A 69,601-nucleotide genomic window follows, 5' to 3' on the forward strand; every position below is an offset into this window, starting at 1 on the left:
TTTACTCAGAATTCTCTTGTTAATGTGTTGCTCCCATAACTTTGCAGTCTTCTAGCTTGCTTACTTGCCACAGTGCACTGTGCCACCTACCAATAGAAAGAAAAAGATAATGTGCATATTTCCACGAGAGAAATCCCACGCCTGGACCGTCATTGACTGCTGCCATGATTCTAGCCTATGTCACAGCGTCATGTGCGCCTTTTACATCCAACACAAAAACTGCAGTCGTGGTGCTTTCGATTGTACTCAGAACTCTGAAATTCTGCCTTCTGAATAGGAAGATGTAGGTAACACCAGACTGCAGATGAGCTGCATACAGGGCTGGACTGGGACAGAAAATTGTCCTGGGCATTTTGACTAGAGACCGGCCCACCATTATAGGAAAAATCATAAAGCCTTTGAATGAAAATAAACACTGTTGTGACAGTGATGTTCACTGTTCTGATGGTATATATGCATCAATCTATCAATCGTTTGTTGTAAGATTCAGATAATTATTTTTTAAAAGCGAGACATTTTAAATGAGAATAAGAAAGAAAAGTATTTCTTTGTGCCCCCCTCTCCCTGTTAATGCCCTACATGCCCCCCTGGCAACACTTTGCTAGACCCGCCCCTGCACAGTTACCAGCTGTCAGCTACCTAAAAAAGGATCCTGGTGTTATTTGTCTCTCAGAAACAGTTCATAACTTCAACTCATCCATGTCACCTAAAAGGTAAACCTGTTTCTCCATCACAGCTCTGATGATTCAGTAAGGACATCTCCTGCTTTCATCTTCATGTTTCCCTCTCACCAGATAACCAAACCATATCATGACCAGCAGCTTTACAGCTGTGGCTCCAGCAAACATCAGCTGATACTAGAAATTAATATTAAATAAATTCTAACAACAGCTGATCAAGCTTAAACGTGCTGCTGTTGTTTAGCGCGACATCCGCTGGTTTCCTCTTTCGGCGCAAAGTGAGCGATAAACAAACAAGAGAGCTGATCAGCTGATCATTGATCAGTTTCATGATTGAAGTAGAAACGGGAGAGGGAGGGGGAGAGGATGAGAGGAGAGGCAGCTGTGCAGTAAACACAGAATAACTCCAGCTTTGTGCCTTTTTCATTGCAGCTGAATTACGGGACAAACTGTTCCTTTTCACCTCAATAAGAAACGCGTAATATTTTCTCTGAATACCAGACGGGACGGTTGGCAACTCTAATAACTTATGAACAAAATAAAGTTCAACATCATTAACTTCATAGCACCACCCAGCTGTATAGAAACTCCGTCATGCTAGCTAGCACGCAGTACGAAAAAGTCAGAATAACGAAAATAAACTCCACCTAAACTTGGTTTATATCTGACCCAGAGAGACTGCAGGTCATAACTTCTTACCTGAAGTTCAGTTCACACTTGGACCGGCGGCCACCTCGGGTCTCTTTTCCTTCTGCGTCCCCTTTCCTTCATCCACCTGCTGCCTCCACCACTTGCTAATGTTACTGAATCTGTGGAAACTACGCGATGCCACCAAACGAAGTAACGAGTAACGACCCTATCTAAATCCCAGTAACGAGTAACGCGTTCCTGATTTTGGCATAATAACTAGTTACTGTGCTCATTACCGCAATAATAACGTAGTTACTGTAACGCGTTACTTAATAACGCGTTAGTCCGAACACTGGTGATGAATAGTAAGATGTTCTGGCTTTGCGGAGTGCTTTCTTATAAAGCAGCAAACTATTTCTCCAGGCTAAATGATGATCCTCTAAATTTGTGACACGCCATTTCCTCTCCAGATTACGAGTCATCTGCATTAGTGTACGTGTTTGAGAATTATACCACGGAGTCAGGTACTTCTGATTTGAGGCCTTAGTTTTCACAGGAGCTACAGTATCCAGAGTCGTACGCAGCCAAGATGTAATATTATAAACAATATAACTGAGAGAAAAGAGACTTGTGTTTTCTTACAGGGGGATTTATTCGTCCTTCAACATTTATGTGAACCAGTAATGGTTCTTAGACTTGTACACTTACCAACTTGCATTCTAACCTAGAGGCAACCAGGTTTCTGTTCCTCGAGTTTGGACTGGTGCAAACTTAACAACACACACAAGTCTCCATGTCAAACCTTTATACAATAATCACATGTGTAGCTGCATACACAAAGCTTTTATCTGCAGCAGTTATTCACTTGTTCATACTGGTTACTAATAGATCCCTTCCTGGCTCAAGATCAGTTAAGCAATGGGAATATTTCTTGCTTCCCATGTAGGGCTCTACGGTTGCACTGGCGCTCGAACAGCTGGTTGCACCGGTGTGACCTAGGATTTCTTTAGTCGCATGCCAAAATATTTTTTTATGTGAAGGTCACTTGGTGTTCACTCTCTCTGTGGTAGAGTATCACTTCCTGTTCCTGCTCAAACACAGTGGTGTTTCTGAGTAGCTTATCTGCTTAGCAATTTAATTAAAAACTTTTAAATACATTCTTCTTTCATAGTATAATCTTCACGTGCTTCATCCGAAGCACACTTTCTGAGTACTCACTACCTAATTTATAGCCAAAGTATTCACTCACTGTCTCTGTACTGTTTTGCTAGCTTAGCTTAGCTCGTAGCCGACTCGTTAGCACCATGGCTACTTCACCTGTCCCTCCTGCACTTTCTTGCTCATTGTGTCAGATGTTTAGTTACTCCTCGGCCTCCTTTAGCAGTAATGATATCTCTAACAAATGTAGCATATTTGCAGCGCTGGAGGCCAGGATTACTGAATTGTAGACTCGGCTTCGCACCCTTCATTCACCCGTAGCTAGCCAGGCCCCTGTAGCTGGTGCAGCCGAAGATAGCGTAGGCCCCACTAGCTGTTCCCCGGCAGACCCCAAGCAGCTGGGGAAAGAGGGTGGCTGGGTGACGGTGAGGAGGAAGCATAGTCCTAAACAGAAGCCCCAGGTACACCACCAACCTGTTCATGTGTCTAACCGACACACCCGCCGGGGGTCAAACTCTGGTAATTGGTGATTCTGTTCTCAGACATGTGAAGCTAGAGACACCGGCAACCATAGTCAATTGTCTTCCAGGGGCCAGAGCAGGTGACATTGAAGGAAATTTAAAACTGCTGGCTAAGGGTAAACGTAAATTCAGTAAAATCATAATTCACGTCGGCAGTAATGACACCCGGTTACGCCAATCGGAGGTCACTAAAATCACTATTGAATCGGTGTGCAACTTTGCCAAAACAATGTCGGACTCTGTAGTTTTCTCTGGTCCCCTCCCCAATCAGACCAGGAGTGACATGTTTAGCCGCATGTTCTCCTTAAATTGCTGGCTGTCTGAGTGGTGTCCCAGAAACGATGTGTGCTTCATAGATAATTGGCAAACCTTCTGGAGGAAACCTGGTCTTGTTAGGAGAGACTGCATCCATCCCACTTTGGATGGAGCAGCTCTCATTTCTAGAAATATGGACAAATTTATTAAACCCCCCCAAAATATGACTATCCAGAGTTGGGACCAGGAAGCAGAGTTGCAGTCTTACACGCCTCTCTGCAGCTTCTCTCCTCCTGCTACCCCCCAAAAACCCATCTCCATAGAGACTGTGTCAGCTCCCAAACAGAAAAAAAAAAAGAGTTGAAAAACTGTCTAAAGTCTTTCATCTTTAATAAAATGATCAGCGTTCTGCTCTACCAGGTGTAACAATTGAGTTTAACATCCAGGCATCCATGAAAACGGAATTTATGACATTTAACGGAGTTAGAAGTTAGCAGGGAGTTAGCTCGCTAGCTTCTATCTAAATACAATATAGCATGTCCTGACTGCGGGGTTTTGGAAACAGATTCAAACGTACAGCTCTGTTATCACTTCCAGCGTAAATGAAGACAGGAAACTAAACAGCAGTGACGTTTGTAGGGTTACTGAAGTTGGGCTAGCTGGTATATAATGATGTGCTACGTGACCGCTAGCGACACAGCTATGTTAGCATAATATAAACAAGCTAATTTTTTTTCCACTCGATAAAAGTTAACGTGAGTGTTCTCAGTGGTCAGGAACAAATGTAATCGCATGGCGGGATGCTGTAAAAGGACCAAACTTCAGCCAGGAGAACAACTGAGATAATCCATGCACAATACGAGGTTAGTCATTCATATACTGCTGCATGGGCTGGGCTGTAGTTACATCCTAAGGTTTTAAAAACTGAGCTTAAATAAATGATTAGCAGTAATAAAAGCCGAGGGAGGTCAACAGGGATCACTCACTATTTTAGGAGCTTTTTGAGATTAAATAGAAGAAAATACATAACATTAAACATGTTAACAACACAAAAGCCATATTAAACGCAGACTACTTTAGGCCCGGAAGTAGGATTCGTCACGTCATCACTTAACAATCGGATTAATCAACCAAAGACTCAGACAGACTTTTAATTCATTTGAAAGCCTGATGCTTAGCCTCATCCACCCCAGCTGTAAAACTCGGAAAATCAAACTGGCTTCTCTCAAAATGTAAAAGAACCCACCCACCACTTTAATCACACTCTAGATCTTGTTTTAACATATGGCATAGAAACTGAACATTTAACAGTGTTTCTTGAAAACCCTCTCCTATGGAAGAAATATAGTATCATCAGAATTCAAGTATTTTTAGACATTGAATTTATGACACTGAATTTTTATCCTCCAAATTTCCCTGCAAAAATATTCACCTGCAAAAATTCACCTGCAAAAAATTCACCTGCAAAAATTCACCTGCAAAAAATTCACCTGCAAAAAATTCACCTGCCAAAAATTCACCTGCAAAAATTCACCTGCAAAAAATTCACCTGAAAAAAATTCACCTGCAAAAATTCACCTGCAAAAAATTCACCTGCAAAAATTCAACTGCAAAAGTGATGAACTTTAATGACCCAAGCCAGAGCAATCAGCACCAGATCGAGTCGAGTGGCTCTCGGCCAATTAAATTACGCTGTTTGATCACATGACACCGTTAGCCAGCAGTGTGTCTCCTAAAAGAGAGCTGTTTAGAGGTGAGTGATTAAGTTTTTCTCCTAAATAGAGATCATTAAAGAACGCCTAGTCCTACTTAAAATCCCATTTATTTTTATTTTATCATCTACTCGAACTAAGGAAAACGTTTGACTAACTCAAAGACAATTTCCACGCCTCCCCTGCCTGACTGCAGAGGCAGTTTTGAATTTAGGAGCAGCAAGATGGAAGCGGCAAACCCTGGCGATTCTCCGGTAAGTATATTGTTTTTTATCTTCAAGTTTGTCTTTTGAAACGTTAATTTTATTTAAATCCGTTGCTCACGTATAAAGTACACAGACGGGGTCTTTGCTCAACTCGTCTGAGGCGTGTCTCACTAAGCGCTACATGCTAGCATCCTGCTAACCGAGCTACCCTTTACATGCTGTGCTTTAGAAAATAGGATACTCGTTAAAAAATACTCCGCAGATATTGATAGATAGACGAACACTGCAAATATAATGTTGTAAACGAAAACGGCCTTTGGTGAAGGGGTAAAATACACCATGAATAAAGCCATAGATTGAATGGCTGCCATGGTTGCAGAACGGCCTGATTTAATGACAAGAATGGGGAAGAGTGAGGCGAAGTGAACCAAAGCCACAAAACACGGTCAGACAAGGCGGCAAAAGGGCAGTGATCTGTCCGTCAGTATGAAGTTGGTGTGTGCTTTGGTGAACAAAAACTCCAGACCGGTAGCAGGAAGGTGCGAGACTCGTGTTTCACTGGAATAGTGGTGAATTAAAACATCCTTTGTTGGGGACATTTAGGTGTAAATGCATCCATACAGGTGAGACAGAGGCAGACCAGACAGTGAAGAAAACAAGGCAAACATTAGAAATATTAAAACGGAAATATAGGATTAATATAACATACAATTGGGGAAAATGTAAGGAACACAATGTAAATGATATTGTAAAGTCATTAAAACAGCATACTCTGATTAAAAGAAACAGATAATTGGGTAGGATGATGATGATGATGATGATAATAATAATAATAATAATAATAATACTAATAAAATAAAAAAACATGTACAAGATGGGTATGTATACTTGTAGCCAGAACTTAACAACTATAAAGTTGTAGCATGTCAGTACCTTACCCCATCCATTATATCCACACTTTCAGAAAAGGATATGGTCAATATCTTTACAAATACTATCTAAACTTAAACTGGATATCCCCTCTGCTTCTTCTGCTTCTCGTATACACCCTCAGGGTTTGTGATCAGCCAGCGGCTGATATGATCATTAATCCTGTAAAATAATATTCTTTCGGTTTATGAATCTGTTTGCATGGATTTCTTAATCTGTTTCCACTGTTAGCAGAAGTTGTGCATGCAGTTTTGGTGTGCTGCTCTCCAAGACTACAAGCTGCGTTAAAGTTGGAAGTAACTGGCCGATGTTCCACTGTTGAAGATCAGCTGTGCCCATTTGTTGCACATTGTGGGTATGGAGAAGTTGAGGCCCTTGCAGGCTACCCACAATTTCCCCAAACTGAGCGATTATACATCTTCCTTCCATATTTGTATCTTGTGTCACTAAAAATAATTTTATTTAATTTTATACATTGATTAATGACCTGCAGAATCTCCTTATCATATTAAGTGATTCATAATTGTCACTTTATGCTTTCTCCATCTTGAAAGTGATGACATCCTTGCATTACATCCTTTAGGTTCATTTTCTGCAGGCAGGTTTCTGACAGAGAACAGGCAGATTTACACTATAACATGCAGCGTTCTATAGATGGACACATAAAGAAATGAAAAATTACATGTATGTGCTAACTTTCTAAACACTGTTACATTAATGATTAAGTAGATAAAACATTTATGTCAGCCTTGGCTCATAGTTCATTTAAAGACAAGAACTTTGTGTGTGTTTCAGGTCCTGCACTCTCAAAGACTGAATGAACCAGCATTGCAGCCATGGGTCACTGTGAGCATCACAGGGAAGGTTGAAGCCGCCCACTGCAGCTGTAAGGCCGGAGTCACGGAGACCTGCACCCATGTCACTGCTCTTCTGTTTAATGTAGAAGCAACAGTGATCTGTGGCACAAGGACTGTTACAGATGAACCTGCATACTGGGTTTTGCTGGGTAATATGACCAAGATACAGCCAGAGGTTGGCCATAAGATAGACTTATCCTCTTCAGCTGCCCAAAAAAAGGCTCTTGATCAGAACAAACAGACCATCTGTAGTGACAGGTAAAAGGAGCCATCCTCAAAAAAGAAAAATCCCACCTGCTACTGTGGAGGAGTTGTCACTGCTATAATGCCATCATGTTTTATCTAGGGGTCTAGATTTATGCCTATAGTGCACTGCCATGTAAATAATTTGCATTTACTGAATGAGTATCACTGTTCAAAAATTGAATAAAGAAACAAACAAATTTTTGCCTTCTTTTTTTTTTTTTAATTAAAACCACTTTATAGAACATCACATCAGTTACAATGTAGAATCCATGTCACTGGAGAATTTTGATTCAATAAACAGTAAAAAGGTGAGCTGTGAAGACCAAGGACAAGTGCAGCTCACAGGTTTTCTATCCAAGGAATCCCAGAAGATTGCATGGTGTCATTGCCCAGCAGCTGTTCGCAGGACATATGGACTCAACCTCAACAATCCCTCACACTGAGCAGCATGAAGTGACAGTGCAGAGGAAAAACTCCCCTTTAACAAGAAGAAACCTCCAGCAGAACCCGGTTCAGTACCAGCAGCCATCTGGGTTTGGAGGAGAGAGAGAGACACAGAACTACCAAAAGTATATTTTTTTTTATGTGATTGACTGTTGTTGTAATTCAAGCCCTGAGTGTAGAGCAGGTAAGATATAAAGTTGCATCCTAAATTCCATGCTCATGCAGAGTGTTTAGTTTATGACTTTTTCACCTGGTCATTTCTTGATGAACAGATGGTCTTTTAGGGTTGACCAAGCTGGTACCTTGACTCTGTTCTCTGCAAGATGTTGCAAAAAACAAAATCATATGGAGACAATATTGGACACAAAATATATAACAATTTAGTTAAATGTAGCATTAACTCATAAGTCTTGCTAAAGTAAACCTTGTATTCTGATTCATCACAGCAGCAGTTCAGTTGGATGATGTCAGTAACTGCAGCAAGTGTCTTGCTGACTGAATAATTACATCTTGCATAATCTGAAACAAACACATAAAGACAGAAACAATTTATAAATTAACGTTTGATAAAATCTAAGAATTAATCATTTATTAGATACCAATATGAATATGTCTACCATAAAACTTGTGTGGAGCGAAGTTACATTCAATCAAGATGGTCTGGCATGCTACAACTTTGTAGTTGTTAAGTTCTGGCTACAAGTATATATACCCATCTTGTACATGTTCTTTAACATTATTATTATTATCATCATCATCCTACCCAATTATCTGTTTCTTTTAATCAGAGTATGCTGTTTTAATGACTTTACAATATCATTTACATTGTGTTCCTTACATTTTCCCCAATTGTATGTTATATTAATCCTATATTTCCGTTTTAATATTTCTAATGTTTGCCTTGTTTTCTTCACTGTCTGGTCTGCCTCTGTCTCACCTGTATGGATGCATTTACACCTAAATGTCCCCAACAAAGGATGTTTTAATTCACCACTATTCCAGTGAAACACGAGTCTCGCACCTTCCTGCTACCGGTCTGGAGTTTTTGTTCACCAAAGCACACACCAACTTCATACTGACGGACAGATCACTGCCCTTTTGCCGCCTTGTCTGACCGTGTTTTGTGGCTTTGGTTCACTTCGCCTCACTCTTCCCCATTCTTGTCATTAAATCAGGCCGTTCTGCAACCATGGCAGCCATTCAATCTATGGCTTTATTCATGGTGTATTTTACCCCTTCACCAAAGGCCGTTTTCGTTTACAACATTATATTTGCAGTGTTCGTCTATCTATCAATATCTGCGGAGTATTTTTTAACGAGTATCCTATTTTCTAAAGCACAGCATGTAAAGGGTAGCTCGGTTAGCAGGATGCTAGCATGTAGCGCTTAGTGAGACACGCCTCAGACGAGTTGAGCAAAGACCCCGTCTGTGTACTTTATACGTGAGCAACGGATTTAAATAAAATTAACGTTTCAAAAGACAAACTTGAAGATAAAAAACAATATACTTACCGGAGAATCGCCAGGGTTTGCCGCTTCCATTTTGCTGCTCCTAAATTCAAAACTGCCTCTGCAGTCAGGCAGGGGAGGCGTGGAAATTGTCTTTGAGTTAGTCAAACGTTTTCCTTAGTTCGAGTAGATGATAAAATAAAAATAAATGGGATTTTAAGTAGGACTAGGCGTTCTGTAATGATCTCTATTTAGGAGAAAAACTTAATCACTCACCTCTAAACAGCTCTCTTTTAGGAGACACACTGCTGGCTAACGGTGTCATGTGATCAAACAGCGTAATTTAATTGGCCGAGAGCCACTCGACTCGATCTGGTGCTGATTGCTCTGGCTTGGGTCATTAAAGTTCATCACTTTTGCAGTTGAATTTTTGCAGGTGAATTTTTGCAAGTGAATTTTTTGCAGGTGAATTTTTGCAGGTGAATTTTTGGCAGGTGAATTTTTTTCAGGTGAATTTTTGCAGGTGAATTTTTTGCAGGTGAATTTTTGCAGGTGAATTTTTGCAGGTGAATATTTTTGCAGGGAAATTTGGAGGATAAAAATTCAGTGTCATAAATTCAATGTCTAAAAATACTTGAATTCTGATGATACTATATTTCTTCCATACTCTCCTGTCTGATCATTTCCTGATTACATTTACAATAATTGATTACACAGCAGTGGAGAGTAGACTTTATCACAGTAGATGTCTTTCTGAAAGCGCTGTAACTAAGTTTAAGAATATAATCCACCCGCTGTTATCATCTTCAATGCCCTGTACCAACATAGAGCAGTTTCAGTCAGGTTGCAGAGCTCATCACAGCACAGAAACAGCTTTAGTGAAGGTTACAAATGATCTTCTTATGGCCTCTGACAGTGGACTCATCTCTGTGCTTGTCCTGCTAGACCTTAGTGCAGCGTTCGATACTGTCGACCATAATATCCTATTAGAGCGATTAGAACATGCTGTAGGTATTACAGGTACTGCACTGCAGTGGTTTGTATCATATCTATCTAATAGACTCCAGTTTGTGCATGTAAATGGAGAGTCCTCTTCACACACTGAGGTTAATATGGAGTTCCACAGGGTTCAGTGCTAGGACCAATTCTGTTTACATTATACATGCTTCCCTTAGGCAGCATCATTAGAAGACATAGCATACATTTACACTGCTATGCAGATGACACCCAGCTCTATCTGTGCATGAAGCCAGATAACACACACCAATGAGTTAAACTGCAGGAATGTCTTAAAGACATAAAGACCTGGATGGCCGCTAACTTTCTGCTTCTTAATTCAGATCAAACTGAGGTTATTGTACTCGGCCCTGAAAAGCTTAGAAATATGGTATCTAAGCAGATTCTTCCTCTGGATGGCATTACCTTGGCCTCCAGTAACGCTGTGAGGAACCTTGGAGTCATTTTTGACCAGGACATGTCCTTCAACGCACATATTAAACAAATATGTAAGACTGCTTTCTAGTGCTGTTCGATATAACAATATATATCGGATGACGATATAAAAACGTCTATCGTTTCATTTTACGCTATCGTTTGTTTCGTGGTGTTGCAAAATAAACTGTTTACGCCAATATTTTTTCATCGTTTTGATGATCATTGTAGTGGCTATATTAATTTCCTAAAGTTCTCTCTTTCTCTTATATTTAATATAACCACACTACAAGGTGGTTTGGGAAAATAAATTAAAAGTATTTAGCTGAAGTGTATTTTTTTTATGTTAGTTCTTTTTTTTAAACTTGTAGTTCTAAATTGGAAGATTATTGTGATATTGAAATATTTTTTTATTTTTTCATCGCTCAAAATAAGCGTAACGCTCGCGGAAGCCGGTGTACCCGCCGAAACGCCATGCATTTATCGAGACTTTCAACCCCAGGTAGGCCAATTATGGATCTTCGGATCCACATTATGTCAGCAGCTCCACTGTGAGCTATGTTAAAAACAAACACCGCTCACGCCTCACAGACGACATCTTACAGTCCTGCGTAAAGATGAAAGTGACTTCGTACAGCCCCGATCTGCAGACACTGTGCGCAGAGGTTCAGGAGCAGAAGTCCCGTTGTAAACATATCACGAAAGACCCGATGGTGTTTGCATGAACACGCTTTTCAGCATCTCTTTATTGACCACTTTTCACACACGGTTGCTGTACGCATACAGCCAGCTGTAGCTTTTCAGCTCACAGCCCGACATATACCAACAACAGCATAGAGAGCACAGACGCTCAGGTGCGTCCGCCTCCCCTGCAGCGGCGCTGCAGACCACGCCCCGCCACAGACATTAACCAGGTAAAATACATATTTAGGCAGAATTTTGCAAATATCTATTTTTTTTAGCAGCATAGTGCTTTTTTTCCAATTATTTTTTAAAAGTCAGGTCAAGGCTCCAAAAGCCCAAAGGCGATATGAGGGTGGCGGCTCACAACAGTTTTTGTTTCCTGGATCCTTTTAGTTCAGCTGGGTGTCTTTCCTTTTGTTATATTTCTTTAGGAGTTCAAAATGTGTTCATTACATAAATAACATGTCATTTTCTCTGTAGCATTTCATGGATTTCATAAGCAACACACTTTAGTTGTTCACACAAAGCATACAAGTAAAAAACAATATATACAGTGCAAGGGGGTAGATTTGGTTTTGGCGTTGGTGGGGACGGACGATTCAACCATCGAACCCTGTTTCTTTTTTTCCCTTTTTGTCTTTGCTTCTTGATTTAAAAAAAAGGAGAAATATACTTGCCTACATATGCTATTCTACATGCTTTTAAACCATTTAAAATTACAATTCATAGTTTTACATGTGAATTATATAATGTTAAATTACTATTAAACAAATGACTGACTAAGTGTTTTAGGCTTTAGTTTACTTCAGCCATATTCCATATAAATCAGGTATCATACAAACATAAAAATAGCTTCAAATACAGTCATGACAATAAAAGAATATGACTTCAAGGACTTAACAACATTACTTCAGTTACACCAACATCTCTGATACATTAGCACTAAGGGGACACTGAATGCAGTACCTGCGTTTTATCCTCAGATTACAATTATTCTGTGCTTGATGTGCCTCACCTTTGGGCCTGGCTCTTCCCCTCTGACTGCACTGGGACATATTGCCACCTGATAAAATAACACATTGATTTGTGCCATATAAAAGTGAGACATGTCAATTCAGATTCTTTGTCAAACATACACTAATGAATCAATTTACATCAGCAGCCTAACAATTGTCATGATAATAAATACTAGTTAATCTATAGCACCAAATCATCAGCCAGTCACCTGTGAGCTCGCCTCTTCACCTCTGTCTGAGCTACAACATGGCAGAGCTGCCTCTGTCACCTGATGAATAACAGTGAGACATTCCACATACATGCAGTCACACATGTGCTTCAAATACAGTCATGAACCAACAAGTCATCATCCAATTTCACCTGTGACCTTCTGTCACCATTGCTCTCTGAGCTTTGGGTTGGTTGAAATATTTGCATATCATGATGACATTTTATCTCAAAAATGAACCCTATGAATACGTCAGTGCGATTAGGATGAAATTATTGTGTCACCAACATTTTAACATTAAACATATAATTCTAACAGCCTCTGTAAACTAATATCCGGGCTGCTCGAGGCTGACGTTTTCTGACAGTTTCAATCAAAATGAGAAACGCTGCTCTGAGACTGAGAGAACTAATAGTGCTGCCTGTTATGCAGTTAGTTTCCCAAACACGTTATTCATGGTTACATACAGTTTCAGACTGATGTGGGCCAAAGCCTAGCACAGCCTGTAACGTTATTGTGACACATTTTATGAGTGAACTTGGCTTTAAGTGACTTACAGGTTTCTTTGAAAAACACTTTCTTATATCCAGGTTCTTCCTCTTTGCTGCCGTCCTCCTCTCCTCCTTGCAGCGCAGGTTTGCCGCTGCTGAAACTAAACAGAGCTCCCTGAAAGGCTCAGCCAATCACATTGGCCATATTTGTCACATGATGTAGGACTCCAGTAGAGAACGTAATTTAACTCTTTCTGCACCGCTGGGTGAATGAGACGCTGACAGATCGTTTTTTTCTTGATTTTCTTTATTCGAAGAGATCAAATTATTGGTGGGGACAATTCAATAATCGCAGGATATTGGTGGGGACATGTCCCTTCCGTCCACGCCAAGTCTACGCCCTTGATACAGTGTTATCTTCATTTTAGATGTCAAAAAGTATTTGCGGCTCCCAGTGTTTACCTTTGCGTGGAAACCGGGTCCAAATGCTGACCCCTGTCCTAGAGTATTTAAAAGTAGAATGGGAGGCAGAGCCTTCAGTTTTCAGGCCCCTCTTCTGTGGAACCAGCTTCCAGTTTGGATTCGGGAGACAGACACTCTCTACTTTCAAGATCAGGCTTCAAACTTTCCTTTTTGCTAAAGCATATAGTTAGGGCTGGACCAGGTGACCCTGAATCCTCCCTTAGTTATGCTGCAATAGACGTAGGCTGCCGGGGATTCCCATGATGCATTGAGTTTTTCCTTTCCAGTCACCTTTCTCACTCACTATGTGTTAACAGACCTCTCTGCATTGAATCATATCTGTTATTAACCTCTGTCTCTCTTCCACAGCATGTCTTTATCCTGTCTTCCTTCTCTCACCCCAACCAATCACAGCAGATGGCCCCGCCCCTCCCTGAGCCTGGTTCTACCGGAGGTTTCTTCCTGTTAAAAGGGAGTTTTTCCTTCCCACTGTCACCAAAGTGCTTGCTCATAGGGGGTCATGTGATTGTTGGGTTTATGTCTGTGTGTATTATTGTAGGGTCGACCTTACAATGTAAAGCTCCTTGAGGCGACTGTTGTTGTGATTTGGCGCTGTATAAATACAATTGAATTGAATTGAATTACAGCAGTGTAACTGAGACCACAGGGCACAGAACTACTAACTCTGAAAGAAGTACAGTAAGCAGCGCACTGTGTGAAGTCATGTATGTAAACTTCAAGTTTAGCCTTTTGATGGTTGTCAGGATGAGTTTTAGAGCCTGTTAACCCAGAGTCACCCCAACTGATCCATTATGGTCAATTCTGATACCAAAAAATGACTTGAGATCAGGAGAGCAGCTGACCCTGCTGTTAGGAATTTGAGGCTCGTCTTACTTGATTTCTGGTTCTGCTGCTTCTGTGCTGAGCTCTCATTACCAATGCAGCTCAGGCTGTTTCCTCTACACCGTGACAGGGAAGCAGCTGAGGCTTTATTTAACCCTTCTGTTATGTTGTGGGTCCAACTGACTGTTTTGATATTTGAAAAACATTTTTAAAAATGGTTCAAATTGCTTTTTTAACATGAAACTTATTTTGCTTTGCTAAAAAAGTGTGATCAACATATAAATGGTCCATCTGACATATCTTTAACCCTGCAGGTTCATATTACATAGATACGGTTCGAGTCAGTTTGACCTGGCAGTCAAAGTGGAGGCTAACGGGGTGAGCCATATTTCACTTCAAACACACAACTGACTTACTGACCTCATGTGTAAAGTGATGTTATGACGTTTGATGGGAACCTTTTCTGCTCTCCGGCCAGCTCCAACCACACTGAATGTACACTCAGCAGGAAATGAGCAGAGTACATAAGGACTCTGCAGCCTGTCAGTTTATTACCAAACGGGCAGCAGAAGTAAAAAGCTGAGAGCCCAGCAGGCTCTGGAGCTTTGATCACAGGGTGGGAGATTCGTCTGAGGAGGATGTGGCTGAAGAACATCTTGAAGTCTCAGGATTCAGATTATGAACCAAATGAGGAAACTGCTGTTCATATCTAGGGATGGGTATCGTTTAGGTTTTATCCGATACCGGTGCCAAATCGGTACTTTTGAAACGGTGCCGGTGCTCAAACGGTGCTCAAACCGGTGCTTAAAGAATGGAGAACACAAAATTGGTCCAAAAACCTCTCATGTTCAGCTGTTTTTGTAAAAAGATAACAATGTTAGCCTTTTCTGCAGCTATGGGGCATATATGGTATCACTCTTGGCTGGAAGCAGTGCTTAAACAATGGAAAAAACACAAACTTTGTCTAAAAACCTCTCATGTTTAGCTGTTTTCCACTTTTTCTTTGGTCATTTTAGCCTTTTTGTCCAGGGTGAAGGGAGTATCTGCCATCAAACAGGAAGACAGCCGCATGTAGCTATGATGATGTTTGCTAGTTCACCTTACATGCATTAATGTAATAACGTGGTTAGCCTACTCAACGTAAATTACACACGAACAACATTAAGCTACTCACGCAGAGAAGAACGGCTGCTGCTGCATCATCATCCTCATCATTTCTGCTACACTGGCAGGGCTAGGGGCCAGGACTCTCCTCTTCGTGTTTTTGGGGGATGTTGCTAACTCCGGGTCCGATAACAGGCACCACACCCGCAGTAGATGTGCTCGGTGTGAGGTCTCGCAGCAAGCTATCAAATACGGTGCATTTCTCGGCTTTAAAAAAATGCTATGCGTCGCCAGGTGTTTCATCAGATTTGAGGTGTTACCTCCTTTGACAGTATCACAGTATCAGCTTAAAGCACTTGTTGCTGCTGAGTTTGCATCTTTTGCTGTGAAGTACAGCCAGACTTTTGACCGCTTCGCCTTGGGCATTTTTAATCTGTAGCTCTGCTCTAAAAGAACGTACGTACCTGGCCCCGCCTACTATCCTCGGAAACGTAAAATGATTGGCTAGAAGTGTATCACAGCTCAGGAAAAAAAAGCACTGAAATAAAGCACCGAAATGTGCGCTGCTTTTCGGTCTGGTTACTACCGTTTATGTCAGAACCGGTGCCATCATGGCACCGGACACCGGTACCCATCCCTATTCATATCCCTCCAAGGACAACAATATTATCAAAAAATGGTTAAATATTGTGATCTTCATCCTGAGATACACATCAGCCAAAAGTGCACGAAACACAATAACAAACGGTGCCAAGTCCCACTAGTGTGGCAGTGACTCGTGTGACAGAGCTCGGTACAGAAAGTCATTCTGAAAACAGCTAATCTGAAGAGACGGTGTATCTGAAGGAGAACTGACAGGATGCATGTTTGCGAGTCCTGGCTGGGTCTGTGAGTCAGCAGCCAGTCTGTGGGATGCAGAACACGTCTCTGGAGACTTTGTATTTTCTCTCAGTAATCTGATTTGAAAATTGAGATACGAATGTTCAACACGCTTACAGCTATTATTACTACATTTTAGAAAAGTCAATATCATGGAAAACATTCTGTTTTGTATGCAGGACTTTTCAATGTACATTAAAAATGTTTAAATACTCATTTTTTTTATGAAAAAACGAGTTATATATCAGCATTGAACCATGATCTGTGAGCTACATTGCATTAAATATTGATTGAAATGTTAGTAATGGATTAATCATGACATATAAACACTGTTTATGGGAATATTTGGGTGTCTGACACTTTTGGACGACTAACAATGACGTGTGTCAAACTGACCCACACATATCATTGTTGTACCTGAGAACAGGAGGGTCAGCAGAAGTACAGTACTTGTGTTAAAAAATCTGAAATCTTGAACAAGCGTGCAGGCTGTGAAATGTACTCACAGTCAGAAAGTGAAAAGCAGCTTTTCTGAAGATGTTTCTACTACTTTGTCCAAAGCTAACTGAGCCTTGTGCTACTAATAATAAGAACAAAATAATATATTTAGTGCATTAGTACAACATTAGTTGTAGTGAATCAATCAGTTTCTGCTGTGAGCTTCAATGTGAGCCGTCGTCCTGCTCTAACCTGCAGTGTTTTCATGCACCCTGTAAATAACACACAGTTTGTACACACTTCAGGTTCATATGACATTTTGCATCATATACTGATCCAGTATATAGTATATTAAAGGTCGCTCTCATGTAAGCTTTAGATTTCAGATCGCATTGAACAGCCCTCGCCTTCAAACCGAACCGCTCTCCCTCCCACCCCTTCCTGTATTTCTCCTTTCAAAAACACTTCTGGATTGTTCTGCCCCACTTTAACTCTTAGTACAGCGCTACAAATGATGCATAAATTAAATGTTTTTTCATCATTTTGACGGCACGCACTGATGTGAAATAAAACCTGCCTCAAACTTCTTAAAAGAAAAATAACAAGCTTGTTCTGATAATCTGACGTAGAACAGATACTGGAGTCTTTATGCTGATGTGCTGATTGATGCATCAGACCAGAACTTAAAGATCCTGTTTCCTGATCCATGTTTTATTACCGGCTGTGGAAATCGTGTATGTCACTGTTCTCTCTGCTACTGCTAAATAATGTTTTCTGTATATCCACAAACAGCACATATCCACAGACCGCACATGTCCACAGACCGCATATATCCACAGACCGCACATGTCCACAGACCTCATATATCCACAGACCGCACATGTCCACAGACTGCATATATCCACAGACCACATATATCCACAGACCGCACATGTCCACAGACAGCATATATCCACAGACCACATATATCCACAGACCGCACATGTCCACAGACAGCATATATCCACAGACCGCACATGTCCACAGACCTCATATATCCACAGACCGCACATGTCCACAGACCGCATATATCCACAGACCACATATATCCACTGACCGCACATGTCCACAGACAGCATATATCCACAGACCGCACATGTCCACAGACCGCATATATCCACAGACCGCACATGTCCACAGACAGCATATATCCACAGACCGCACATGTCCACAGACAGCATATATCCACAGACCGCACATGTCCACAGACCGCATATATCCACAGACCGCACATGTCCACAGACAGCATATATCCACAGACCGCACATGTCCACAGACCGCATATATCCACAGACCGCACATGTCCACAGACAGCACATATCCACAGACCGCACATGTCCACAGACCGCATATATCCACAGACCGCACATGTCCACAGACCGCATATATCCACAGACCGCACATGTCCACAGACAGCATATATCCACAGACCGCACATGTCCACAGACCGCATATATCCACAGACCGCATATATCCACAGACCGCACATGTCCACAGACAGCATATATCCACAGACCGCATATATCCACAGACCGCACATGTCCACAGACCGCATATATCCACAGACCGCACATGTCCACAGACAGCACATGTCCACAGACCGCACATGTCCACAGACCGCATATATCCACAGACCTCACATGTCCACAGACAGCACATGTCCACAGACCGCACATGTCCACAGACCGCATATATCCACAGACCGCACATGTCCACAGATCTCATATATCCACAGACCGCACATGTCCACAGACCGCATATATCCACAGACCGCACATGTCCACAGATCTCATATATCCACAGACCGCACATGTCCACAGACCGCATATATCCACAGACAGCACATGTCCACAGACAGCACATGTCCACAGACCGCACATGTCCACAGACAGCATATATCCACAGACCTCATATATCCACAGACCTCACATATCCACTTTCACCTGCATACACAGTTTCTTGGTAAATCGATGTCTCCTTGGCCTGGTTCCTTCTTATCTGTGTGTTTATGTGTAAAAACCACATCCAGTCTAGCCTACGCTCTCCCAACAATATACAAATGCTTGTCCCCTGAGTCAGAACACAATTAAAAAACAACAACATTTAAATATGGCTGTGTTTCTGGAATAATCCACAGAATAAACTGAAATGGTCAGAAATAGTTACAATGTGGGACTTTAGTTGTATTTATATGAGTGAGAGAAAAGCTCCTCTGGTTAGTGTGACTGCTTATAATGTCATTGTTGCATATTATTCCTGTGTCTGTGTGGAATATTGCATTTGTTATATTGTTATGTATCGTATTTATGTGCTGCCCTCTTGGAAACTTTGATCTGGATAAATAAAGGACAACAATAAAAATAACAGAAGATTCTATGCACTGTTACCAAGTACTTGTATTTTGTTACTTTCGACCTCTGTTACGACACAGTTCAATTTCAATTCACAGCAAGTACAGCTGTCTCAAGGCGTTTACATACAGACACACACAAAGTCACTCTAATTTGGAACCTGGGAAAAACATCCATATTATCTGCAGTATCAGTACCAGGACCAGGTATTGCAGAGTATTTGTGTTTTTTTTCCTAGTGAAGCCCACGATGTGTCCTCTCATACATCAGTGAGACATCAGAGACATGAGACATGTAGCAGTGAAATGTGTTTGGATGGTTTCGTATACAACATGTTCATAATCATACTGTACATATTTCACATGCTCTGTTCAACTAAGTACTTGTGTGGCTCGTGAGGGTGGTAGGCTGTGAATGTTGGATGGCAGTCTCTACACTGAAAAGAAATCACATTACTTCTTAATGAGGTCATTTTAAAGCTGGAGCCAAAAGAGCTTGAAAGCAACAGTGAATGGAGCTGAGAGAGCAGAGAGAACTTTAAGGAATCACTCGGTGTGTCTGACAGACTGATGGTCGGTAAACACATCAGAGACATTCACGCTTTGTGCTTTTAAATTATAAATTCAAGAAGAAGAAAAACAACACACACACACACACACAAGGTGCTGTTGTTGAGGTTATATAGTTTAACCTTCTGCTGACATGTATCTAGATACACTACTACTACTACTACTACTACTAATAATAATAATAATAATAATAATAACAATAACAATAATAACAATAACAATAATAATGCATTAACACCAAACTTTTTCTAAAGAAAACGTTGCTGGTCAGATTGGTTGGTTATGATTAGTTAGTATCTGAAAGTCTTCAGTAACGTGACTTATTTAGTTCACAGCTGTCCGTATAATGCGTAATAAAGTGAAGCGCTCAGACGGTCCAGAGCTGTGCAGCCAAGCGGATACTGCTGATGCTCGCTATTTTCCAGCGTGTCCCTATTCTGTGAAAGCGACACACTCGCAAAGGCTCAGTCACTGCTGTGTTACCGTCCACGTCTCTAAACGCGTACTCAGTGCGAAGATAACGCAGAGCTACTGTACCTGCGGGCTACACCATGTTCCTCTAAGGCTTCCACTTCCAGCTCGAACAATCCTCCGTGTTTTCAGCGGGTTTTTTCCTTTTTAAAGAGAGATGAAAGGCGCGCTTCACAGAGCGCCTGTGTGCAGGAATAAAGTGGCGCAAAGCTTCTGAAGAAAAGCGGCTCCAAACTTCAGAAGTCCCGATATCCTCTCCGGGAACACCGAGGAAAAAAAACACAGAGACAAAGTCAAACTTCAGCCTGCTGAGCCACAGTCACGGGTGGTTTGGGTTCGGGTTGAACTGTCACTCGGCCGCCCCACTCCCCACTGCACACGGAGGGTGGAGTCACGTCCAGATTTGTTGAGGTGGTTCTTTTGCGCCCAGCTCCTCCCCCCGTGGGCTCCCCAACACTACGTGTTGTGATGTGCTGTCCATCACATCGTGTGATAACTCTACAGTAGTAATAATACTATGGTCTGTCAAACTGACCTCCCAACTCTCCCAACTTGAACTTGTTACAACATGAAGCAGGAATTAGCAGATGTTAGCATGCTGCTCGGTGTTTCCACTCTGGCTGTCTCCAAGTTCAAATGGAACCAGCCGTACTGTATACGTGACTGTGCTTATTCATCCTGGTTACTATGATGCCACACACATGGACATCTCTCTAACATTGTAACCTTTGTTCTTCACCTCCTTTAGTGCACTGGTAGACCCGGGCTTTCTTCTTCTCAAACAGCACACTCTCACATATATATTCAACATACAACCATGTTAAAATCATTTACAGGACCCTACAGAGTACAGAAAAGTACAAAAAACACCTTAATGCATCCTTGGGATAAGGCGATATAGGTGGCCTGTGTTGCATCTCAAATGATGCATTTCATGTCAGTACAATTAGAAAAAAGACTTGAAATCATACGAGTTGTTGGAAGGGTTGCCAGGCGAAGCCTCTTCTGTCTAAAGTCAGTGTGGTAGCACAGCTTAGGTTTGCAAAGCTGCAAAATGAACAACAAAACACTTAGAACAATATCCTTCAGACAGACGATACCAAAGTGAAGACGTCTGGCGGCGTGCAGAGGACCACTTTTAAATATCACCACAAACTGTGAAGCACAGTGGTGGAGGCTTGGTGATCTGGGCACCTTTCAATCACTGAGTGGAGCATGAAGTGTGGACCATCTGTCAAATGTGCGTCCATCTGTCTGACAGTTAAAGCTTGGCTCTAATTGGGTCGTGCAACAGGACGATGATCCCAAGCACAGCTGAAAAAGAAAAGAGTCAAGCTGCTGCAAAGGCCCATTCCAGACCTCAGCCCCACTGAAACACTTTGGTGGGACCTTCAGAGAGAGCACAAATGTCCATAACTGAATACCCACACAGAGCACTGAACTGGGGCAATGTTATAAAGAAAGCCAAAATGTTGGGGACTGATAAAGTCATACAGTAAATGATTAGTTCAACTGAAGGTGCTTCCACCGGGCCATCAAGGTGGGTGATTGGTGTCCTCAGGTAAACACATGGCTCTGCAGCAGTCAGCCTAGATTGAGCCCCATGAGTTCTACCAGTTGTGCCCTTTCATTTCACTTAGCAGTGCCTTTCTTGTTTTATGCTTATTGATACTAAGACGTGTCTGGTGCACGTCATCATTATTTAGTAGGACCTGCTGTTCCAACATGTAGAACAATAGGTCATATATGGTGACGTATCAACCCTGCCTCTGGTTCCAAGCTCCTACTGAGTTTATTAAGGCGGCCATCTTTTTAACATGTTGCAGTGCTTTGCATTTTCCTTTTTTTGGCACAAACAAGCCCCTGAAAATAATCACTGGTCACTGTCGGACTGCATTCATCCAATCACATTTACTTTCATTATTATTAGTTACCACTATTCCTCGGTCTTCATTACACTATGTTAGCACCACCAGGTAGCACACTATGTTTCAGCTAGCCAGACTTCACTAACCCTTCAAACACTCTGTCTTTATTTATGTCTGAAGTGATAGCAGAGCTGTTTTAGTCTCTGATGTCTGAACATGGTATGTCCTCTTCAGATGGAAACTGCTTTATGAGTGTTTGCTATTAAATGTATTTGAAAAATGGGGTTAAAGACTGCAGCTGTTCATCTGGATGAAGAGTTTTCATGACTCATCCAGGTGACTCTCAGCTGACTGCAGGTTTACACAACAGTACATTTGGTTATTGACTGAAACTAGCACCACTGATGAACAATGGACTGGGAGGTCAGTACCAGGGCCACTGATATGCCACACCCACACAGATGATGTGGACAAGTGGGTGAAAAGAAGTGACAGACAACACATTCAAGAATTCACAGAGAGTTGGGGAATGGCTGCAATCACAGCATGTAAGATGGTGACAGATGTACCTTTAGGCCCCTCCTCCATTCAGAGATGGTCTTTCCCTTTTCACGTAAATGGCCTCCTTGACTCCGCCCTCAAACCAGCGTTCCTCCCTGTCCAGGATGATACATCCTCATCATTGAAAGAGTGTCCACTGGCCTGTAGGTGTGCATAGACTGCAGAGTCCTGGCCCGACGAGGTGGCTCTGCTGTGTTGTGCCGTCCTCTTAGCCAGAGGTTCTTTGGTTTCCCCAATGTATAAATCCTGGCAATCCTCCTGCACTTAACAGCGTACACTATGTTACTCTGTTTGATACTCTGGATCCTTATCGCAGCACGTTTTGGGGTTTGAAAGTCAAAGAGATGAGATTTTGTCTCAACTATTCTGATACTCCTGACACGTACTCCTGGATCGGCTGGAGCTTTTTTTAGGAGCCTTCCCAGCTTTGACAAACATCCAGCTAGGATAGCCACATTTACTCAGGGCCTTCTTGATGTTCTTCTGCCTCCCTGGCTGCTGTGTCTGTGCGGATGGTGTTCGCTCTGTGTTGTAGTGTCCTGATGACCCCCAGTTTGTGCTCCAGTGGATGGATGGATGTATAGATACACACTAACACATGAGCATACACAAATAAAACCATTTCCAGCACGTAAACCACAGCAACAACAAACTACATGCTCTTTTTTGCAGAATGTATATTGGATGTGTTTTATACGTTTCCCCACACTTCCACACAGTATGTCCTGTAAGGTAGTATAATAGAACAATAGAGAGTATATAATGACGTTTGATGTGAGTCAAACCTTAGATACTGATCCGTATGTGTAGGTTTACGGTACACGTCAGCTTTTAGATGTCCCCCATTACTGATGGAAATCTCACAGTCTAAGAAGGCTAACCTGCCCCTTTTCATATCCTCCCTGGTGAATCTGATGTGTCGGTCCACAGAGTTAATGTGATCTGTGAAATGTGGTACGTCCTGAGATTTGATTTTCAGCCGGGTGTCATCCACATATCTGAACCAATGGCTTGGAGGTGTTCCAGGGTAGATTAGCAGAGCTCTCTTTTCCACTTCTTCCATGTTCAAATTGGCCACGATGGGTGAAACTGGGAGCCCACGGCACACCCATGTTTCCGTCTGTAGAACTGACCCTTGTATGTGAAACAGGTGTAATGAAGACACAGTTCAAACACACTTGGTGGATGCTGAGAGCGGTCCTGTTGCTGAGGTTGGGGTCTAATCTCTTACGGACTACCTCCAATGCTTCCGTGACTGGGATGCAAATGAAGAGAGATGTAACGTCGTACGAGACCATGGTTTCATCTGCCTCCATGATGACATCTCTCACCTTCTCAACAAAATCCAAAGTGTTCTGGATGTGGTGTTCAGAGCTGCCTATCAATGGGTCAGGATCGAAGCCAGAAACTAAGAGATGTTACAAGTGACAGAGCTGATCATACAGGCTTTAAAGGAGGTCTTAAAGGTGCACCCTGTTTATGTTTTTTTTAGTTAACTATACAGACTTGGTGTAGATTCCCCTGGGTGTGACTTGTGGTCTGAGGTCTGGTCAGTAAAGTCAACTGCTTAAGACAATCTATCACCCTTTTCCTGTGACCACTACCTGGGTCTTGTTTCAAGGGTTCATATTTTAGTATTTTATAGTATTTTTGTCACTGAGCTAAATTTTCTCATGAAGGTCTGTGTGGTTTAGCAAACCAACACCTGCTGTAGACTGCTGGATGGTGCTGTTGTTGTCCTTACTAAGCGGTGTAAGTACCTTCCTCTCCTCCATGCTGATATTGGATGCTGGGGACTTTTCTTTGCTGAGACAGGCCGACATTTTCATCCACAGTTGCTCTGCTTTCACATCTGCGGTGTTGTTGTTTTGAATTTCTGACTCTGTGGCTGTGATCAGTTACACAATCTCAGCATCGTAGCAAAGTTCAGCCCTTTTGCAAGGATATTTTTCTCTGCTTGAGTGAGTTGTTGACAGTTTTTCTCTCTCTTACATGTCCACATCCTCCATGTGACATATCAGTGACCTTATGGCCAATAGTTAGTCAGTGGTCCTAGTTTAGGTCATTTTACAAATGTCCTGTTTATAAGGTTGGAAACCTGCAGTCAGCTGAGACTGAAGAAGTCACCTGATGATGACGAAGCGTTTCTCCCACTGAAAACAGATGAACAGAATCAACTTTCTGGGATTTCCTTACCCGGATGATTGAGCGTGCGTGAAGGCATACCTCCATCTAAGTTTTCTTATAGATTTTTTTTCTTCAGTCCATTTTTGGTCAACTTTTGTACCCTGGGAAAGACAGGCGAACTCCCTCACAAACAGTATGAAGAATAGGTATAACAGAGCTACTCTACAGGGCAAATGGTACAATAGCGCCATTTATTGGTCTTTTTAGGGTACTGCTTCATAGGAAACTTCAACATCTGCTGATTTTAATTCCATCCATTCTCTTCAAACACTCTTCTTGTCTAAAATAGTGGCAGGGGTTTGGACCTTAACCCAGCTGTCATCAGTCCAACCTGAGACAGTTGCCAGTCAAAAGGTAAGGGTTATAATTTTATTTTATTTGTAGTTTTTAAATCCTAGCACCAGAATAAATTAAACCCAGCTATAGCCGGGCGGGTGCCAACTGACAAAAATCTCGGCAGAAGTTCTTGAGAGAAGAGGCTGAATAGTTTAGGTGGGAACAGTAGGTTATATAAGACCAGACTGTTGTTTATTTTTTATGAATGTTTGCTGATAATTCATGTCCCTCTGCATGTGGGGTGGTCACCTACTAACTGGAAGGTTGGTGGTTTGATCCTAGTCTGCTGCCAAATATCCTTGGGCAAAGACATTAACCCCATGTTGCATCTCTGATGTATCAATCAGAGTGTGGATGTTAGACAGGAAGTGTGTAGGAAAAAGTGACAACTAGTGTAGAGCGCTGTGAGTGCTCAGATAGAGCAGAAAAGTGTATCCAGTCCATTTACCATATGTGGGATTGATTTTAGCTCTGCTCTTAATTCGCCTCAGGTCCTTCTGAAAAACTGATCCAGCTGAATGTGGATCCATGTCTAATGGACCTTTAAACATGCAGTCATACATCCCTTACTTAAGAAACCTGGCCTTGATAGTTCTGTTATGTCGAATTTTAGACCTTTCTCCAAGCTTCCCTTTTTAAGCAAGATCTTGGAGAGGATTGTACATACCCAGCTGTTAGACTACTTGAATGACTCGCAGCTGTCTGAAATCTTTCAATCTGGTTTTAAGCCCTTTCACAGTACGGAGACAGCTCTTGTTAAAGCTATGAATGACATTCTTGTTGCGACTGATTGTGGTAAATATGCTGCGCTTGTCTTATTGGACATGACAGCTGCATTTGACACAGTGGACCACGACCTGCTGATCTCCCGCTTACACCACTGTGTGGGAATTTCTGATTTGGCATTGTCGTGAATAAAATCATAACTTTCCGAAAGGAGTTTTTGTGTTAAGCTGGGGTTGGCCGCGTCCTCTGTGGCCCCTCTGCTTTGGGGTGTCCCCCAGGGATCTATCCTCGGGCCCTTATTTTTCTCGCTGTATTTACTCGCTCTTGGTGCGATTTTTCGTAAACACGGAGTGTCATTTCATTTGTATGCCGATGACTGCCAGCTTTACTTACCTTTTAGTCATTTGGATACCTCCCCATGTCAATCTCTGCTTGACTGTCTTAGCGATGTCAAATCATGGATGGCAAATAACTTTCTAAATTTTAATGATCAAAAACAGAATTTTATTTGGCCCGCATCGTTCTACTGATTCTCCAGATGTTGATTTTGGTGATTTGACCTCCCATTTGAAAAGTTCAATCACTGATCTTGGTGTTAAATTTGATTCCGCACTTACCTTCGATGGTCATGTAAATGTTAAAATCAGCTTTTTATCACCTCAGACGCCTGTCGAAGGTCAAGCCTTTTCTTTTCAAAAGCAATTTGGAAACTCTTATTCATGCTTTTATCACCTCACGTCTGGACTATTGTGATTTCCTTTTAATTGGGCTTGGGTTGGGCACTTTGTCAAGCCTGCAGTTAGTGCAAAATGCAGCAGCACGATTTTTAACCGGCAGTAGAAAATTCGATCACATCACTCCGGTCCTGGCTTCTTTACATTGGCTTCCCATTTAATTTAGGGTTCGTTTTAAAGTCCTTTTATTGGTTTTTAAATCTTTAAATTGTCTGGCTCCTGTATGCTTATCTGATTTGCTGAAGTCACATGTTCCTACTCGCTCGCTCCGTTCAGCTGAGCAGCTGTTGCTGTCGGTTCCTAAGTCGCGGCTGAAATGCAGAGGAGACCGATGCTTTGGAATAACCCTCCCCTCCATATTAGACAAGTGTCATCAGTGCAGGTCTTTAAGTCCAGATTGAAAACCTACTTTTATTCCCTGGCTTTTAGGAAACTGACACCTTTCTTATTAATTTATTGTATTTTAACTTTGTTGTTTTGATTTGTGTTGTTCAGCACTTTGGTCTGCCTGGTGTGTTTTTTTAAAGTGCTATACAAATAAACGATGATGATGAACTGGTATCGCTCTTTCATGTCAGACGGGCCACAGCAGGTGAAGATGAACTCTGTCTTCTCTGACACGGCGTTTAGCACCTTTACACTCATGACTGTACTAGCTCCCAGCCAAATCAATATGTTGTGAAACTCTCAAGAATTACTAGCAGACCATCCTCACACAGGCAGACGGCATTATAACAGATCTGCATGCTCTGCATTCTGAGTATGTTTTATTAAAGTTCGGGCAACGGTACACAGCTTTTCTATGTCAGCACGACCAGTACAAGCACTCATTCCTTCCCTGTTAGTTAAGATGATTAATGGACACAGAGCACGAGAGGAACAGGTCCAGAATAACTAATTTGGTTCTTTAATCATGTTTATCTTGTGGTTCCACTTGGGAACAAGTGTATTTTTAATGTACTTATTTGTTTTCATGAATCTGTGTATGTATTTAGATTTTGTTATTATATGGAGGAGTCCAGTGGGTCTGTCCAAGCATGAGCCTTTTAGCCAGCTGGTGTGGCGTTCAGACTAAGTTAAAGGTGGGTCGCTTGGTATCCAGCAGGACTGTGGTACCAAACCCATCCAGCAGGTTTGGTACCACAGTCTCCGCTCGGCGCCATATTAGACAGACGCTGGTGCGGAAGGTGGGGAAGGGGAGGAGGACTCCTCCTGATAAGGGTACTAACCTATACGCAAAATACTTATGGTTGACAAGTACTTGGGTGAACGTAGTCCCAGACTTGCTGCTTTCGTAGTTGTTGAGCACACTCGCCGGCAGAAATGACTTCGTTGACTCAGAGGAGTTCGGGCCTCGTGCAGAGGCGGACCGAAGCCTCGCGTAACGCCGCTGAGAAAGACCGACCGTCCGGCCAAGAAGACCACGGGCCCCGGCGAGCGGAGGATCAGGACGATGATGATACCGGAGACTCCAAAGAAACACGTCTTACACTGATGGAAGAAGTGTTGCTGTTAGGACTGAAGGACCGAGAGGTAATGGCAGATAAACTGCGCCTTAACGCTGTAGCAAATAAGCTAAATGTTATCGCTCGGCTAACGTTAGCTGTAGTCTCCAAACAGCTCTATGTAAGTTAGCATCCCTGCTTGCTACAATGCTAGCTGTAGCTAACAACAGTTGCTGTCTTCAGTCTGCAGCGAGATAGCTAATGTCTGGTGCTACACGATTATGAGAAGAAATGATATTTTCCAGTAGTTCAGCAGTAATGGCCGGAGAATAAGTGCGGCGATCCTGGCGTTGATGTTAGTAGCTCCAAGCTAACACAATGAGTAAGAAGAATAAACGGAATGGAGTCAAAGTAAAAAACTGTTTACAGGAGTGTTTGATTATAACTAATACAAAGTGCTACAGTACCAGTGAAAGGTGTGTTTAGATGTATCGATGATTTGCTGTCACTGAACTACGAACAGCAAGCAAAGTGAAATCCACCGATAAATCTAAAATCCTCGAGTACGGATTCAGTCCCGTTCACATAACATTAGGAATGCAACTAAAACGGAGTCATTCAACCTCCAAATTTAACAGGAAACTTGTCAGTTTAAACAAAATTACAAACCATGTTTGCTCGTTTTAACTTTGACGTCAGCAACACAAACAACTGTTTTTTCTTCTGTAGAGAGTAAATGCAGCAGCTTCAGTAGCCAAATGGCTGATGGAGAGTTTCAGGTACACAACAAGACTCCAGTTTATCACAAATTTGGCTGAGAAATGAAGACGGATGAGTTTCAGTGGGTGACCAAACATTATTCCTTCAGATCCATGTTGATAAAGTAGAGCGTGGTCCTCTCTCACCCATGCCACGGCTGTGGGACTCTGCTTTGATGACAAGTTGCTGCTGATTGGTTGTTAACAGAACTGATAATCTGATATTCAGGTCATCTAGAATTGAAATTGTCAACAATATTGAGACAAACGGTGCTGTGTTTGCCTCCTCCAGCTGACAGACAGACCAGCACTCAGTCCCTCCCTCACTGACTGAAGTAGTTTACATTCACAGCACTGAACAACTTCAGGAGGAATGTCAGAGGTCAGAAAAGCTCTGCTGCAACAACAACTGTTAAATAATGATCATAAAAGTTAGCCTGGGTGGTGCACACATTAAAATGAGCCATTTACTCAGTTTTCAGTCGTGTGACCGACTCACAACCCTGGTGGCCAAAACATGATTCCACTGTGATGCTAACAGTGAACAACGATGACATTTGTGGTCCATATTCTGCCTCAGAAGTGTCAAAGTGTCTCCCAGAGCTCACTCAGCTTACACTGCTGTCAGTACGGACACATGCATATATGTTCTGTCAGGATCGGTGAGTAACTCTGTGGGAGGTGAGGAACAAGACATTTTTGATCGTCAAAGCAAAAGTAAGCGCACAGCTTACTCCCCTCCAGATCCAGAGCTCTTTGGAGCACGTTATCACGTCTCTGTATGTCGCTGCGTTCCTCTTTCCCTCGACTCTGATTGGTCTTCCAGTTCTTGCTGCTAGAAAGCATCTCCACAGCATGATGCTGCCACCACCATGGGCAGCACCTGTAAGGAAGTGATGAGGGACGCCTGGTTTCCTCCAGACATGACGCTTGTCTTTCAGGCCAAAGAGTTCAATCTGTGTTTCATCAGACTTTTGTTTCTCATGGTCTGAGAGTCCCTCAGGTGACAAACTGCAAGCGCCTGTCATGTGCTGCTCAGATTAGCCAGCTCTAAGAAGTGTTTCCAAACTCCTGTTTATAGATGATGTTACTGTACTCTGGGACCTTCAGTGCCAGAAGTCTTTTTTTGTACCCTTCCCCTGATCTGTGCCTCGATACAGTCCTGGTTTACACACGTTCTTGGACTTGATGGCTGGGTTTGTGCTCTGACTTGTGCTGTTACCTATGGGAGCTTATGTAGACAGCTGTGTGCCTTTCCCAATCATGTACAGTCAACTGAATTTACCACAAACAGGATGCAGTTCGATTCTCCCACCTCCCTTTATGGGGAGTTTGCATGTTCTCCCGTGGTTGCGTGGGTTCTCTCCAGGCTCTCCAGCTCCGCCCTCCATCCAAAGACATGCAGTTAGTGGGGTTGAGTTAGTTGGTGCCCTTAGGTGTGGATGTGAGTGTGAATGGTTGTCTGTCTCTGTGTGTTAGCCCTGTGACACACTCATACAATTCAGTTTTATTTATATAGCGCCAAATCACAACAAAAGTCGCCTCAAGGCGCCCCAAGTACCTGCAATGATTTGGTACTGAGCTCGTCGGCTTCTGGCACTCTTTGACAACCTGGATTGTGACGATGTGTCCCATTGCACAGGGCTACACCTCATTCTGGAATGACTGCATTTCATCAGGGCTGCGAGGGTGCATGCTGATCGAGCTGGCCCTGCGAGGACGCCTTCAGCTGGAGGCCTGTGGCATGAGGAGGAAAGGTCTGCTGGCCAGGAAGGTACGACACGGTTATGTTTAAGCTTTCACTGTGTACACAAGCTGTTTCCCGTTTAGACATCGTCACCCTGCTGGTGTATTAGTGTCATGGTGTCACGGCGTGTAGTGAAGGCCTGCACAGGAACAATCATCTTTAACAGACGTGTAATATCAGCTGTTCATGTCCAAGCACACACCTAAAATCTCATGTTGTTACAGTTTTGTATCTTCTAATCAGTTTTTATTGCATTGAAGATGTTCTTTGTTTTTAATTCAGTTTCATTTCAGTTCAGTTTGGATTCATTCAAAATGTTTAGTTTTTATTAGTTATTAGTCTTTTTAACCCTTTAAAGCCGGTCAGAGCAGCACGCTCCGTTTTGCGTAACTATTTTTAATCCCAGTAGAACTGCAACCACGCAAGCTAGCGCAATAATTTTTTTCATAAGAAACCGGAGGAGTTGTACTGACATCTTATGCCATCAGCTTGTCCTCGGTCACGGTTTCCTTCCACATAAAGCTTTGCAAAAATTTCATAAAAAACACTTGCAGGAACAAAAACATAATATTCCAGAAACACGCTTTGCCGATCCGATCAGCTGTTCATAGCACTTCCTACATTGGAATAGACGTCAGCGCGAACTATCACATGTCCGCCATCACCTGCCCGGAACCGGAAGTGACGTCATTTTTCGCGGAAATGTCGTTTTTTTACCTTCAGGGCCTCACGAGCCTATACTGGTGTTTTTAAAAGTTATGTTTGACTTTATGACTTTCTGTGTCGTTTCTGGGATGCTTAGGACTCAGATTGCACTGCTGGAAATAGTTTATTTTGATGCATATGCCATTTTCTTTGCAAATTTGCATGATAATATTTATTTTTGGTTTTCCTGCAGTATATAAAAATTGGTGTATTTCAAAAACAAAACTATGAAGACACTCAAAATAAATTTCCTGTGGTTGGAAATAGGGCTGGGCGATATGACCCAAAATTCATATCTCGATATTTTTTTAGCTGGATGGCGATATAAGATATATATCTCGATTTATTTATTTATTAATTTTTTTAAAGCCATAAGTTAAGAACAAAAAGAGAGTTCTTAGTCACACTGTGTCCCAGATGTCACACGGGCACTTTTATTTACATACAGCGTAGATGTACATGAAGAAATTACTCAAAAATAAATTATCAGCATTTATTAAATAATCATGGTCCATAAATAAAAGAAAACAATGTTGTTTTTGTGCATAACAAAAAGCTCACAATTGTGCAGTCAAAATGTAAACTAATAGACGCTGAGCGTAATAACAAAGAGACAGATTTCACAGCTGCACCACGTCTCTGAACAGTTGCCACTTGTGGTCCTTATACACACACAGTACGGTAATATTACGTTGAAGCACAGCACGTATCACTCCGCGAGGCTCCTCCTCGGTAGCCGTAATCCTCCGACAATCCATCAAGCGGTGCAGCTCCGTAGCTTAGCAAAGTCATATTAAAACATTTTTTGACAGATTGCTGAGCGCCGTGTACCACATAAAATCGGTTCGCGGTCAGTAGGCACAACCAGAATTCATACATAAGGCGCGCTGTCGATTTTTGAGAAAATGAAAGGATTTTAGGCCGTGCAGCCCCTCCGGGCTGCATGTCGTTAGCGCAGTTAGCTCGTTAGCGCGGTTAGCTCGCTAACACGTTGACGCCGCCCAGCCCCACGCACGGTAACTCGCTAACGGAGATTTTCCGCTTTCATCTTGTCATTGCCTGCAGGTGAAGCTATGGGGGAGGCGGAGTTGTGTTCAGTGAAGGAGAGGCAAGGCCGAGTAACCTTGCGTAGAGACAAAAGTGGACGAAAGAGAGGCAAACCTGCGGCTCCACAAGTATAATTATAACGTAACATAGACTATATCGATATAAACGATATTGTCACATCTTATATCTCGTATGAAAATATATCGATATTTTAAAAAAACTCGATAAATCGCCCAGCCCTAGTTGGAAATAATTTTGTGCAACTTTTTTGTATTTACGGTTAGGGCTGCTCAATTAATCGAATTTTAATCTCGATTACGATCTGGGCTTTCAACGATCATTAAAAATGACTGATTATTAGCCCCTCCCTCATGCTTTACTCTCGCGCTGCTCCGTGTGGCAAATCGAGCGCACCTCTCTGCATTTCGAACACGTGTCACAACAAGTGAGGACCCGAGGGAAGCACGTGGCTACTGTCGCTACCCGATCCGTACCACGCATATGCAAATCTTACGTCACTTCCTCTCTTTGCCAACATTGCGACAGTTAAGAGTGACACGGTTAGCGCCCAGTTAGCTCCTAGCATTTCTCAACAGCTCTGCCTCCTTTTCGACTGCCGGGACATTTAAACTATGGATAATCCGTTTACAAACAAATTCATGCTTTTCTCGTCCCCCGATTAAACAACAGCGCTGTAAAAGAAGAAGAATGGCGCCTAATTACAGACTTACTAATACTGACTTAGTAATATGACACGTGAAGATTCAGCAGCCCGATTAAGTGTTTACTGACAATTGACAGTGATAGCGGACATAATCATCGCTGTTCCATCAATCCTCTCTACACAGACGAGCATAAACGCACTCTACTATCACTAAATCAAATTTAACACGCGTTTGTAATGACGCTAGTTCATTTTACAATAGGGTTCATTCGCTCGGTCAGCAGGTGGCGGTATCCTTGTACACTGGGGAGTAAACTGCCATTAAACGAAGAGAAGAAGAAGAAAAATCTGCACATGCGCGGTACGGATCGGGGAGTCCTGATCTGTAACTATCGTTTTATTTTTCGTTTTTGTCTACATTACATTGAAATGTTTCATTACTGCAAACAATTTAAGAGATACTTATTATTCTTAACAGATACTCTGACCCGTAACTAGCGTAAAATGCTTCAGCCGGGAGGAGACACCTTTCACACATGCGTAGTACCGATCAGGTTTCCGGTACGGATCGGGTAGTGACAGCTCTGACGTCCACTTGTTTGTTTTCCACATAAACCTTTTACGGTAAAGCTGAAGATCCTGTTGAGATTTTTCAAAATAAACTGAATCACGTGAAAGAGTACGCAGAGTGTTTACGGATGAGAAGTGAAAGAGCCGTCAGGTGCTAAAACATAAACCTTCGACTCAAACATTAGAACAGGCTTTTCCCCGCAGCACGCCGTGTAATGAATACAAAGCAAATGCGGCTGTTACAGTTTCATGCATCGGTCAAAACACTCGACTCCAGCTACACGGCGCCCGGCTGAAACACTTCACACAGGTCGAGCTGCCCGAGATTCACCGAACTGACAGAAAATGTAAGCGTTTTGTGATATATGTGGTTGTCGGGACGATGAATGTCCTATTTCGGGATATAACATTTTGGTCATATGGCACAGCCCTAGGTATTACAATAAACCACAACTTAAAGTTTTACTAATAATGCGCTAATAAAAGGTTTCACCAAACTAGCAAATACTAAAACTGAGCATCGTTTTATTTTATTTTGATGTTAATTTTTGATAACAAAACATCAAGCTGAGATTTGATGTGTTTCTCAATAACGATGCTCCATCTGGTGGCTGCTTAGGACACAACCATTTATCATAATTGAGAATAAAATTTTAACAGATTAACTGACTAGTAAGTCTGGTACTGACTAGTGACAGCAGCGACGATGACTAGTCCCACACATGCCTAGTTGTTTGTATTTTCCCATATGGAAAAGATATTTATAAATCTTATAAAGTTTGTTCGGTCTTGTATGAAACTTGTATGAAAAGCATACAAGAGTGAAAACTACGGAAGCGTAGAGCTGCCACCCAGGCAAAAGAAAAATACAAGTGTATCACGTTATAACGTGAAAGGTTATTATTGTTCTAACAAGATACTTTTCACGTTTGTACAACATAATATCACGTTCGTACAATATAAATATTATATTGTACAAACAGGAAAAGTATCTTGTTAGAACAATAATAACCTTTCACGTTATAACGTGATACACTTGTATTTTTCTTTTGCCTGGGTGGCAGCTCTACGCTTCCGTAGAAAACAGATATAAGATCCCTTGAAAAATTATATAATGAAACTTGTATGTTTTGTATACTTCCTAAAAAAAATTATATGAAAGTAATGAGAAAGTGGCCACTTTCATGAGTAAATCATATGTTTTTACTATTTCTTTTCCATATGGGTTAGTTCACTCGGTGCTGTTTCACGTCGTGTCAGTCTTTACTATAATAATCTGCTCCCACTTTGTTGGTAAGGACTTTTTCATGGTTCAGCAAAGCCTGGATTAACTTCAGGATTCTTTCAGGGTTAAGAACATTTCCACGCTCTGCCTGCTCTGATTCTGGATGCATTTGCAGGTGATTTGCAAGTCAGATGCTCCTACAGGTGATGTGCTCCTGGACGAAGCTCTCAAACACATCAAAGACACTCAGCCACCAGAGACTGTGCAGAGCTGGATCGAGCTGCTCAGCGGTGAGTTCAGCTGTCCTGCTGCTGTGGGCTCTCCCACTGCACTGTGTGCTTCCTCACTGCGTTTCCAAGTGACTCTTAGCAAAACACTGTGTCTGCAGGTAAAGTGTAGTTAGAGTGTGAGTGCTGTGATGTGTGCACTGTGAAGCAGGTAAATAACAGTCTTCCTGAATAGGTTGACAGGCATGTTGTTGTAACAACCAGTCCACCGACAACTTTAAAGAACCGGCATCTCCAATCACACCAAACTGTCTACAGTTTATTGAGCTAAAGGTTCATTGAGGCCTTTGCTGTACTGGCGCTGATGCGGTTTTCCTGTTGTCTGTGGTGTAGGCGTAGCTGAGCTGGTTATGCTGGCGTGTGACGGCACTAACGCTCTCTGTTCTGTTGGCTCCTTGTAGGAGAGACGTGGAACCCGTTGAAGCTTCATTACCAGCTGAGGAACGTCCGTGAACGGCTGGCCAAAAACTTGGTGGAAAAAGGTGTCCTGACTACGGAGAAGCAGAACTTTTTGCTGTTTGACATGACGACACATCCCCTGACCAACAACAACATCAAACAGCGCCTCATTAAGAAGGTGCAGGAGGCTGTGCTGGACAAGTGGGTGAATGATCCTCATCGAATGGACAAGCGGCTCCTGGCTCTCATCTTCTTAGCCCATTCCTCTGATGTTCTGGAAAATGCCTTTGCCCCCTTGTTAGATGATCAGTATGACCTCGCCATGAAGAGAGTGCGGCAGCTGCTGGAACTGGAGCCAGAAGGGGAGAGCATGAAGGCCAACACCAACGAGCTGCTATGGGCTGTGGTGGCTGCTTTCACTAAATGAGGGAACAGCAGGCAGTGGCGTTGACGTGACAGTGGGGGTGAAAATTACTCCTGACCCTGACATTTTGACTTTAGTGACTTCTGGTACCAGACGCCTGGATTTTGTGGCATGGGCTGCCCTGTTTCCTCTTTCTGTTTCTTTTCCTTCCTGATGATTCTCTTTGATGATGCTCCATGACCCTGTCTCTACCCTGCATCAGTTATGTGTTCACTTTCATAAAAACTAGCTGTGGTTAAATGCCACGTCACATGAAGTGCTTGCTGATGGTATGGGTAGGCCTGAAATCACTGATTCATATCCTGTTTTTCTTTTTTTAAGAGTGTGGTACAGATGTCACAGGTTATCAACAATGATGTACATGTGCACAGCAGCAGGAAAGTAAAAGGTTAGATGAGCTGGAGTCTAATTTATTGGGAGTAACATCTGTACTGGTCCACTCTGTGACTGTGGGCCACCATCAGATTGAGTTCCAGATGTTTGCTCAGTTGTTGGGACACTAACTCCTGTTTGGTTTGGCTCTGTTGTGCTGCTGGCATAGTTAGAAGTGAGTCACTGAAAACCGGTATAAATTTGATCGTGATGATGAAACCTCTCCTACAATACCAGTGTGGCCACCGTCGAGGCACGAGCACGGACCCGTACATGATGGAGCGAGCCTTGCATCATCAACGCACCCAGTGACGGACGATGCTGTAGCACTGAAGCTATCCTGGCTCCATGTTCTTACTAACCCACAGGGTTTTGTTTTCATTTGACACCAGTCTGTAGCTCTGTAACGTCACTGGTTTGTATGGTCGTTTACATGTTGGGAATGAAGAAGTAAAACTTGATGTATAGCTCGCTCACACTTGGACCAGGCTTTTGACTAGAGAAGTGCAATTTCAGCTCCAATTTTGAACAACTTTGAGAACCCATGATGATGATAATAAACCAAGTTCCTCTCTGGTTTGCAAAAACGCTGGCATCAAGTGTTGAGAAGCCAAAAGTCATTTCCCATCAGGCTGTGGCAGTTTCCAGTTCAACGCAGAACAACATCAGACACCATAAAAGCAGCTAAGTGCTGTCGGCCTGGGGCGGCGCGCCCGTGTCGTCGTTAGCGCTGTGGTGTCTCGTGGTTGGCTGAGGCCTTTTGTGTGGACTTTGCATGCTCTCCCTGTGCTGCATGGGTTTGCTCCAGCTAGTCCTCCCACAGTCAAGACATGCATGCTTGGGTAAATGGTCATTCTAAGGTGGTCATGGAGATGATGTGCATGAAGTGTACAGAATAAAGTCCTGTGTGTATGTGTGGTTGGTAAAGACTAGAGCTATACAGCTGTGAGCGGTCTCGCTGTTCGTGGAGGAGTTCCTGTGGGATTAACACGGCTGATCGTGGACCTGGGTACGCTCCTGCAGAAGGTGCTTTGGATTTGAGCTTCTGTCGTTTCTGTGCTGATCAAAGGAGAAATGTTCTCAAAAGTAGTTGAACAAAAACAGTTCTGAATTATTTGCAATGAAAACAGATTTTGGTGCAGGACTAACATCAGCCCTATAAGGAGTTTGGAAAGAGCTGATGACCTTCACAGACACACACCGGCTAATGTTAGCACGCCAGGGTTAAAGCAGCAGGTGGTGGGACAGCGCCTTTTTACTCTGTTTACTAAGGATCAAATGTTCCACTTTGATAGAGAACAAACTCAGCATCAGTGACAGCTACAGTTGGTACGTTCCCAACTACAATGACACATTTCAGTGAGACATGGTGCTGAATGCAGGCTCCTCCTCCAGAATGTGCTCACGCTGCCTGGTCTTGGGTGCATAAAATAAAAGTGTTCACTGAGTGAAACGAGCTCCGTCTGATGACTCATAATCCACCTCTTCTCCAGTACAGGGAAACTCCAGGAACCTCCAAACACAGCAAAGTCCCAAACTGACTGTTTACGTTACTCTGATGCGATGTACTGTCTGCACCACACAAGCTCAGTCTGGGAACCTGGACACTCCGTCTAATCGAGAACGTCATCTGAAACGTAAGCAGGTTCCTTCACCAGTAACAACCACGGCACACCAAAAACAAAAGGCCTTAAGAACTGCACAAACTGATTGCATCATGTTCATCGATGTGTATCTTTAATGCCATTATTTCTTCTTGGAAGCAGTTTTCAGTTTAAATGAGTATGAACCGTACCACTATCAGTGGAAAGAGTGTGGGTCTGTGATCTCAGTGAACCCACTCAAGATGTGCCCAGGAGTTCTGAGGTTATTTTAACTTGGTCGACTAATCCCATTGTGAAGTCAGAGGGTTAATCAGTAAAGTGTAACCTACAGTATGTAAATCAGAAGCTCTGTGTTTACATCTTTGCCCACTGTGGTTCTCAGTGGAGCCGATGTAGCCGTTGTCTCTACGTTTTAGCTGAACTCCTCAGATTGATCCGTCTGTTGGATAGCTGGGTACACGTCAGGCTGTCAGAAGAATCGAACCTCACATTCTCCTATTGATGTGTTTGAATTAGGCATAAGTTTATGGTTCACTGTCAAAATGTACAAAGCCTTTTCCCCATGAACGTGATGAAGGATGTTGCTTAATTAGGATGGCCTTCTTCTTTTCCATATCTAACAAGAGAAGAGACATCAGGAGGCTTGTGCATAAGGCATGACATGTTGCAGCAAAGTGATGTGTGCTCTTTAAATAAAGGGACCTCCAGTCTGTGTACTGTCCTGAAAACAGATCCAAGAACAGCCAGATCATAACGTGTGACTTCGATGTTTAAACCAAACTCTGTGCTTGTGTGAGCTGTGTAGCACTAATCTGTCAGGCCAGCTTCAATTCCAATGAAAATGATTGAACAGAAGTCACAGACACACCCACTCATGGTTTTTGTTGTTATTTGTTTGCAACACAGTGAATTCAGTCAGAATAAATGCAACTTTTATACAAAGTCCACCAAATGATGGATGACACAGCTGGGCACAGATGTGTGGTGCAGCCTGCTGTAGCGTACTGATAAACACAGCTTCACCAAACACTAGTGAAGTCTTACAGGGACGTTTAGGTTTGAACGTAAACACCAGGTAGAGTGAGCTGTGTCACCCTGTCGGTGGGTCGACACACTGATACACTACCCTGCATTCAGCACTCTGTCACCACAAACCTGAATAGTAAATGGAACAGTTCTTTCAAAGCGCTTCACACTCATTCATACAAGCACTATTTGCTCTTTCTGTGTGTGTTAAACGTCACACACTTTGTACACTCACGGACGCTCTGGAGAGCAACGTTTTAGCTCAAAGTGTGATGTGGGCTGAATGTTACTTTAGTTTGTTTAGTGATGATTCACTTCTCACCTCGTACATCGACTCTAAACGGCTTAAGAGGAGGTTCTGTTCAAGGTTACAGGTGTGATTGAACAGGTATACAATCACAGCTCACTGACCAATCAGCCTGGAGAATAGCACCACCAGTCCTGGAGGAGCCATGCTGTGGCTGCCTGTGCTCAGAAGAGGAAATCAACATTACCTTCATTTAGCTTCATGTGGCTTATAATTTGAAAAAAAGGAAATTGGAGTTCTGGACAGTCACAAACATGCCTCCTAATCAGTGTACAAACATCTAAATACATATAATGAAAGAACAACACAAAAATCAGCATCATCCCAGCACTTTGCATGTTTGTTAGTCGACACTGAGTGAAACAACGTAGTCACTGCAGGTCCAACAACACAACTGAGTGACCCTGGGGATGTTAGCCATCCTCCTTATTAAGACCTCTGGTTAGTGTTACCAAAGTGCATTTATACAACGTAGCTGATATTTAATGGGGGGAGTTAATGGAGAATCAACTTAAACTGGCTTCTTGTCAAAAATCACGACTCATGAAAGCACAGCGAGAGGAAACGCTTCGTGTGCCTTCAGCTGGTGATGAGCAGCGGTCAGTCTGGGACGGCTGCGTCTTTTACCTGTGACAAAGTGAACAGAAACACACGTCATAGCTCCTTACATCCACTCGTATGCACTGTTTGTGACTTTTTTTGAAATGGGACATAACTGTGTTTGACCTTTTGTGTTACTACTGTTACTTCTTTTGCAGATATTAGCTGCTTCCAACATTACAGGTTATATTAAATACAGTTTATGTTCAAAACGTCGAATCATGGAACAGGGACAAAACGTAGAAAAGGAATCGTAAGTGTTCTTTGTGCAGACACAAACCTTAAACTTACTCAATTCCTTTGACCTTCAGCTCATCTCGAACTCGGCTGAGATACTCGGGGTCGGGGTATCCGTAGCTGTAACACAGTCACAGGAAAATAAGTGCTGCCTTATATTCTTACTGTTGCACGTCATTAACTGCTGTCTACTCTTGTCCTTGATTGTGGTACGCTCGCCTCTATCCTCTCACCACCCAGCAGCAGATGGCTGCCTGGTTCTGCTGGTGTCTGAAACGTCCAGCATGTTGTTCATAAGGCTGTCTGGCTGTAAGGTGGGCTAATATGTAAGGTGTCTAACTTAAATGACATAGAAAGCACCTGGTAAACTAGCACTAACAAACCAAACTGAACTACAGCCAGTTTCACCTGTGATGAAAACTAATAATGAGCCTGAGACATTAACACAGACTGATGTAAAATAAAGGAATCGATACACGCTAGTTCTCTTTGCAAGGGAAGAACTGTTCGGAGGCAAAAACCTGCTGACATGCACTCATCAGTACATTTGTAAGGGGACGTCCACACCGCAGGTGCCGTCCAGAGACCGCAGCATGGACATGAAAGTAAGCGACTTCAAGCAACAGTGAACAAAAGAACCACCGATGTGGTAAATAAAGTGTGATCTCTGCAACCGGTGCTTGAAATGTTCACTAGCGATGCTTCCTGTGTGGACGCCCCTTAACCCTTGTATGGTGTTCGGGTCTGTGAGACCCGTGTTCAGTTTTTTTCAAAAGAAAAATTTAACAATTAATTATTTTTTCACGTGTAAATGTGTTGTGTCTTTCCACTCACTCCACTTGATTATAACTGATTTATTTATAACATTTTATATAAAAGAAAAACGAGAAGCACATTAATTCATAAATGTGATCTAACAAAGGTAAAGGGAAAAAATTAACCATGTTTGCTGTTCATATGTCTTGTAATTGGGATGAAGTAAACATCTGTTGAGTAATTTAACATAAAATTGTTTGATAGTGTTAATTTGGAAAGCCAAAACTCTAGCGGGTCCACCAGACCCATGAACACTGGCTGAGTAACAAAAATACGAACACCACACAAGGGTTAAATATAGAAGAGACTGAGGGTACAATCAATCCAAAATGATCGATCAATGAGCTGCAGTGTTGCCATTGTCCTTACTGAGTCGGTCCTCCATGTGTTGAGGTTTTGTGGTGGATATCGTTCCATGTGACTGTATTGTTTCTGCCACTGGTAGTGGAGCGTCCGATGGTGAAAATGAGTCTCTGATCGAAGGCTCGCCTCAGCAGGCCCAGCACCATCCTGCCCTCCGGGGAGTCTGGAAGGTAGGCGGTCCGGGATGCTCCTTCATATGGTTGACCTGGGCTGGGATGCTCCTCCTGCAGACAGACAGAAAAGGTTTCTCTGCTTTATCTAACTTGCCTAGACTCAATGTGGATTTGGCTCTCAGGTAGCTGTAGTTTGCAGTTGCTTTCTTTATTACTCTTTATAAAAGTAAAGCTTATATGTGCTGAGAAATTCTTAAAATTATGCACACAAGACAGAAGTTGTGAGTCTCACACGAATGAACCCACCCGTGTGCTTCATGTACACTCAGCTAGGACACAGGAGTACGACCTCCAAAACACCTCTTTGAGTTTTTGTTTGATGTGACAAATATTTAATATTGCGCGCCCTTCCTAACACAGCCCTCCCAGTTCTCCAGGCTGGTGACATCAGGAGCACACTGGGTCCTGCTCTGATCAAAGAGTTCACGTTGACACGAGTCCGTGTTGGATTTTGATCTTTCACCGTGTAATTACTGAATTTAGTACAGACCACTGTTTTACTGAAAAATGTAATGTGATTCCAGTAACATGAACTTTGTGACACATTACACCCAACACTGACCGTATAACAGTGGCAATAAATCAAGCTTTGCCGCACAGACGAGGTGATAACACCTCGATAAGACCAGTATCTGAGGTGTCAACAACACAACTTCAAAAGCTGCAGAGTTTGTCACCCCTGCAGGATCAGGCGGGGCCGACGCTGTGACCAATGCTGCCTGATGCTCATGGCAGCAGACATGCCTGCTGTAGGGTTTTCTTTACAGTACAATATAAAGCACCTCCAGGTGATTCTTGTAGCGATTTGGTTCTATATAAATAAAATTAAATACAACAAGTTACATTTTGTCAGTGAACTAGCCAAAGCCATAATTCACTGACACGTGAACTAGGGCAATGGAAAGCTACATGACTGACTGCTCACTACAACACAACAACACAACCAAGAGGGTCATGCAATTGGACAAACACGCCCACTGCAAGAGTCACACAGGATCAAATCTGGTGCAGGTACTGATAAGAGTAGTAGAAGGGTCACCAGGACCAGGTGGTGACAGGAGCTAGACTCAGGCTATCTATCTATCAGGTATCTTGTTTTAGATTCAGATTGCTCCGTGAGACGATTTCAAGGTCACCTGACATTAGTACAGCAAAATAAAAACAGACGATTAAATAAAGTAAACAGAGTCACAACTCTAAAACTAATCAAGGTACCAAGAGACTAGGACCAAGTTATAATGGCGGGTATGCAGTTCTGAACAGATGAATGTTGACATGTGATTTAAAGGAGAAGTGGTGTGGTGCTCTGGTGGAAGTGCAGCCCAGAGTTTTGTGGTAGTGAGGTGAGCAGATGGAACATGATGATGATGATGTGAAACCTAGATGCTGCAGACTGGGGTCATGAAAGGGTAACAAAAACACACACACACTAAAAGTTAAGTTTTAGCCTATGCCTTAGTCTTATTTCTGTGTTTAATAATTATGAGTCTGACCGGGTCAAACATGTCTGCCTGAAACCAGGAAGCAGATCACAGAGAAAATGACCTTGTATCTGCACTCTTACCTTTTGAATGCCACGTGGAATATAATAGTGGATGACTATTGTTCCATACTTCTCATAACCAGGCAAAGGTGAAGTGTTTTTGGTGACCTCCATAGTGCCTCCATCAGGCTGTGTCCCCTTTAGAGTGCCATATAACTCCCCACAGGTGGGACAGACTGGCTTGTATACAAAAGCTTTCTCCAGACAGTCGCTGCAGAAAGAGTGCTTGCACCGCAGTGTCTTTTTCTTATTTCTGACTATTGTTTCCATACAGATGGGGCAGGATTCATCATCAGGATCTTTGTGTGTCGATGAAGACGCTGAGATTCTGTTGCTCAGACTGTCTGTTGGAGTTTTGCTGACCAGACGCTTGGTTGAACGATTTTTCCAAAGAAACTCCTTAAATTCAGCTATGTGTGGAAAAGGTCCCATGACTGTTAGTTTATTGTTGCTTGGTTCAAAGATGAGAGTTGGGAATTTTCTCTGCAGCTTGTTCTGCTCGTGTAGATCCCCAGGGACAGATATGATGTGCAGGTCAGACGCAACTCTCTGGTAAAATGTGATGAACCTCTGCCTGACAAAGGCAGCTTGGCGGAACGAGTCGCTCTGTGGTCTGAAAGTAATCCGTGCAGTGATGTCAGACTGTGGTACAGGGACCAGTGAACAGTTTCCAAGAATTTTTCCAAGTTTTTCGTCACATTTTTTATTAATGTAGTCCATAACAACCCGAGACACTTCCACAGATTTGACACGAGTGGAAGCGTGATGACTGTGCTGACCTGTCCGTCCATGTGTAGCAGTACTGTGATGATCGGTCGCTCTTTGGCATCTTCTTACAAGTTTGTGCAGCTGTTCAAAGGTTCCTTTCACTCTGTAACAGGAACCCTTCTTCTCATAGGAGTAACAATCCTTCCTGCTTTCAACAATGTTCTTTAATGTTCCCTTATCTTTAAAAGGAGTTTCATCAATGCTGAGAATGATGTCTGTGAAAAACTGCAACGAGACAGGACAGCTTTAGTTATTTGATCATCAATGCCATTAAAATGCACTACATTATAATAAAGCTCAGAATATTGAGTCAAGAACTGTGTCCATACCAGAGCTGCCACGTTAGACAAACAAATAGAAACACAATAGAATAGAATAGCCTGTTATTGTCACAAAATTCTTGGTGCTCCACACCAGCTGTGCACGACATATAGGACAACAGGAATAACCATAACCACCCTTAACCCACACATGCACTGATAACACAGTCCCACCCCCCATTCTCCTCTATGAATGTCCATCCATCCATCCATCCATCTTCATCCGCTTTGTCCGGGGCCGGGTCGCGGGGGCAGCAGCCTAAGCAAAGAGGCCCAGACCTCCCTCTCCCCAGCCGCCTCCTCCAGCTTATCCGGGGGAATACCAAGGCGTTCCCAGGCCAGCCGAGAGATATAATGATAGTATGAATGTGCAATATTAAATTCTATGTGCAACAACCTGAACTGTATATACAAACATTATTTATTTACATATTTACTTTTTTTTTTTTTTTACACCGGATTGTATATTTGTACATTTTATATATATTTTTAATACTGCTGCAGAACTGTGCACCCCGCCCCCATGTTTGCACTGAGTAGGAGATGCTCTGTATCTCATTGTACAACTGTATAGTGACAATAAAGGCATTCTATTCTATTCTAATCTACTCTACTTTATTCTATTCTACATAACAAACAAGAGGAATATTCCACTGCGTTAGGGTCAGGAAGATCTCTAAGTATTATCATTAATGATGATGATGATTATGATTCATGTTATGAAGAATAGTGCCATCAAAAAGAACATCATGTTCAGTATTGTACCATTGTGATGGCCAATGTGATGATTTTGTGGATAATTAAAGTCAGTCATATATCCACAAACACAACAAGCTGAAAGTCAGTGATGCTGCTCGGTTTGCAGTCCTGAATATCACGGCACAAGGATGTTATGTGTTTGTAGACTTTCTGCCCAGTTTGACCCATTTAGCAGAAGTCAGCCTGTTTAAGGCTCTGATATCTATTCTGTGTGACTTACAGCAGTTATGACATGGTCTGATTTTCTCACCCAATAAAGGAATATTTCATATATCAGTCTACTCTTCATTCTATCAGACACAGTTATCACAGCTCGTACATTTGCTTTTTACACATATATGTAAACATTGAGCCAAATTTAGTAATGACAACATACTGAAGGAACAACATTTGTCTCTTATATATAATACATCTGTATATACACTGTCAAAAATACTTGAGTGTCTTTGAGTGAAGATTTAAGGTGATAGGACATATAAATAGCTGCAACTCGAATCTTTACTGAAGCTCAGTGTTTGACACAGAGTTCACTCACATGTGCTGCACCAGTGTACCTACACATGTGATGTGCAGGTACAATAGAAATGATTTGATTTGAGAGTTCAAACTCACTGCTGTAATAACTAATAATGATTAGTATAATAACTATAATATTGGCCATATCACATTTACACTGACTTTAGTCTCATGAACAACATTAACTAATTGTTATTTACTAGCTAATCTTTGTTCAGTACAGATATGAAGCCCAACAATCATGTTTTACAGTCCTGTGGTCTCAGCCTCAGATACTTATTAAATCACACAAAGCTCATGTAGAAACAAACAAACAAACGAACAAAACATTTTCTCCTTCTTTTCTGTCAACCACAGGTTTCCAGCTATCATGGTTGCTAGGCAACCTGGGCAGCGCGACGGAGGCTAGACCGTCCCACTTCACAAGCCTCACACTTCCGGCCTTAGCGGTCTTTGAGTACGCGGCCCTTGAGGACCGTTGAGGCTGCATACTTTAAGGCTGCAGACCCTGAATGGGGATTCAGCCGAAGTCTCCTTAAATTCAGGGAAATGTAGGACGCATTTGACGGCCGCATTTCGAGCAACCTTCGTCGCGTCGCTGTGACGTAATCGGCCTTAAAATGCGGCCTTTAAGGCTGCAGACCCTGAACTGGGATACAGCCAAAGTACCGTAGCACGAGTGGAAGAGCTCAGAGCAGAAATGTGCTCGTATTAATCAGAGATTCACAGCTTGATAGGTAGGGTGTTTTGTCAGAACACCGGAAGTCGTATTAAACAGCGGTGTGAGCGCCGTATCGCAGTTAACTCTGTTAACGCTGTTTTGTATAAGCTGCTTTTGCGATGAACTGAAGAAGAGAAAGCAGCGCACTCTAACCCTACGTGCTGCCAGAGCAACTGCGCAGATACGGTGCAGGCTACACTGCGCAAACCGGACCGCCGTAAAAACGTTGTTGTGCTTCCTTAGCTGTACATGAGAACAGAAGCACCTACCTCTGCTCTGCTGATCGCGGACATTGCAGCTGTCTGTGGACTCGGCGCACACCCGACCCTCGCCTGCTTTCACTTTCAGCCTTTGTTCATCACGTGATCAAACTGGAAACAACTTTTTTTAACCTTGAATTTTTTTTTCAAAACTTTATTTGAAACTGTAACGTGAACAGTCAGTCATTCCAGTTCAGTTTGTACAGTCGAGATACAGGACAAATCAGCGCAACAATAAGCAGTACACTGAAAATAAGAAGGGTAAATAAATAAATACAGGGAAAAAAGAGGGACGTGACAGACTTCATAATAGCTTTGTACTTGAAAATTGTATCTGTGACAGCTCATTTGTTGAAAATTTCGGAATGAATTTCAATCAATTTATTTGAAGTTGATTTAAGAGAGTTTAAGTAATATTCCATTTCAATCAAAAACAAATGGGTTGAGTTTTGAAATTAAACAAATGAGTTACACTTTCAGGTTTAGTTTTACAAAAGGTAAATTTTCTATCAGTGTCACAGAATCTTGAAATGTTGTTTGTTTATTTGTTTGTTTATAAGGAACCCCATTAGCTTCCACAACAGTGGCTGCTAGTCTTCCTGGGGCCCAAGCCATCAAATATCTCCAAATAAAATGTTACAACAATTAGATCTACAGTAAAGTTTTACAATACTGAAATGTAAACATGTGAATATTAAAAATTATATAAAAGCAGAAAACCAAAACAAAACACTCAAACAAAATACACAATTTCCATTACAAGTGATATTACCCTCTACAATTTTTACAAATACATTAAAAACTGCCTAAATAGGCTTTTAGGTGATTTTTAAAATTATGAATTGAAGCCAATTCTCTTATTGCCTCAGGCAACTTATTCCACTGAAACGATGCTCTGAATATAACAGAGTTTTTCAAAAAGTTACTTTTAACACGAGGAATTACTAAATTGTGGTTGGTTGAGAATCGTGTGGCATGATTATGAATTTCATCTGGATACTGCAACTGAGCACAAAAAAAATGTTGTGTATATGTTATGTTTTAAAATGTTATGTAGTATTTTCCTGTTGTAAATGTAATTCTCTTATTTTGTTTGTGATACAAAATCTAAAAGGAATAAGCCTTGCCTTATCCCAGTTGATATTTTCAAAAATAGCATTCCAAAAAAACTTCCTTCTTGGAGTTATTTTCTTCGCATTATACAAACATTCTCTAATATGTTTATTGGTGCATTTCTTGCTTAAGAGATCAATACCATTTATATAAAGAGTGTTAACGGATGCATGTGGTGTGTTCTGTTTTTTGTAGCCTTTCATTAAATCAATCAGTCCACTAGGAACGGACTTTATTACTGAACTAAAATCTTTAAATTTGATAGGGAATGTTTTTTTCAGTAATAAAGTCATTATAACTAAGTAGTTGGCCTTCAACGTCAAATAAGTCTTTTAAATAGATTATCTTTTTATCAATCCAATTCTGCAAATAAAGTGATTTGTTCCTTTTAGTGATACATTCATTATTCCAGATAATAGATCTATGTGGAGAAAAGTTATGTGAACAACATCGTTTCCAAGCTGTTTTTAACTGGTAACTTTGATATACTGTAATTACAAGACAATAAGAACTGTAGACCTCCAACATTCCTAAAAATGTTATGTGGCATGAAATGCCATAATGATCCAGGAGATTTTAAGCATTCTTTTAGCCATTTCACCTTAAATGTATAGTTCAGGTCCATGAAGTCCAGAAGGCCAAAACCACCTTTATTTTTAGTTCCACAAAGCAATGATTTTTCAGATGATGGTGCTTATTCTTCCATACAAAGTTAACAAAATATTTTTACACATGGAATCATACACATTAACGGAAAGGGCTGGATACACAAATCTGGAAACACCTCCAGTCAAAAGGATTCTACCAAAAATTGATAGGTCTCTTTGGAGCCATAAGTTCAACATAGTTTTAGTTTTTTCCATCCTGGGAGAGAAATTGAGTTGTTGACGCTCCGTGTCATTCTTACAGACATGAATACCAAGGTATCTAACACAGTTTTTGACAGGAATATCGTATAAAGATTTGACATTTGATTGGTACAAAAATAAAATTTCACATTTAGACTTATTTTTAATCCAGAGGCAGTTGAGAATTTGTCTATTAATGAAATAGCCTTTTCAATCTGATCTTTGTTTTTTAAGAATAAAACAGTGTCATCTGCTAGTTGAGTCAGTCTGATTTCTTTACCCATAACAGATAAACCTAATTACTGGGCTATTCAAAATGTGTAATGAAAGTAGTTCAGCCACAATCAAAAATAAAAAGGGTGAAATTGGGCAACCCTGGCGAACAGATCTCATGACTGGAAATCTTAGTAGTATTTGGATATAGTATAACACAACTGTCAATATTTTTATAAAACATTTTGATAGTTGACACAAAGTGTGGACCAAAACCAAAAGTTTTCAGTGCTTTAAATAAGAAATAATGTTCTACCGTATCGAAAGCTTTATAAAAATCAAGAAACACAATAAGGGAACCATTATTTATATTGTCAGGGTAGTGTAATAGGTCAAAAATAAGCCTTATGTTTGAACTGATATGGCGGTTGGTCATAAATCCGGTTTGCGTTTCAGCTATGATCTCATCAAGATTTTTTTTTTTAATCTTTTGGCATAGACCAATGAGATGATCTTAAAATCTATGTTCAAAAGTGTGATACGCCTCCAATTTTCTATAGAAGATCTTTATCAGGTTTAGGAATTAAAGTTATAATACCCTGTTTCATGCTTGTGGACATTTCTTTTCTATCACGGCATTCCTTAAATAATTCTAATAAAGGATCAACAATGATATCCGAGAAATGTAAATAAAATTCCACTGATAAACCATCTTTGCCTGGAGATTTGCCCTTTTTCATTGATCGAAGTGCCTCTGAAATTTCTGATTTTGTTATGGGACGTTCACAATTAGTTTTAAAGTTTTCTGAGATTGTTGGTGCAAAATTTTTAACTGACTCGATAAATCTATCGCAATCATTGATATTACAATTTGATTTGTATATATCATTGTAGAATGAACCAACATGTTTTGAGATATCTAAATGATTAGTGGTTATGTTATTATCAATCTTAAGGGCAGATATATTCACTGTAAAAAAAATCCGTAAAAATACAGTACAATCTACTGTATAAACGTGAAGGAATTTTCCGTATTAGTCATTTACAGGTATTTTTCTGTATTTCTCAACTACTGCAATGCATTGTGGGAAAAAGAACCTGAAAAGGAGGGAAAAGTAAGCGCAAGAGCAGCCATTAGGCTTCTTTCAGGCTTCATCTGGATTTTGGATTCTGAAGTTGGAGAAACTGCCTTCAAATTTCTGTGGTAAGTATTAAAACTCATGTTTCGTTTTATTAAAATAATGTTTTTTCAAAAGACTCCGTGTTTTTATTTAGAAAGAATTGTTAATTTATTTGTTAACTGGTTTCGGCTGTCTCCAGACAAGTCAGGAATATTTTGCTGACTCATTTTTAAAAATAATTGTTATTTAGGTTTAACATGACTTAAGCTTTATTTTAGTTAATGTTAAAATAATTTTTACTGTGATACCACCAGTTTTGCCCTTCAGTGGCTGAACCAGTTTTCATAAATATTATAGTTAGCTGTCTGTGTCTCTCTGGGTATTACACAGCTGTGACTGCTAACTAGCTAATTAGCGAAAGTCAGCGATGTGGATAACTGGGAAAGTGAGAACTTCATGGTTCTAGAAATTATTCTAGGACTCTAATAAGTACTGTATCAATACCTGTGTTTTACAGTTGGCTCTACTGTACACTTTAAAGGGTTTCAGGCAAAGTTACACTAACCCTAGTTTAAGCCTCAGACCTTCCTGGCTGACGCTAGCAAATGCTAATGTTAGCCTCTGATTTGGGCTGCTAAAGTAAAGACTTTTAGCTAGCTGACCAGCATAGATTATTTCGGTGGTTAACAGACTGTAGTGGTAAAATTATTGAAAGTATAGTTTCACCTCAGCACATTTACAATTACAGTATGTCTATTTTGTAGCACATAGAAATGTTTAGTTAATATTTACAGACAGACACATTTTCCCTGTAACTGTGTTTTTACTCCAACATTTGTTGAAAATGTAATTTATGAAATGCTGAGCAGCATTTCTTGTATGTGGAATATTTTTGTCACCCCACTGTGCTAATGTGATTAAATACTAAAAATTATTACTAAAAAAATTCAATAATAAATCAATAATAACTATTTCTTGATTGAACTATAATGTAAGTGCAGTGCTGGTGTGCAGGGGCTCTATATGCCTTGTCTATATCAAGCTTTTAGCCAAATATAAGCAGAGATATTTGTATCTTTCTTAAAAATCCAGATCCTTACAGATTATTTGAGAAATGGATCAACAGCTATCACTACTTGAAGCACTTTAAGTCCTGCAGTGGAAAAATATCCCTTATTTCACCTTTGATCACACACTTTGGTTTTCCAGTGCAGAGCAATGGCCAAGAAAAGGAAAGACTTCCCCGAGTGAAAAAAAAGATGAAGATACAAGCTGGTGATGATCCAGAGCAGCTGGTCTCAGGAAATGAAGAAAAACCCTGATCACCTTCTCTACAAACACAAGGTGAGTTTAATGTTGTGGTTGATTTAGTTTTTCAAGGTATGTATGTTACTTTAATTATAAACTGCTTTTGTTGCAACAGAATGGTGTTATGTGTATGCAACTCTACGTGAATTATAATCCTTTGTAGGGCTGCGTGATATGACCAAAGTCTCATATCCCAATATAAGACGTATCTCTCCTGATAACGATATATATCACAAAATAGTGCATTTTCTGTAAATTCTGTGATTCTCGGGCAACTCGACTTATGTGAAATGTTTTCAGTTGGGCGTCGTGTACCAGGAGTCGAGTGTTTTGACCGATGCATGAAACTATACATTTTTAGACATGAGTTTAAATGGCCGCCATTTTCTTTCTGAGTATTTATTAGACGGCGTGCTGCAAGGAAAAGCCTGTTCTAACGTTTGAGTCTAAGGATTATTTTGAGCACCTGACGACTCTTTTTTGCTTTTCATTAGTAAACTCTCTCGAAACTCTTTCATGTGATTCTTGTGTAGGTGGTTAAAGAGGTTTGTCGTGTTCGAGTGGTGGTGGGGACCAGTTTGTGGCATAATTTGCATAGTACAGTTTTCTGGGGCGTGTCAGACTTTTCATAACCAAACCATGTCCATGCTACAGAGGTAGCCCCTCATTTAACAATAAGGTCCTCGATTTCTTTTGACTGGTCCTTCTGGTTCTGCCTCATCCTTGCTGGCCATGCTGGTATTCTCTGTGCCTTCATCTGCGTGGTGACTGTAAGCGCCATTTATAGTTACTTGATGTTTTTATTTGAGGTCATTTGTTTGATGCATATTCTGAAATTTTATGTTTGAGAATAATGTATATCATTTCAGTTTAGTTTGAAAAGTCTCAACAGAAACTTGAGCTTTATTGTGAAAGGTTTATGTGGAAAATAAACAAGCGGACGGCGGAGCCACACGATGGTTTTATCCTCATTGTTGGTAACGAAAGTACGCGTTAAAAACAGTCACTTGTCCGTCCATAGTGTGGTTATTTTAAGTATAAGAGAAGGAGAGAACTTTAAGAAATAATATAGCAACTACAGTGACCATCAAAACCATGAAAAAAATATTGCCGTAAACAGTTTATTTTGCAACACCACAAAACAAAGAATAGTGTATAATATGAAACGATAGACATTTTTATATCGTAATCTGATATATATCGTCATATCGCACAGCCCTAATCCTTTTTTTGTTAATGTTGTTTATGTTCTAGGTAAAAAAAAATTATAAAAATACAAACTTTTTAAAAATGTCTTGTTGTTTCTCTTTTTTTCCTCAGAATAAATTGCGACTAGTCTCAATGGCTGACACGGAGGAGCAACACAGCGACACGTTAACTCCGACTGCTGCAGTTCCTGTATGAACTGAGCAACTCTTAAAATCCAAGAAAAAGCTGAGTGTATTTTACTTAAAGCTCAGATGGACCTTGATGTACTAACATGCAGGCTGCATTCAGGACTTTGTCACACTGTTATATGAAGAGCGGTAACAAGACTTTGTAGTAATTTGTCTTACTATTGTCTTATTTGTTGTGATTTAGGGTCTGTGCGCACAAGCAGAGGTTTTTGTTTGTAACTGTAACCTCGTTTTCAGAGCCTTGTCTAACATTTAATGGTCATGAAATATGTCAGACTTTTTCCTCTACTTAACCAGCTTAGAGAATTTGAACACCGTGGAGAAAAAGGTGTGCATTAAGGATTTTGAACTATGATGTTTAAGTGTTGTCACTGCTGAGGATTCTTGGACACAGATCCTTATTCACTATGCTGCTGTTTACAGTTTAACTTTTCATCAGAACAAGCACTTCTAATTATACTTTGCTCCTCACTGACAAAACAAGTCCCGTAAATACACTTTTATCTTTAAGTTTGGGACAGTAATCTGTCTTAATTTATTATGTGTTGTAGTTATCATATGGGGAAAAGTCCTGTGGTTATCCATCAGTCCTGTTCGAATAAACCCAAAGTTCAGGAACATCTTCTTTAGATCTGTTCAGTTGTATTCATGTGGCACCACTTAAACAGTCAACAAATTTTGACTCAAGTATGTTATATTGTAAGGTAAAGAGCCCAAAGAGTTAATCTCAGACAAATGTTCACGCAAATGTGAATTACATTCACTTCATTAATGAAGTGAATGCAATTCAGTAATCAAAGGTGTTTGGCTATAACTGACTACATGTGTATACTGTATCATAAGTGGACAGAGATGGATGTAAACCACACCTTAACCATTTGGCTGAGGCAAAACTACCACAAGGCAGTGATTCTAACTAAAAGGTACTCTGGATATTATTAAATGTGAACATGTCGTTAAATATGACATTTTTTGTTTGTCAGGTGTCCTGTTTGAAGAAAACACTTGGTAGCCACTTGAATGAATGTAAATAAACACATTTACATGAGGGCAACCTGATTTCAAGGAAATAAAAATTCTCAAATTTGAAAGCTTGTGAGTTATTTTGTTCATGTATCAGCTGTTTAGTAGTTTTATGACAAGATGGATGCTGTCATTATATTTAAGTATAGTGTTTGAGTTAAGGAGAATAAAAGAATATTTAACATTAATTGTACCAATGTTGTTGTGTACGAAGCACAAATTAATTTAAGTTTTAATTTATGAATTTTTGAGTACATGGTGTACTAGGTTGTAATTGCATAGAAATGTATGTTTAAGGATATAAAGAACTATATTTAATGAGTTACAGTGAAAAGAAGTGCTTGGAAATAGTAATATAAACAGAAATTTCAATTTTTCTATTAACGGAAAATATCAGTTAATGATACAGAAAATATACTGTGAATAAACGGAATTTTCTGTTTTATAGCTGAAGGAAATGTCCGTAAATAGTACAGAGAGTATACTGTAAATCTACAGAATTTTCCGTTTTATCATTTACAGAAAGGTCCGTCAAACCTCCGTAAAAAAACAGAAAATGTACTGGCAGAAAATTACCAGGACATTTTCTGTTTTTCTACGGAATATTTTTTTACAGTGTTGTTTCTTCTTTGGTTTCGTTTCTCAAGAGCACAAAAGTAACAAGAATTTCTTTCACCTTGTTCTAGCCATTTTGCTTTGGACTTTATAAAAGCCCCTGTAGCCACACTGTTACAAAAAACATCTTAAAAAAACGGTAATATTCCGGCAGCTATTTTACTACCGTAAAATAACAGAAAATAACTTCCTCATAAAAATACGGTTATTTCCAGTAATGACAATACAGTTTGTTGCGCTAATTTTACATGGGATCTTGCCTTTTCAAGTAATCTTAAACATTAAATTAGGAACATGTTAATGTGATTAGACAATGAAATTATCTATAAATAGGAAAAAAAACAAATCCTAAAAAAACAGTAATATTCCAGCAGCTGAGGCGCCAAAATACTACCGTAAAATAACAGAAAATAACTTTCTCATGAAAATACAGTTAGTTTCAGTAATGAAAATAGAGTTTGTTGCGCTAATTTTACATGGGATTAGACCTTTTCAAAGTGCGTTTAGACATCAAATTCGGAAACATTTTAACGTGATCAAACAATGAAATTACCTATAAACAAGGTCAATGAATGTGGCAATATGAATCATAATACGTAAATGTACAGAAATATACAGTTGGTTTAAATGATAATGGATTGCATGCCCTGGGACAGACTGACAGAGGCGAGGCTGCCATATGGCACCATTGGCCCCTCTGGCCATCACCAGTAGGTGGTGAAGAGTGTTGACCACGGACACAATACCAAGAGTGCCCGAGCTCGAACCGGCAACCTTCTAATCACAAGGCAAACTACCAACTCTTGAGCCACGATCGCCCTAAATAGCAATGATAATAATACTTATGTGATGTAACACACGCTTATAGGAATCATGTTATATACTTTTCCATAGCATTACATTTGAATTCAACAGTTCAATTTTTCAAATAACGGACAGATATTTGTGAAATCATGATACATTTGTGAATGTATTTTAACAACTGTTACGGATTCAAATATTGGGGATGGACACAAGAGGAAAAACCACAATAACAACACTGGTCCGGCCGGGTTGAGTCAAACGATGATTTTAATGATCACACGCGTGGGAGATGGACACCGTACGCAGACAGCCTCAGATCTCAAAATGGTGGAGCATTGATCAAACTTTTATAGCCTCTAGTGGCCCCCACCTAATCATAAAAGCCTAAACATTCACATGCTTTCTCTCACACGGCGCCTAAGCTACGACCTTGGCTCCCTGTTTATCTGCTCCTGCTGAGATGGGGCAGAAAACTCCAGCATGTTCTGTTCTCTTCTAATCAGACAAATAAGGCGATGACTTTCTGCGAACAGTATTTCTTATAACTCAGCAGTATAATGCATCATAAAACAATATCATTCATTCACAATAAATCAGCAGTCTAATATAATGCAAATCAGTTTAACAAATGTAATAGTTATCACCTTCTTCTAATTCAGGAGAATAATGCAAACTAAAACTACATAATAATTCACAATCTTTAATTAGGGGTCTAACGTGGCATAAAATAATATTATAATCTCACACAATCTAAATATGCATATGTACAGACAGATACATTTAATAATCATGAAAATTATGTTTTATTGCATTACAGTGATTTAACGTTAATTTACATTTGAAATGTGAAATCAGTCTATTTACGTAACTTTAATGATATTCTAGAAGAACAGAACAAAACTGTAAAATGCACAGTACAATACTTTTATATTAGGATGTTTTCCTACAGTGCTGCCATACCCGCGACCTTGTGGTTGTTAGTTCACATTCATTGGCCGATGCTTAGCGTCATGTTATTATGTGTCCCAACATCCAATGGCATGTCACATTGTTTTCATGGCCACACCCTCACCCCAGGTGCAGAGGCCTCTTTCTGTTCAGGAATGTTGTGAATACTTTGAGATTTATATTAATTGCAATTCCTACCTCTACATTTATTTTTTAAAATATATAATTAGCACAGCGTGGCCGTGCAATGTTTTATATGTTTTTTATGTTTTTATTCCTATTAATTATATTTTCACTTGTTACCTCTGAATTATTGAATCAGACCTGGATGACATGAAATTTTCAGCAAAATTATAATTCAAATACTCCTTTAATTATTGATTATTCTCATTAATTTTTGATCATTTTATATATTTTTCCATAGTATTACATTTGAATTTAACAGATCATTCTCTCACATAACAGACAAATATTTGTGAAATTATGATACATTTCTGACTGTATTTTTACAATCTAAATATGCACATGTACAAAACAATATATTTAAAAAAACAAGTAAATTGTGTTTTACTATATTTACATTGATGTTATGTTATTTTACCTTTGACATGTAAAATCACATTCTACTTATGTAAATTTAATGATATTCTAGAAAGACAGTACAAAACTGTAAAATATACAGTAAGATACTTTGACATTACTATTTTTTGGAACAGTGCATGTTTTTCTTTTCTTTTCTTTTTTTTTCTTAAGAAGAAAAAGTAATTTTTTAGACCAGGGGTGCTCACACTTTTTCCGCATGTGAGCTACTTATAAAATGACCAAGTCAAAATGATCTACCCACTACAAAAATCCAAAACATATACTTATTTATAAATATATTGAGGATTCTTTATATCTACAATGTATATACATGCATAACCGCAATATCCAATATTTCACAACACAATTAACTATGTAAATTTTTTGTCATTACCTGAGTTTACTCTGATGACTTGCACTGAATTGAATCAGCCAGGGATGCATAGTCCGGACAGTAGCTGCTGACGGCCAGGTTTAAGAGAAAAAACCGAGAGCTAAAAATTGGAGTTAACTCGCTGACTAGCTTGTCAGTTTTACTACACTTCGCGCCGCTGTTTGCGCATGCGCAGCGACCTAAGCGTCAGAAAAAATCTGATGTCATCTGACTGGCTTCCCTGTATCAATCAAGTGACGGGATGGATGATAGGCTGGCATCTATTTTTTTAATGCCATGCGATCTACCAATACTACCTTTGCGATCGACTGGTCGATCGCGATCGACGTATTGAGCACCCCTGTTTTAGACTATTAGTTTAACTAGCTTCAAACATTGAACCTCTAGCTAACTTATAGCTAACTGTTTGGCTAACTGTTTAGCTAGTGCTAAATAAGATGTCCCAGTAAATATAAGTCGTAAACAGACTGTTACTTGGCATCAGCGCTGCTAATACCGCATAATTCAGGTTTTAGAGCAACATCTGCTTCCATTCTGACAACGTTTTCATGGAACTCTGATCTTTTCAGTAAAACAATGCCAACCATACTAAGCAAAACTGGCCTTGCTACAGAACTTTGTTTTTCCTTTCTTTTTTTTTTTTTTAAATAATGAGATCATATTTTTTGCACAGTTTGAAATGAAATGATAAATATTAGAATGACATCATTTATTAAAGTTATTAATTTAAACTCTTCCATACTGCTATGCTACTGTCTGCAGGGTATAGCTGTAGCCATTTTCTTTCATGCTCACAAATGGACCCACAAACACACAGCTCATATTTCTAATCACTGGACGTAATCTAAACTCGTACCTCACGCAATTAGGTCAGCACCATTACCTCCAGTGTGAGCTTCACATTTCCTTTTTCTTTTTTTTTTTGGCCTGTCCCGTTTGGCTCTTTTGCATCAGAATTGTTGTCTAAAGGCAAAGAAAGATGCCCAACGGATTTACTTTACCAAATTGACCATCCCAGCCTTGCCGTAATGGTCCATTTGATTCACATTTTATTGTTTATTTTATTTTCACTTGTTGAATACGGGACAGACTTGACTGGAGGAAAGAAGGGGAGAAAGAAAGAGGGAAAGAGAAACAGCTGAGAAGAGGGACGGGGGAGAAGGGCAAAAGACAAAAACCAACAGAACGGGCAGAAAAAAAATGCATATATCAATCACCTGGATCACCTGCTGAGAAAGAAAAAAGAAAACAAGCAGAAGAGAACAAGAGTAATAGAATAAACAGCATCACAATGATATATGGGAATATGACAGTAAATACTAAATGTTAAACATTATTGTGCAGCACATAAGATCAACAGAACACAGTGTGCTTTGAGGTAGGAGCCAAAAAGGGTGTAGTTTGTGGGTGTGATCACCCGTGTGTACACCTGTGAGCATGGACGCGCTTGTTTTTTGTTTTTTAAAAGGTTCCTTCATGTAATGATCTGCTAGAGGGTGTGGGGGGGCCACAGCCCCGTCCTCCAGGGCATGAAGCAGGTATGGAGGAGATCAAAACTCCAGACATCCAGAGGCCCCCAGAACACAAGAGACCAAGGAAGACCAACAGAGGGGCAGCCGCGCCACTGTCCCAGAAAGAGCTGAGGAGAGTCCCAGATGAGGGCTCACTCAGCAGCCGCGGAGCAGAAGCCAGGGGGAGTTGCAGTGACGCGCCCGTGAGCTCCGCCGGCAGCCAGCTGTGCCTGAGTGACCGAGCCCCAGGCCGAGAGGCCGGGGGCACCCCGCCTCCGAAGTGGCCCGAGCGAGCCCCAGGCTCCAGGCCCCGATAAGCGGCCGCCAAGGAGTGAGCCGGTGTGTACCTGGACGCCCACCCCCGGACACAAAGGACCACCAACGCACCGATGTCTGAGGGAGTCCGCCACTGGCAGGGGAAGTGGTGGTAGGGGGAGATAGGCCTCCAAACCTTGGAGGGCCTGAGATGTCCCCAGAGAGGTGGCGCCTGATACCCAACCTGACATATAGACACAGACATACAGGCACACACATATACAAACATCCATTCCCACCCTCATGCTCTCATATGCACTTACTCCACACTCAACCAACGTGGAGACAGACATAAAGAGACGCTGTACACACGATCACACTCCCCAAGCGTACTCTACAAACCGGGTCTAGGTACCCTTGCCCCTGGAGGGGGGAACTGCACCCAGACCCAGGTGGTGTTACCCTTTTCCCTGCAGTGGGGGGAGGCAGACCGCCCCGACTCCGCAGCAGCAGGGAGGCCCCACACTCCAGACCGCAGTCGGACGGCCAACTCCTCCTCCTAGCCCCCCCCACCCCCCGCTCCAGCAGGTCGCAGAGAACGGGGGTGAGAGTTCATGTGCATGTTAATATATGCATTATCTATTTCTTCCTTTAGTCTTTTCAATTTAATTTCTTAATAATCTGAAAGAGCATCTTTCTTCATGAATATGTTTAATTCATTCATAATACTGATTTCTTTAGAGTCATTTGTTTGTTTGTTTTATTTCTTTGCTGCGCCTTACTGCTGCTTCTCTTACCTTGATTTGAAAAATACCCATTTTAGTGTGTGATTCATATTGGTATCCCCAAATATTCTGCAGTTTTTTCCACTATATTACAAAATGTATCATCACTCAATAAATAATTATTTAGCTTCCAAAAACCACGTAGATTACTTTGACTTTGTTTATTGCCAACTACGTGAATTGTGATCAGTTTATGGAGCAAAATCATGAGAAGATTCTGAAACAGAATGCAAACATGAAGAAGATATTAACCACAAGTCAGTTCTGGATTGTAGAGATCTATTTGCATTGCTCCAGGTAAAATCTTCTGTATCAGAGAATCTCCATACGTCTATATCTGCAAGTTGTTCACAGAAAAACGCAGTGCTTTTAAATTGTGAGTGTTGAGATGTTCTTATTGGTACTCTATCTATAAGATCGTCTGGAGCATCATTATAATCTCCTCTAAGAATCATGTGGGCTCCCTTGTATTTTGATTTTAAGAATCAAGTTTCTCAGATAATTGTATGCACATAGATTTGGCCTGATTTGTGTTTTTATGACTGTATAAATTACAGATTATAAAGAAGGTGTTGTCCAATTTGAAAACCAGAATAATGCATCTGCATTCATCTGAAGACAATGACTCAATAATGTTACCTTTAAAGTTGTTAAGCAGAATGGCTACTGTTGGGTCTGTGCTTCCACAGGCCCCGCAGGTTTAGACACTTATTCCCCTTAATGACAAGGAAGCAAGACGAACAGCGATTTTACTTGCGCAAGGGAGGATCTCAGAGCAGCCCTTCTGCCCTCCGTCTTAGACCACTTCGAAGAACTGGCCTCCGCTTGCCGCCTTTTATTGAAAACAGTTAGAGTACACACAAGCACCACCCATTGTAAACCCCCCTATGGTTATAAAAGATAAGATACCGTGTGTATGTGTGTGCACGTGTAAGCACGTGTGTGTTTGTGTGACCTCCTGCTCACCAAAAGGATCATAAAAGCAGGAAACTTACTAAGCAAGAAAACAGAACCCTCACATAGGATGTGCCTATAATAAACACTACAGCCTCCCCCACCAACAGGCTGGGGAGGGCAATAGAAACAAAGGAATGTCTTTGATCATGCTGTTTGAACTAAGACTTAAAAATTTAAGTAACACAATGATAACATTTAACAATTTAAACCTAACAGCTACGCCTGCCGAATGTTGAGAGGCATAGCACAAATAACAGTGATCACCCCACCCTGCTTTCCAAAATTTTACATCATTATCACACGAATGAGTTTCTTGTAGAAAATCAAATCAGAATTTTTCTGTCTACAGAAAATGAAAATGGACTTTCTTTTGGTACTGTCATGAATACCTTGAGCTTTAAGGGATAGCATTTTTAAGCCTGCCATAAGGGAAGAAGGGAACGAATAAAGTGAACTGGATGTCTATTAAATTAACTAGAAACTTATAAGGTGCTAAGGTATAAACACCTAAAGAAGATACTCTCAAAAGGGAACACTAAGTTTTGAGTACCTACGTAAAATTCTTCAGACTTTTTTTCTTTGTTGTTTTTTCCAATGAAGTGACCCAAACGCTGAAGCAAATTAACATTTATACTCCTATAAAAGTTTGTGTTTAACTACTCACAACGTAAAACGCAAACAAGTCCAAACATTACCATAATAATGTTTGTCAAATATTCGTACGACTAACTTGGAGGTATGAAAAGTTTTATAGAAAATATAAAGAGGTTATTGTTGGTTGTAAACATATTACCGAATGAACCTGAGGTATTTCAAATAAAAAAAGAATCATAATGTACATGTGTCACAAAATTATTAAACACTGAACAGTAACATTGTGAGCCTGAGGTAGTTGAAATACCTGTTAATGTTAGGGAACTTACAAAGGGAACTTAAGGTACATCTATATTTGAAAGTAAAGGCTTTAAAACCAAGTAAGTACAAACATCACTAATGTTTGTAACTTTGCCGACATGTGGCCAACATTAATGTTTTAATGTTCTTCATTATTAAACATTCGCACATAAATAAGTGACATAATATTCAGTACTTACTTTAAAAAGTTCACTCTTTGGCTGCTCCGCTTCTGCCGTCTGCGGCAAAATTATCCACACCCACCGCCGCGCTATGAAGTCTGGGATATATGGGACCACCATGAAGCTTTTTTTTTTTTTTTTTTTGTTTTATTAGCAAAATCAACATACAAACAAAATGCACCATATATTACACATTCAGAGAATAGACATTGCTTACATATTAGCAACTTTCATACCTAGGAAAAAGAAGATATAAAGATGGGGTCATATAATTTAACAGATTATTAACTCACTAAATCAAAATCTTCCAAAAAGGAAACAAAAAAGCAGCCTTTTTCTTTTTAACTAAAGTCAAAGATTTAACCAACAGGTTTAGGTGGTTTCTCCAATAAGCTAGTGTTGGCTTGGTCTTAAAAAACCCCCACATTTATGTATAAATTGCTTGCACAAGATTAATAACACATTAACACCATAATTAGCTTTCTTTTCTTTCAAAAACACTCCAAACAATATCATATTTAAGGTAAATGGGGTAATTTGAATCCCACTGGAATAAAGCCAGGTATGAAAATCCAACCAGAATATTTGTATAAAATTGCACAAAAAGAATCGATGGTTCAAATCCTCTTCTGTTTCACAAAATACACAATTACCAGTTTCTATTCTGAATCTATCAAGAGTCTTCCCCAAAAAATTGGAAGAAATTAACTGTAAGCCCATCTGGACCAGGGGATTTATTAAGCGCCATTTTCTTAACAGATGCATCTAACTCTTCAATTCTAAAGTCAGATTCACAAAATTCCTTAAATGATTCATCAATTTTAGGGATCAGATTATCTATTTGATCAAAAAAGACATCACAATCTGCTCGGGAGAACTGTGAGGAGTATAAATTGGAATAGAATGTATAAATTTCATTCTCCAAAATTTTAGGGTCGTCACATTCAATGCCATCAATTAACAGGGAAGATATAAAATTTCTTTTCTGTCTGCTCTTTTCTAAATTAAAAAAATATGAAGAATTTCTTTCCTCCTCCTCAATCCACTTGGCCTGTGAACGCACAAAAGGATATTTAGATCATCTTTACTACAGCAATAAGTAATTTCTTGGAATAATTTACATTCATATTCTCTTTGCTTTTGACTTATGTTTTTACTGAACTGAATACTAAATTCTCTAATTTTGAATTTAATGAATTCCCATTTACTGATATATCCTACAATTAGATGATCAGCCATAATATCTTTTATAATTTTTTTGACTATGTTGCAGTAGTCTTCATTTTGTAAAAGTTTGGCATTGAACTTCCAATAAGTTCTTTTATTTGATTGTCTAATTTCCAATTCTAAGCATCGTTCAATAAAGCAATGATCAGAAAGAGGTGCATTTGACATCACAACGTTTACAGTGCGGTTAAGAATGTTGTCCTCTCCTCAGGAGCTCCCTCTGCAGGAGGGGGAGATACAGGAGAGGTGGAGGAAGATCTCAGCCTGGGTGTTTATTGTCTTATGTAGTCTGGAAGATGAGTGGATGGTGGGGTGGGTGCAGTTTTCTCTGTGGTGGGGTTGGGTGGACTGTCCCGGGCTCTGTGGGGCCGGGCGGCGCTGCTGCACTGGGCCCCGGTCTGGATGGGCCTGGGCCCCCTTTCCCTGGAGGGTCGCGGAGTATGGGCGTGCCTACTGGGGTCAGCGGGGGAGCTGGCCCCAGGGAGGGGTCACTTGCCCCTCCCTTCCTTCCCTCCCCATCTCCAGCTGCCTCCCTCTTCCCGCTCCACCACAACCACCCACACATGCAGGGCCTTGGAGTAGGGGTATGTCACCAGGGTGCAGAGGAGGCTAGGAGGAGGAGTTGGCCGTCCGACTGCGGTCTGGAGTGTGGGGCCTCCCTGCTGCTGCGGAGTCGGGGCGGTCTGCCTCCCCCCACCGCAGGGAAAAGGGAAACACCACCTGGGTCTGGGTGCAGTTCCCCCCTCCAGGGGCGGGGGCACCTAGACCCGGTTTGTAGAGTACGCTTGGGGAGTGTGATCGTGTGTACAGCGTCTCTTTATGTCTGTCTCCACGTTGGTTGAGTGTGGAGTAAGTGCATATGAGAGCATGAGGGTGGGAATGGATGTTTGTATCTGTGTGTGCCTGTATGTCTGTGTCTATATGTCAGGTTGGGTGTCAGGCGCCACCTCTCTGGGGACATCTCAGGCCCTCCAAGGTTTGGAGGCCTATCTCCCCCTACCACCACTTCCCCTGCCAGTGGCGGACCCCCTCAGACATCGGTGCGTTGGTGGTTCTTTGTGTCCGGGGATGGGCGTCCAGGTACACACCGGCTCACTCCTTGGCGGCCGCTTATCGGGGCCTGGAGCCTGGGGCTCGCTCGGGCTCGCTCGGGCCCCTTCGGAGGCGGGGTGCCCCCGGCCTCTCGGCCTGGGGCTCGGTCACTCAGGCACAGCTGGGGGCCGGTGGAGCTCACGGGCGCATCACTGCAACTCCCCCTGGCTTCTGCTCCGCGGCTGCTGAGTGAGCCCTCATCTGGGACTCTCCTCAGCTCTTTCTGGGACAGTGGCGCGGCTGCCCCTCTGTTGGTCTTCCTTGGTCTCTTGTGTTCTGGGGGCCTCTGGATGTCTGGAGTTTTGATCTCCTCCATACCTGCTTCATGCCCTGGAGGACGGGGCTGTGGCCCCCCCACACCCTCTAGCAGATCATTACATGAAGGAACCTTTTAAAAAACAAAAAACAAGCGCGTCCATGCTCACAGGTGTACACACGGGTGATCACACCCACAAACTACACCCTTTTTGGCTCCTACCTCAAAGCACACTGTGTTCTGTTGATCTTATGTGCTGCACAATAATGTTTAACATTTAGTATTTACTGTCATATTCCCATATATCATTGTGATGTTGTTTATTCTATTACTCTTGTTCTCTTCTGCTTGCTTTCTTTTTTCTTTCTCAGCAGGTGATCCAGGTGATCGATATATGCATTTTTTCTCTGCCTGTTCTGTTGGTTTTTGTTTTTTGCCCTTCTCCCCCGTCCCTCTTCTCAGCTGTTTCTCTTTCCCTCTTTCTTTCTCCCCTTCTTTCCCCCAGTCAAGTCTGTCCCGTATTCAGTAAGTGAAAATAAAATAAACAATAAAAGGTGAATCAAATGGACCATTACGGCAAGGCTGGGATGGTCAGTTTGGTAAAGTAAATCCGTTGGGCATCTTTCTTTGCCTTTAGACAACAATTCTGATGCAAAAGAGCCAAACGGGACAGGCCAAAAAGAAAAAAAAAAAAAAAAGAATGTTGTCACTTCCTAGCCAATAGTCTATTCTAGACTTACAAGCTCCATTTGGTTTAACCTCCTAAGACCCAAACTCTTCCACGGCAGCATTTTTAATTTCTCTTTGATATTTGGGCACATTGGGGCCCGATGAATGTAACAACAAAGAATTACCAGATTTTTTTTTAACCTTATTTTTATTTTTAAGAAAAATAAGAGCCATATATGAGGATATTCATTTAAAATTTTGATAGAACAGTAGCAGTATAATGTACTCGTAAGTGGATATCAGGCCCATGTAGAGCAAAATTGAGTATTTTGGTCTAAATAACCCAAAATATGATGTCCACATATGTGGACGACAGGTCCTAGGAGGTTAAACCAGGAAAAGTTCTTAAATCCTGGATTTCTTACTCTCCAAATATCTGTCAAATTGTTGTTTATCAAAAAATCTATAATTAGGTTATTTTTTTGTGGTCTACCTGTCCTTGAGGGCCATCTATCTGTCCATTCATCAGGAGTTGTATTCCAATCACCACCCATTAAAATGTATTCCATAGAGCAGGGGTCAGCAACCTTTAACACCCAAAGAGCCATTTGGATGCGATTTCCACGCAAAAGAAAACACTGGGAGCCGCAAATACTTTTTGACATCTAAAATGAAGATAACACTGTATATATTGTTTTTTTACCTTTATGCTTTGTGTGAACAACTAAGGTGTGTTGCTTAAATCCATGAAGTGCTACAGAGAAAATTGCATTTTATTTATGTAATGAACACATTTTGAACTCCTAAAGAAATATAACAAAAGGAAAGACACGCAGCTGAACTAAAAGGATCCAGCAAACAAAAACTGTTGTGAGCCGCCACCCTTTTATTGCCTTTGGGCTTTTGGAGCCTTGACCTGACTTTTAAAAAATAATTGGAAAAAAGATATATATAAAAAAAACTATAAAAAATGAAAAATAGATATTTGCAGAATTCTGCCTAAATATGTATTTTACCTGGTTAATATGTGTGGCGGGGCATGGTCTGCAGCGCTGCTGCAGACGCACCTGAGCGGCACCCGCGATCACGCCTCGCCGCCTTAACGTCTGTGCCATCTATGCTGTTGTGTTGGTGTGTGTTGGGCTGTGAGCTTTAACACTGTCTGTATGCCTACAGCAACCGTGTGTGAAAAGTGGTCAATAAAGAGATGCTGAAAAGCGTGTTCATGCAAACACCGTCGGGTCTGCTGTGATATGTTTACAACGGGACTTCTGCTCCTGAACCTCTGCGCACAGCGTCTGCAAATCGGAGTTGTACGAAGTCACATTCATCTTTACGCAGGACTGTAAGCTGTCATCTGTGAGGCGTGAGCGCTGTTTGTTTTTAACACAGTTCACGGTGGAGAACAGCTGCTGACATAATGTGGATCCGAAGATCCATAATTGACCTACCTGGGGTTGAAAGTCTCGATAAATGCACGGCGTTTTGGCGGGTACACCGGCTTCTGCCAGTGTGATGCTTATTTTGAGCGATCAAAAACTAATAGAATATAATTTTATATTTATATTTCAATATCACAGTAATCTTCCAATTTAGAACTACAAGTTAAAAAAGAACTAACATAAATAAAATACACTTCAGCTAATTACTTAAAAAAATAATTTATTTTCCCAAACCACGCGGAGCCGCACTAAAAGGTCTAAGGAGCGGCTCCGGAGCCGCAGGTTGCCGACCCCTGCCGTAGGGTATCGACCTTTAAGTTCAAAAATATTCAAAGTTATATCTTCTAACATAATTTTATTATGGCTTTCATTATTATATCCATAAATGTTGACTAAAATGAAAAACAAACTTTCAACTCTCATTACAGCAATCAACCAATGACCATTCAAGTCAGTCCGTTGTATTACAAGATCCCCGGGAAAGTTATTGAATAAAATCGCTACACCCCCCGACCTCGTTGAGCCATGGCTGAACAGGATTTTGCTGCCCCATTGGTTTGACCAAAAAGATACATCACTATCAGATAAATGAGTCTCTTGTAGAAAAATACAGTTTGATTTTTTACCTCTGTAGTACAAAAATAAGGCTTTTCTTTTAACAGATTCTCTTAAACCCCTAACATTTAAAGAACCAAAACAAATGTTAACATTCAACATGAACTATAGACAGAATATCACTCACCACGTGAGAAAAAGAAGAAAAAAAAAGTACTAAATGCTGAGCTCCTCAGACCGCGAACAAGTTTCCACTATTTCAGTTTTTGTCATTTTTAGTTCTCCTGTCTTTCCTCAACTTTGCGTCCATCAATGAAGGCATGTGGACCACGAAAGTAGGCCCGTTTACCCGCACGTCTTGCCTCCCTCCACCAGAGGCCATAGGCGCTGTCGATCTTGTATGTCCTCCTGCGGCAACATCTCTGCGAAGCTGATGCCTTCTTGCTTGCAGGTTGAAGAGTCTTTGGTGCGCCTCCACAATTCTTCTTTGATTTGCCTCTGTGTGAATAGAATAATGATGTTTCTGTTTCTGCCATCAACTCGTTTCCCTAAGTGATGGACAATATCAACGGCCTCTTCTAAGTTCGAGTCAGGGGCAATCTTCTGGAGCGTTTGCAAAACCTTCACTCTAATGTTTTCGTCTTTGTCTTCCTTCACCCCTTTCAGCTTTAAGCACCACCTCATTCGGTAGCGCTCCTGTTCTCTCACTCTTCTTTTCAAGTCTTCATTTTCTTTAAGCAGCTGTTCGACTATCTCTGCAGCATTAAACTCTACAGCCTTAATCAAGCTGGCAACCATAGCTGCACTTTGTCTGTTTTGTTCCTTGATATCTTCCAGTTGGACTTCAAATTTCTTCTTCCCAGAATGGCTTCAAAAATAGTTTTATTGGAGATATCATCTTCCTTCTCTGAAGATTTTGTTCTCTTCTCCTCTGGCGGTTGTTTTGATGGAGTTGGCGGCGCCAAGTCTGCTCCCCGTTCTCGCTTGTTTAGGCCCACGTTAGCAGCTTCAGTGCTAGCATAGCCATGGTCACTGACTTTAGCATGCAAAGACGTCTTAACATTGGGGTTTGACGGCACAAATGGCAGCTTTGCATTCTTAATAACCTTTTGGGCATCCATAGGTATAATTCGAGTGGAAGGAGAATAAAGTTACTTAGCAAATTTTGCGGTCTTTCGGAGCTCCTGAAAAAACACAACTGTTCAAGCCGCCATCTTGGTGCCCCCCCACCACCACGAAGTGTGCACTGGACCACGCTTGATATTTGGGGAAATCGACCGCGCATTTGGAGTACACTTCGAATTGGGACAGACTTCGTCGCGTCGTGGTGACGTAATAGGTCTCAAAATGCGTACTCCAAGCGTGCGGTCTCTGAATTGGGACACAGTCATTGGCCGTGTCCCAATTCAGGGGAAGGATGCTTAAAATGCCATATTTGGATGCAATGACGTCACAGCGATGCGACGAGGGCTGTCCGAATTCGAAGAGCACTCAAAATGTGGAGACAAATGCGTCCTACTTTTCCCCAAATTTTAAGGATGGGTCCGATGTATCCTTCGTGTCCTACTATATCCCAGGATTCATTGCGGGTCATAGAGGAGATTTGTTTCTGATAACGATGCAGGAGAGGAAAACACTTTCAAATGTAAGTATATGAACATCTGGTTGTACAAAAGTTAAATTGTTATAGCGGTCGTGTTGTTAAGCTTTGGGCATCTGCATAGACATGTTTCTTTTATTGAAAATAACCGTAAACCAGCTTGTATCGCGGGTCCCGCGGTTTTTCATGTAATGCCGCTTACATACAGCTAATTTAGATTTTTTGAATTGGTGACATGTTGTGGGGAACAAAGACCAAACGGCTTAATTTATTAAAACGAGGAGAAAACGATCACCTCTTTACTGGGGTGAAGAATTGGGCCGCTACGGCGTGGAGGTACAAGAATAAATCAATGTACACATCATATTCATATGAGTGCGGTCCTATTAACCCTCATGCTGTACAGCAGCGGTCCCCAACCTTTTTGCGCCACAGGCCGGTTTATGTCAGACACGGAGCCTTTAAGGTGTCGTGGATAAATACAACCACATAAAATGATCCGACCAAGACAAAAACTGTGGTATTTTGTAAATATACTAATAAACGTGAATGTACTGAGTAATTGTGTAACTTTATTAGCAGCGTCCTCCTGAAAATGCGCCAACATTGAGAGTAACGTCCTCCTCTCTGCCGCTTAATGTTCTCTGGTCGCTATGGTAACGTGTAAATATTTCTTTCAAAATAAGACACACAACTACAACAAGGGAAAGACCCAGGGAAACCGAGTTAACGATAATAACCCTGAAAACCATAAATTTGACTCTCGTGGCCCGGTACCAAACGACTCACGGACCGCTGCTGTGCAGAACCTGTGATGTCCAGACGGCGTTCCTCTGCTGTGAAAACTTTTGGGTTTAGGGATTAACATAGTTGCCATGGTTTCCTTTCTTCTCTTATTTGTTGTGTGTGATCAGGACAATTCTGGAGAAGATGGGCCTGCAGGGGAAAGTCACCCGCTTGCAGGCCAGAAGACATGAGATAAGTTCAAAAAATACAAAGTACGTCTGTGTGTTATCAAGAAGATGATTCTTAAGAACACAAGTTAATAAATGTGCAATTACTAAGAGTTGTTGTGGTGTTTTTATTTGCCTGCTGTCATCTTTGATTTCCTCTGCCTTTAGGATTGCAAGTATCCAGGCTCAGGAGAGGGGTCAGTGGAAGCCCACTGCTGTGCTTGGCCCTGGTTTGCCGTCATGGATGAGGGCAAACCCACTAAGCCTCCTGTCCTAATGTCCTCTCTCCCTGAGGACACTCCAGGGCCAAGCACAGCAGTGTGTGACCAAAACGACAGCGATGACGAAGCGGCTCAGCCACCTACGACAGGAAGGAAGAGGAGAAGAGATGATGAGCTGCTGGAGCTCATCAGAGAGGACATGAGGCAGCAAAGAGAGGCTGAGGAGAGGAGAGCAGGGGGAGGATGGACCGACTGTTTCACTTCTAGAAAGATCAGTTCCCAAATTACTTATGTACTGAGAAATGCATTTATTTGAATATATTTGTTACATTGTTATATGTGTTGCATTAGTTTAAAGGTTTTATGTTATTAATAAATTGATTCAAACAAACAGTAATTGTCACTGACCTCAATTTGATTTACAGGCATATTTAACATGTATGAACATAACTTTGAACAATATTACATGGATATTTATTTGATAGCAATAAAT

General features: G+C 41.2%; 3 protein-coding genes and 1 long non-coding RNA gene across 5 annotated transcripts in view; 2 read left to right on the top strand and 2 right to left on the bottom strand.

The window, feature by feature from the left end:
- Positions 1 to 20,467, bottom strand: part of pdzd2 (PDZ domain containing 2) — a 96,608-nt gene extending 76,141 nt beyond the window's left edge. The window contains exon 1 of the mRNA XM_024799117.2: positions 20,142 to 20,467. The gene's annotated coding sequence lies outside the window, so the exon portion shown is untranslated. The remainder of the gene's footprint in view (positions 1 to 20,141) is intronic.
- A 7,124-nt stretch (positions 20,468 to 27,591) lies between these two features.
- On the top strand, positions 27,592 to 37,586 carry golph3a (golgi phosphoprotein 3a). The gene is made up of 4 exons (XM_004558632.6): positions 27,592 to 28,020; positions 30,333 to 30,464; positions 34,824 to 34,938; positions 35,337 to 37,586. Exons 1-4 carry the CDS (start codon positions 27,811 to 27,813, stop codon positions 35,759 to 35,761), a joined length of 882 nt encoding a protein of 293 aa, XP_004558689.1. The 5' UTR covers positions 27,592 to 27,810; the 3' UTR covers positions 35,762 to 37,586.
- A 1,020-nt stretch (positions 37,587 to 38,606) lies between these two features.
- On the bottom strand, positions 38,607 to 46,291 carry si:dkey-3h3.3 (E3 ubiquitin-protein ligase DTX3L). 2 transcript variants are annotated; one of them, XM_004558634.4, is made up of 5 exons: positions 46,153 to 46,291; positions 42,821 to 43,792; positions 41,090 to 41,307; positions 39,959 to 40,024; positions 38,607 to 39,694 (listed from the first exon to the last, which is right to left on the bottom strand). In XM_004558634.4, the coding sequence occupies exons 1-5, from the start codon at positions 46,174 to 46,176 to the stop codon at positions 39,691 to 39,693; spliced, it is 1,284 nt and encodes a 427-aa protein (XP_004558691.3). In that variant the 5' UTR covers positions 46,177 to 46,291; the 3' UTR covers positions 38,607 to 39,690. The 2 variants fall into 2 exon arrangements, with proteins under 2 accessions (XP_004558691.3, XP_004558690.3); XM_004558633.4 differs by having other exon boundaries at positions 39,948 to 40,024.
- Positions 46,292 to 49,298: 3,007 nt separating this feature from the next.
- On the top strand, positions 49,299 to 53,417 carry LOC106676984 (uncharacterized). Its single transcript, XR_003022134.2, has 3 exons — positions 49,299 to 49,521; positions 50,648 to 50,782; positions 52,067 to 53,417. It is a non-coding gene; the product is annotated as an uncharacterized LOC106676984 (long non-coding RNA).
- Positions 53,418 to 69,601: the final 16,184 nt, after the last annotated feature.

This window comes from Maylandia zebra, linkage group LG12, assembly GCF_041146795.1.
Source record: "Maylandia zebra isolate NMK-2024a linkage group LG12, Mzebra_GT3a, whole genome shotgun sequence".
Lineage (NCBI taxonomy): Eukaryota > Metazoa > Chordata > Actinopteri > Cichliformes > Cichlidae > Maylandia > Maylandia zebra.

Bases quoted from the DNA above. Each gene is read 5' to 3' on its own strand.
- golph3a (XM_004558632.6), top strand. From the start codon at position 27,811: ATGACTTCGTTGACTCAGAGGAGTTCGGGCCTCGTGCAGAGGCGGACC. The intron at 28,021-30,332 runs GTAATGGCAGAT...CCCATTGCACAG, and splicing joins TAGGACTGAAGGACCGAGAG to GGCTACACCTCATTCTGGAA. The intron at 34,939-35,336 runs GTGAGTTCAGCT...GGCTCCTTGTAG, and splicing joins CTGGATCGAGCTGCTCAGCG to GAGAGACGTGGAACCCGTTG.
- si:dkey-3h3.3 (XM_004558634.4), bottom strand. From the start codon at position 46,176: ATGTCCGCGATCAGCAGAGCAGAG. The intron at 43,793-46,152 runs GTAGGTGCTTCT...GTCTCGTTGCAG, and splicing joins CCGCGATCAGCAGAGCAGAG to TTTTTCACAGACATCATTCT. The intron at 41,308-42,820 runs GTAAGAGTGCAG...GTCTGTCTGCAG, and splicing joins TTCCACGTGGCATTCAAAAG to GAGGAGCATCCCAGCCCAGG.